General features: G+C 43.5%; 2 long non-coding RNA genes across 3 annotated transcripts; both read left to right on the top strand.

Annotated features, from left to right (window-relative positions):
* The first annotated feature begins 21,455 nt into the window (after positions 1 to 21,455).
* Positions 21,456 to 24,229, top strand: LOC131512014 (uncharacterized). Its single transcript, XR_009261876.1, has 3 exons — positions 21,456 to 21,546; positions 23,089 to 23,203; positions 23,880 to 24,229. It is a non-coding gene; the product is annotated as an uncharacterized LOC131512014 (long non-coding RNA).
* Positions 24,230 to 42,216: 17,987 nt separating this feature from the next.
* LOC131512011 (uncharacterized) lies at positions 42,217 to 64,576 on the top strand. Of its 2 annotated transcripts, XR_009261871.1 has the most exons (5): positions 42,217 to 42,375; positions 42,621 to 42,752; positions 48,198 to 48,274; positions 63,610 to 63,743; positions 64,081 to 64,576. It is a non-coding gene; the product is annotated as an uncharacterized LOC131512011 (long non-coding RNA). The 2 variants fall into 2 exon arrangements; XR_009261872.1 differs by lacking the exons at positions 63,610 to 63,743; positions 64,081 to 64,576 and adding an exon at positions 50,793 to 50,864 and having other exon boundaries at positions 42,221 to 42,375.
* The last annotated feature ends 7,513 nt before the right edge of the window (positions 64,577 to 72,089 follow it).

The raw sequence follows: 72,089 nt of genomic DNA, 5'->3' as shown, positions 1-72,089 counted from the left end.
GAGAGCGAGGGAGCGCGAGTAGGGGAGGGGTAGGGAGAGAGGGAGCATGAATAGGGGAGGCACAGAGAGGGAGAGAAAGAATCCCAAGCAGGGTTCACACTTACAGCGCATAGCCCTATGCGGGGCTTCAACCCATGAACCTGTGACATCATGACCTGAGCCAAGATCAAGAGTCCGAAGCTCAACCAACTAAGCCATCCAGGCACCCCTCAAACTTGATTTAGATAGTACTGTTACAAAGTAGCCATTTATGTGTACCACTGATGCAGATTCCTTTTTCCCCAGATCATCAAAAGCCAGGAGTATGTCAGACAAACTGCATTGTCTGGCCATCATAGGTAATGTCAAGAAAGACTAAATGGAGGCATGTTTTCTTATTTTCCCCTTTGTTGATCTATATTTTTTCATCCCAAGATGAGAACAGCACAAAGGGTGTTCACTCTCTACATCACCTCCGGGGAATCCTGAGCCTGACTTGTAGCCCTGAAGTAAGTCTTAGGCCCAACTATTGTAATACGTTCTTCTGATGCCACATTTTAAAGTCCAGAAAGGGTAGGAGTTGGGGCTGAAATTTCTTTAAGGTGAGGAAGAAACAGTGAATTGGCTTATCTATCTTGATGCCGTAAATTTCGCCCCTGGCTGCTGGCTGAGAATGTCTTCAGCTGACAATGACCAATGAAAGAGAAAAAAATATCCACTCCTGGTTGTTTACTACTAAAATATCCTTATTTTAAGATATTGCTTTTCTTTGTATTAAATAAATACATTTATCCCCAAAAAAGTACAGAAGAGCTTGGCAAACAAAAATAAACTTTAGAAAATTTATGAGCCTGGCTTCTATATTGCTTTATTTAGAGAATAATTCTCACATATTTTTTTTTTCTTCCACCTACCAAAAGGAACATGCATAATAAATGAAACTAAGCTTGGCAGGAAATCCATCAATAAGGTTAATTTAAAGCGTAGGCAGAAGCAAATCTCCATATGGATATCAAGGGGCTTGTTCTTGTTTCAAAACCAATTGACTTCCAGACATCTGAATGTGCCTCTCTGAAGAACCAGACAGAAGGAAATCCCAGCAACTTAAAACATCCACCTCCCCATCCCGATGATATGTCTCCTGGGAATTCATTTTTAGGATCACTTACAACATAGACGCACAGCTGAGGCTAGATATGGGGCCGTGCTGTGGAGCAGGTGCTCAAGGCATGGGCTGCCTGGGTTCTGGTGCCATCGCTCTCAAGCTCTATGACTTTGGGGGAGGTACGGAACTTCCCTAAGCCTCAGTCTCCTCATCTGTAGATAATGACAGTATATGGTGCTGTATGCCATTACTGATCAATACGTGGTTGAGGTGACTGTATTGGGTAATACACTGTGCCTGGCATTATTATCATCATGAAATATTTAAGACTTGGTTTTTTTTTAATACCAGCAGTTGGTGAGGCGGGTGTGCAGATAAATGAGAGAGTATCATTTGAAAGATTAATGATTTTAAAAGATCAACTCCTTCAAAGAGGAAATAAGGAACTAAGAGAAGATCTCAGAAAATAGTAGAAATTTTTGTCTTCCAGCATAAATGAACGTGGTTCTCCCAGGGCTTTATTATTTCCTTGGCTTAAGCCCTCCACCAAAAACTGTACTGGGGAGAACTCTGAACCATACCGAGGAAAAGATAAATTTCTTTTTGATTCCACGGGGATTACTTAAAAATAGTACTCCTACTTCTGGGTGTATATCCAAAAGAATTGAAACCAGAGATATTTGCACACCCATGTTCATAGCAGTCTTATTTATAATAGACAAGAGGTAGAGAAGCAACCCGAAAATCCATCAACAAATAAATGCATAAACAAAATGTGGTATATACCTACAGTGGAATATTATTCTGCCTTAAGGGAAGGAAATCCTGTCACATGCTACAACATGGATCAACTCTAAGGACACTATGCTAAGTGAACTAGACCCATCATAAAAACACAAATGCTGTATAATTCCCCTTATCGAGGTATCTACAGTAGTCGAACTCATAGAAACAAAGCAGAATGGTGGTTACGAGGACCCGGGGGAAGTGGGAAAGGAAGAGTTATTTAATGGTAGAGTTTCAGGCTTGCAAGATGCAAAAGTTCTGGAGATCCGTTTCATAACAATAAAATATATATATCTGTTTCACAACAATGAATATACTTAACACCACTCAGCTGAACACTTAAAATGGCTAAGGTGGTAAATCTTAATTGTTTAACACAGTCTTAAAAGACGAAGAGTTAAATAAGATGCATGGATGCTTGGCATGTAACAAATGTACATTACATACTAGGTATTGGCCATTAATGGGGTTACCAAACGCTAGTTCTCCAACCGGAATCTTTCCCTACCACCCCCTCCCCATGGGCACTATATGTTCTTTCTCAGTCTGCACTTGCCCTGGGTCCTGTTTCATAGCTCTGCTTCCACCTTTGTTCTGTCAAAGGCAGGAGCAGAGAATTGCAGAACACCATGTTCCTGCTGAGTTCTACCCCATGCCATGCGCATAGCAGGTGCACACTCTTTTTAAGTGTTTGGAAGTCTTTCCATGATGAGTATATCAAATCACTGCTAGAAAGAATCTTGACGATAGCAAAGCAGGAAACAGGGAGAAAAAAACTGCCAGGTTCCTGCCGCTTAAAAGATATTACACGTTAATTTGGTTTTGTTAGTAACCATTCTGTGAATTAAATAGAACGAAAATACAATGCTAACTGCCTTAAAAAGGAAGGTAAGAATTTAGTATTCAAGTAAATTTGGGAATTTTTTTTTTCTTGAGAATATTTTAGGGTAGGTTGAGGCACCTGGTACCTAAGATCTTCATGGGTAAGTTGAAATAAAAGAGATACTATAATGCAATATAGCGCTTTTAGTTAATATTATTTTGGTTGCCGTCAAAAGAACCCAGTTCTGGCAACTAAAGTAGAAAGATGAATTAATTGTTGTCAAATATGATTTTCAAAAAGCTAAAACATGAGTCTCCTACACAATGATATAGTGTATCTGTGTCAGAGATTTATTTAACTAATTAATGAGGGAGCCAGCAGGATGGTAAAGCTGTTTCGAAGGCAGGTGCAGGAGATTGATGTATACATGATCAGTAAAAGACAGGACGCTAGAATCAAATTGCTAAATTAAATGCCAAAAGAAAAAAAAAAAAAACCAAAGCAATACAACCATAGCCTCTGTGGATATCCATTCCACTGAACAAAAATGATTTGCATTTCTATTAGACAAAAATCATATGCAACTTAATTAGTTAACATAAATTTTTAGGAAACTGGGCTCTAATCAATAGCCCGCTGTGGGCCAGAGCTCCTTCCTTACAGGGGAGCCATAGGATCCTTAAGGGGGTGTGTTGGACAGATAGTTCTCTGAGGTGACATTGAAAGACACACAGCCACCCTTCCTCTTGCCTCACTTCCAAAGGTTTGATCATTTTTCTGAACTGGGAGCCTCAAGTCACTGGACAATCATAGTGACAACCACTGAACATGTCCCCTGGGTCAGAGAGGGGTCAAAGCTAAATGCTCTCCTTGCCATGTCTTATTGAACCCTCACAACCACCTTGCAGAGTAGGAACTATCATCCCTGCATTTTACAGATGAACAACCTAAGCTGTAGAAACTTCCATAATTTCCCTAGGTTGTATGGCCAATACCGTGGCAAAGCCCAGGCAGGGCTCTGTCTGACCAGCGTTAATTCCAAACAGGCGTCTCCCACGGGCGGTGGGCACTCCCAGACACAACCAAAGAGGAGGCACTGGGGTGCAGGGAAAGAGTAGAACTCTCACCGGGGGTGACTTAAGCTCTCGTTCTTTATCATTCCTGTCACAGGCAAAGCCTTTCCGTTCATGGAGACCATGGTTCACATGCATTTTCATATTTGCTGCTGGGCAGTTCTGACTCACTTCTCCAGTCTTACTCAGCTTGTTTCCTCAAAACGTTTCAGGTTTTGGTGTCCAGCCGTGAAGACTGAGAGCCTCACACCTTTTGCTTGAAGTGTGAGGGACGCAACATTTTCATCTCTGGGGAGATGAGGACACACTTGCGGGCAACATTGTTTTCCTTCTCCGTGCTTGTTGGGAAGTCATGAGGAAGGCAAAATCCATGTTCTCATTGGCTTTTGTGCCTGGCTCTGGGCCTTGTGGGAGGTAAGCCATGAAATGGAGAGTGATTCACACATAATAATCAAATTCCTACTCAGGGCTTTCAGAAATCACCTTGGTGGGTGGCTGAGTGATCTGAAGATGAGAGAAAGTAAACCATCAGGTTCCAGCCTTAGAAAACAGTAAAGGCTGGACAGAGTCCGCGTGAATTGAGATCGGCTCCCAGAGCAAAGTGCCGGCATCATCTCCAAAGCCAAGCTTGAGGGACCTCTCGGGGCTTTTTAAGCCAAGCACTCCAAGTGCGCTATAACATTAGTATTATTGGGCATTCTCTGAAATTACTAGTTACACTCAGTTGAATAAATGCTCCTAAATGCAATTAAGAATCTATTATATGTTAACATTATGGATGAGCTAAGAAAAATACTCATTACGCTGTCTCTCAGGCAGATTCTACATACACTTAGGGGCTTTGTGCTCCTGCACAGTTGTAGGGGACAAACAAGCAGGGGGGAACCAGAGCTCCCCAGCCCAGCTGGAGGTGCCTCTTCCGCGCTCACACACCCACACACAGATGTCAGCACCCCGACTCCCTTCTCCCACTTGGAAGCCTTCACTGAGAACGTTGTATGTGGTGACGTAGGGAAACATGGCTTCCTGCCTGGTCCCAAAATCAACCCCCAAAGCAGAGAGCCATCAGGGACTTCTGGGTGATGGCTCAACAGGACAGTGTGGCCCCAGGCAAAGGAAGAGGACTCAGAAAGGGCATGGTTTGGACTCCTGGCCGCCACTGGAGTCCCTCAGACGGATCCTCACCCTTTTTCTAAGTGAATGAGGGAAGCCCCACCCCCACCCCTGCTGAGTGCCTCTCTGCCTCCCCCTTCACAAGTGCTTCACAAGGTGCTGACAGGGCAGATGGGTCCTGGGATGGGGCAGATGGGTCCTGGGCTTCAGCTCCTCTCTGCAGAGAAGTTCTACCTGTTTGTTTGACATCTAATTGTGCCCGGTGCTGAGCTTGGATGCCCCGCCCTGCACTCTGTACTCGAGCGGCCCGCAGGGGCTTCTAAAGCCTCCCTGCTCAAGGAGGCCCTGCATCAGCAGCAGTGGTATTGAACCCCAGCTCTGTCCGGAACCTCCTGAAACAGAATCTGCTTTTAAACTGGATTCCCGCCGGTGATTTGGTTGTGCCTTGGTTTGAGAAGCACTGATCTGAGATCAAAATCCCAGCCCCACCATTTACAGGCAAGTTATTTCATTTCTCTGGGTCTGAGTTTCTGCATCTGAAACAAAACTAGGTCCCACCTCACAGGCTGTTGCAAGGAGGAAATGTGCTCCTGTGTGCGAATCCATAATACCTAGCGCAAAGTAAGTGCTCAGAAAATAATGTCTAAGAGTAATGTGCTATCCTCACACATGGAAAGCTAGCATGGCCACATCTTTGTGTTAAATGGTGTCCCCAACTGCCTGGCATCTTCTTTTCCCAGCCTATATTCTTGAAAGGCTTTGGTGGCTTAGTTGGTTAAGCGTCTAAGGCTCAGGTCATGATCTCTCAGTTCACGAGTTCGAGCCCCGCGTCGGGCCCTTGCTGACAGCTTCAGAGCCTGGAGCCTGCTTCAGAGTCTGTGTCTCCCTCTCTCTCTGCCCCTCCCCTGCTCGCGTGCTGTCTCTCTCTCTCTCTCTCTCAAAAATAAATACAAACAGGAAAAAAATCCAGATAATGCAGGAAAAGTGCACAGAGTGTGACTCCAATGTGACACAAGGGTAGGTCATAAAAGATGCTGCAGCTTCTGCTTTGCTTTCTCTTGGATCATTCAGCCTCTGAGAAGCCACCTGCCAGGTCATGAGAACACTCAAGCAGTGCAAAGGAGAGATCCACAGGGCAGGGAAATAAGTCCTCCTCCCTACAGTCACCTGAGTGAGTCATCTTGGAGGTGGACCTTCCCTCCACCTTCAAGCTTCAGATGACTACACCCTACAGCCCCAGGCAGCATTTTAACTCCAACCTCTGAAGGGATTCTGAGCCAGAGCCACCCAGCTAAGCCATTGCTGAGATCTTGACCGGCAGATACTATGTGAGATAATAAATATTTCATGTCTCCAGTCACCACTTTGGGGTAATTTGTTATGCAACAAGAGATAACTAGAATATCCACGATAGTAGCCAAATATTTCCGTGTGTATGTGTGTATAGTCCTTCCCAATCAAATTCCCGTATCTAAGATCGGTTGAAAGCAATGAAGAAAATGAAATTCTCTTTCACTCTCCTTTGATAAAGCATTCCAACAGTTTCCGACAAGCATAAAGCATGCAGATCCAAGATAACAGGTGTTACCAAAGCGGACCCTTCCTCTCCACCTCCCCATAGAAGGAATGAATGAACCACTCCGTTTCCCAAGAGGAGAGAGAAAAAAAGAAGAGAGTTTCCCTTTCAGGGACTTCTTTTTATCCCCTCAATGCAATAGAGCATTTGGGAGAAGGAACTGAAGGCACCCAGGCGGATTCAGTGCTCCCTCCCCATTCCCTCCCCACTGCAGGTGGAAGCTGATTCTGCAATTTCCCACGTGACCATAGGGAAGCGGGTCCCCTTGGGGGGGACCAGCAGTGGCCCTCCTTCCAGAGAAGCTGTGCACAGTCTGAAATTGGGTGAGTGTTGGGATCCATGTGCCACGTGCTTCGGCCACGTCCTCCAAGCCAGCTTTATCAGTAGCAAAGCAGCACTTTGATCTCCATTTGTGTGACTTTGTGTCAACCTCTTAATTGGCTCCACGTTTGGAGGAGGAAGGAAGAGATGCTATTAGCCTGCTAACCCCGAGCAAGAGGCACACGCTGAACCTGGATATAAGTAATTCTAAATTAATTTCTCAGGATCAGTCATCATTTTCCCAGCTGTTGCTTCCCCCTGCCACCACCTATATGAGAAACCCCTGGACATCCTAATTCCGGTCTCTCTTTCTCAACAGAATTGTGTATCTTCACACTCCAAGTGCTGCAGAGATGAGGGTGAACCTAGGTGGTTGAGGAAGTCCGACCATCTCATTAATCATAAAAACGATAATGACATGTACTATATGCCCTACTACACTGTTTATGTAGCTCTCCTTTAATCTTCATGATAATTCTGATAGAACTATTGCAATTATTAGGATTTTCATTTCCTATTATTTCCAATGCATTTCCCATGATTAGGATTGCAATTATTTTCATTTGATTGCAGAGGAACCTGAGGCTCAAAGAGATGGCTCAGATGGGAAGTGCAGAGCATCTTAGGATTTGAACGCATGTCTGGCTGGCTCTGGAGTCTTTTGTTTCTAACACACAGTATTACATCTTGAGCTCTTCTTTGGAGCCCAGTCCTTAATTTAAGAAACATTATTTTGTTTGTTTATTTCTTTTTAAGTAGGCTGCACGTGCAGCATGGAGCCCAAAGCAGGGCTGGAACTCATGACCCTGAGATCAAGACCTGAGCTGGGATCAAGAGTTGGACACCTAACCAACTGAGCCATCCAGGCACCTTGGGGAACATTATTTTAAATTTTGACCTAAAGGGTCAATTCAATAGAATTTCAGAGAAGCACAACATATCTGGGCTAGAAATTGCTCTGGATCATCCAGTCCAGCCCTCATCCCCTCTCATTTATGGATGGTGAAAGCTCTCAGAGGGATTAAATCACTTCCCAATAATTTAATGACAATTTGTAAAAATTCTGGGTAGTCCAAACTGCTTATACGATTACTCAGTTAACCGTGCAAAAGTTTTATTCCAAGAGATGTTGCTACTTGGTCATCCAGTTGTTAAAATATACCCTGGCCAACCAACTCAGATATATAGCTTGGGCCCGACTGAATTTATAACCAAAGGAAGTGCTATCTTCCCTCCAGTGGCCTCTGAAGGCAGTTTTAAGGGCAAAAGGTTATAATTCTTTCATACAACAACAAAAATATTGGGTTTGTCTCCATACGAGTTCTGGGTTTTATCTTTCATAGTTAGTTATGGGACAGGGGTATTCACAAATGAAAAATTCTATCTCTAGACTCAGAGAATCCAGACCATGTCACAATTACAGATGTGCGAGAGGGCCAGTTTGCCTCAGATGCAATCTCTAACATTTTGTCTGCATTTTGGATTTGGTTCACTTTGGAAGCTGTCAATTACTACCACAAAACCAATTTTTCTGTTTAGAAATAGGCTTAGAGACTCCATTTCTGACACTTTCGGGAATTTCCTTGCCACTTTACCAAGAAATATCACTTCTTTTTTTTTTTTTTTTTTTATGTTTATTTAGTTTTGAGAGGGGGAGAGAGCATGAGCAGAGGAGGGGCAGAGAGAGAGGGAGACACAGAATCTGAAGCAGGCTCCAGGCTCTGAGCTGTCAGCACAGAGCCCATCGCGGGGCTTGAACTCCGAACGGTGAGACCATGACCCGAGCCTGAGCCGAAGTCGGACGCTTAACCGACTGAGCCACCCAGACTCCCTGAAATATCGGTTATTCTGAAAGGAAAACAACACTCATACTCTCCTGCTGTAAATGACCCCTTGCCACATGAGGGAAACAGGCATACACTGTATAACACTGCCGGGCCCGGCCAGCACGCTGGAAGCCGCAGAACCCATCACAGGACCAGCCTCAGCCCTGTGGGAGACAAGTCAGAAATCCTATTGGGCACTCTGGACTCCTTTCTTTGAGGATCCTTCCGGGCTGTGGTTCAAAGCAGAGAAAAGGGCACTGACTTCAAAGTCAAATAGCCCTAGGCTAGGTTTCCATGCCTGGATCCATCACACTGGTTTGTGATCTTGGAGGTATTTCTTTAGCCTCTAATGCCTGATTTCCTCACCTGTGAAATGGGGATAAAATGTCTAATTTGTCCAGTTGTTGGGAGGAATAAAGGAAATAATATTTGTCTAACGTTTAACAACACTTGGCATGTAGCAGGTCCCCTAAATCAGAGTTCTCACTCCTGGTTTTTCCTTAGAGACACTTGGGGTCCTTTTAAAAAGTACTCATTATCAGGGCACCTGGGTGGCTCAAGCCTCTGACTCTTGATTTCTGCTCAGGTTACGATCTCATGGTTTGTGAGATAGAGCCCCACGTCGGGTTCTATGCTGACAGCATGGAGCCTGCTTGGGATTCCCTCTCTCTGTCTCTTTCTCTGCCCCTCCCTCTCTATCTTTCTCTCTCTCCTCTGTCTCTCTCAAAATACATAAATAAACATTAAAAAAAAAAAAAAGTACCCATGCTCAAGACCTATGACCCAGGGATTTGACATAATTGTAAATTTTTAAAAGCTCCTGTATAAATCTAAACTACAGCCAGGGTCATGCACCCACTTCCATAAATGTTTAGCATAAATGTTTCTTCTCTCTCCCTTGCTTTTGCCAATCTTTATAGGGACTGAGTTCTGTTCCTCAACTGACTCCGTGCCTGGAGTCTGACTCAGGACATTCTACCCCAGTTCCAAAAACTCTGCAGTATATTCAAGTTTTGCCCTGTTACATGTTTACTGTAACTGCCACATATTGAGATCCTTCCATTGTGTCAGAACTTTTGAAATATGTTTTCTCAGTTAATCTTAATGTATCCCTATGAAATAAATTATGTTCTTGCTCCCATTACCCAGAGTAAGAAACTGAGACTCATAAATGTGCATTCATTCTTTCAACAAATATTTATTGCATGCCAGTAATATGCCAGCCACCGCTCTAGGTGAATGACTTCCCCAAGACACAGAATTTTAAGTAAAAAGGGAGCCTGGATTCAATCCCAGACTGACTGACTCCAAGGGCACTTTCTACCACAGCTCATTGCCACACAGCAGAATTGTTGGGCCCAGAACTAGGCACCAGGAGAAGGGGATTTCTTCTTAATCATTTATTCAACCCTCAGCCTACAGGGAGCGCTACTCACATGATCTTCTGCCTGAAGGCTGTTTCCCAGAATTGTGCAAGTCAACAGTACTGCCATTTCTATTGCGGTCATTTTATGGGTAGGGGAACCAAGGCGCATAGAGGGTCCGCAGGTCACGAAGCTGATTAGTGCCTCCCAAGCCTCAGGTTGTTTTTTGGTAAGCTTCCAAAGGACAAGGTGCCCGGCTTCTGGGGCCTTATATGCAGGCAGTAGGTATTTGAGCCACATTAAACAATGGCTGAGCAATGCCTGACAGGGCCCTCCTGAGGGAGTCAGTGCCCTCAGGGACCAGGGCAGTAGCGGGGCTCATGGGTGTGGGTTCCGGCAGATGCCAACCCTAAGCACATGGTGACTGAGTCTTCACGATTATATTTAGCTTGCATTGCATCACATACTCAACCAAACATGAAAACACAGTGTCTGTGTCCAAAGAACTAAATATACACAAAAAGACAGAAAGAGGGGTGTGTCGGGAGGAAGAGAGTGAGCCTCTCCTTTCTTTGCTCTTTCGAGATTCCGATTCGCACTGACAGCTGATAGCAGATGCCGAATCAATACGTATCGCTTTTTGTTTTTCGTGCTGGTAGGTACAGTGGACAGACACGGACATGAAAGTCTGACCATGTTCTCTGTTCACCAAGCCCTGAGGTACACTGACACATGAGCAGCCAGCAGCCTTGATCGGGTGGGGCTCCAGCCTTATTCCGGATCTCGGCTTCTTGAACTTTGGTGTGGGCATCAAATGACCCAGAGAGCTTGCTAAGATACAAATTGCTGGGCCTCATTCCCAGGGTTTCTAACTTACTTACATTTCTAACAAATTCTCAGGCGATACAGGTGCTGTCTGAGGATCATGCTTCTAAAACCCCTGGTCTCCAATAACAAGGTAGCTCCGTAAATGCTAGAAGGGGCCAAATCCAAGATATGCTGGTAAGTGTCTAAAAAGCAAGGGTAGTTGGGGCGCCTGGGTGGCTCAGTCGGTTGAACGTCCAACATCAGCTCAGATCATGATCTCAGGGTTCGTGAGTTTGAGCCCCCCGTTGGGCTCTGTGCTGACGGCTGAGAGCCTGGAGCCTGCTTTGGATTCTGGGTCTCCCTCTCTCTCTGCCCCTTCCCTGCTCATCCTCTGTCTCTCTCTCAAAAATAAACATTAAAAAAAAAAAAAAAAAGCAAGGGGAGGGCGTGGGGGGAGCAGGAGAAGAGCTTACTACTATTTGCATAGAAAATGGGTTGACATATACACTTGCAGCTTGTATGTGCATAGACTGTTTCTGGATGGTTACCAAAACAATGCTAATAATTGTTGCCTCAAGGGACTGAGGGTCAAGCGTGCTATGATGATTGTTTTCTGGGTCTCTCCCCAACTCCAACACCACCGCAGATAGTTTGCCCTTCTCTTCTCGCTTCGCTTCAGAGTCTGTCCTCCGTGGCCTCCCTCACCCAGTTTCCCTTGATGGTTGACGTCCTCCTGGGTTAGGCCAGTGGGAGGCACAAACAGGATACCTAACGCTGGGAAAAGAGAGAGACAGCTTTCTTCCGCGCTCCCTCCCCACGTTGGTGCGGCCTGTGGAACAGCTGCTGTGTCCACAACTAGCTCCAGCTCTCCCTGGGCTCCAATTACACCATTTTCTTCTTCAGCTGTTGTGAGTTCCTTGGGCCTCCAACCTGTTTATCCCTTTGACCCTGCCCTCACCTCTGTAAGTGGTCCCTTCCTTAAAGTGCCAGAATTTGAACCTTCTGGAGGTGAATTTTGTTTTCTGCCAGGATCCTCACTGGGAAAGGTAGGAAACTTACTATTCACCGTGTATCCTTGTGCGTCCTTTAAATATTTTGCCACATGCCTGGAATACCTGTTCAAAAATGCAAATATTAAAAAGGGAATTACAGAAGTAGAAATTCAATCTGAAATAATCTGGAACAGTAAGTTCCAAAGAGAATTACTGGAGAATGAGTCTTCTTCAGCACCTGGTGTCCCTTCAGCTTATTTGGCTTTAATCTCATGCTAGCAAAGATTTATTATTTATCTTCTATGCCAGCCCTGTGAGTGCAGCTCAGGTGATCGCCCTTGGAGAACTAGGACAGAGCTGGTTCCTCTTTGCAGCACACGTGGTGTCTGAGTTGCCAGTGTATGATATGACGGGAAGAACTTCTCAGCTTTGGAGTCATAGAGTCACCCACATTACATTCGAGCCACGTCTATCCCACTTGCTTTCTTTGATTCCACGAATCTCCTGTCCCTCCTGCCCCCTTAAGGGACCCATCACATCACACAATGGGTTTCTACTGTTTGGACAGGGCCTCTTGGATGCCATGGACATTAATACCTTTATGTTCTCTCATGAGCCTAAGAAGGAAGCCATTAAACTCTTAGCTGTTTTCATTCCAGTATGTGCACAACATACCCTCACCCCACGCCTGGGCCCCGCACCCCTTCCCTACCTGGAGGAGAGACGGCCTAGGGGCCAAGCATGGGAAAGGGGGTGGACCTAAGGCTCCAAGATTTAGAGGCACAAAAACTGTAAATAATGATTTTGAAAGCTTAACCTCTATTTAGCAAGAGTAATGGTTTAAAGTGGGAAGCCGCCAGATGGTGTGCACTGTTAATAATGCCCATCTGTGAGCCATATCATGAATTATAAAATTGATTTGGAGGAGAACATCGCCTGCTGTTTGCCCCAGGTGCCGAAATGTCTCCTTTCAGCTCTGGGGGTCAGGCACGGGGTGAACAGGCTGAGGTGCATGTTGCTTAAAGACAATATTGTATAATATTTTTACCGCATCGTAAGACAAAACCTGAATGCGAATGGTTTTTTTCAAAGGTCACAAAATAATTTGTGGCATTCAGAGGGCCCTGTCGGAACTTTCAGAACTTCTTGTTTCACACACAAGCCCACCCCTAGGAGCATGGAGAAGCCTGGCTGTAGGCCGGGCCCCTGTCTCCAGGGTGTTGGGTCCGGTCAACTTTTGACCTCCTGCCCTGCCTCTGAGGACCCTTCCGGTGTCTGAATCCCTCAACCCTCACCTGGGCTTCTGTCAAGGGCAGTTTGCTCCTGCCTCTCCACCCTGACCCTGCAAATTCTCCCCATCTGATGTCACAGATAACAGGTGTTCCCACCTCTCCCCTTGGTCCTCCTTAAGTCACCTGGAAGCCTAGCTTGAATTTTCCAATAGGGGACTAGACACCGAGCAGCCTCCTCAAATCCCTGAGGCCCAGTTTCTCCATTTTGTAATGCTACTTCACTGAAAAGTTACAGTAAAAATTGAGGTGGAGTGCCTGCCAGAGTTTGGCTATGGCCACAGAGCAGGCCACCCCTCCGCCACAGCTCTGGGACAGTCTGCTCACTATCTCCCACACCCCTGAGCACACTCTTCCCTTGTTTTGTGTCTCACCTGTAGTGAATGTCCTCCCCTGCTCCCCACAAAGCTCTAACTCAACAGTCCCCTGGAAAGACTCTTTACTGTTTCCACTCACAATGGTCTTCCCTTCCGAGAACCCCTGTAGGTATGACATCCACCTGATTATAATATGCCTTATGCTGCTCTCAGTGATCTTCACTTGTGCTTAGCTTGTCTCTCAAATAGATTGGAAAATCTCCTGACACCCACGTCCTCTGTCTTTGCACCTTCTCCCAGGGTGTGGCTGACCCAAAGTTGGGAAGACAGAGGGAGCTTGATTGTTCCCATGCACTGTTTCACGCATCTTGTCCAATTACATTAGCATCCCCTCAACCTTCACAGTGCATTGGAATCACCTGGAGAGCTTTCAAATATTTTTAAATGGGCGGCTTCTCAGGGCCCACTCCCAGAGACAGTTTCAATTGGTTCCGAGAACTGGGAAAGGGGACAGACCTAAGTCCGCTTTGGGGTATCTATTTAAAAGCTCCCCCAGTCATTCTAATGTGCAGCTAAGAGCAAGCACCACAGCACTGTATGAACCAAAACTGACTTTTCCCTCAGCTGTACTTAATTCCCCACGCCACTCCATTTGCCTTCTGGCTGCACTTTCTCCATATTTCAAATTATGTCTTACAAGTTACATTGCAACCCTCAGCTCCCTTCTGCCACAACATACCCGGAATCGTCTTTAGGCAAGTGAAAACTTTCTGCCATTACCTCATTGGGCAGAAAGTCAAGTTGGAAAACACCAGCCAATTCATTGCCTTCAAAATGAGACTCTCGTTAATCAATGAGCCGTCCTCCAAGCACCTGCGTGAAGCCAGGCAGTCACCATTGATGACATTCTATTCCCTTCCCCCAAATCAATCAGACGGGGGAGCTAGCAGACAACAAAGACTACAGGTGCTTTTTCCGTATTGGGGTCACCAGTAAGTAATGATAAAAGAATAGGGAAAGGGGAAAAAACAGGCATGATGAATTAATGAGACTCTTACGACAAAACGATTTAATGGCAAATACGTGAAAGTGAATTAATGAGGCTTTGATGGCATTTGTGAGTTTCATTTCCCTTGAGTATTTCTGTGATTCCACTATCTCCTGGAAAACTTTTAAGAATATTCTATTTTGAAGACTTTCCGCTAACCAGACAGGAAGAACAGCCTTGAGGAGTATTTTTCTCATTTACCCCTCTCTGGCTTACTTTTTAATTACAGGTGAAATAAAACCATGAGGTGAAAAGGGAAAAAACCCAACAACCCACAGAACTCTTAAGCAGCCAAGATGTTTTTAAATGTAAATTTTTAAGATAGTTAAAACAATGAAGAAATAGGAAACCCTGAGGACGTATATACACTATATTAATGGGATTGTCTCTAACTTATGTTTTTCAAAATTTTCCATCAGGCACCGGTACATTTTTAAATACCTGTCAGATTCATTTTCTTAACAATTGCTTTAGAAGGAGCTCTGTATACCTGTTCAGAACCAAGAGAGCTGTTGGACTTTGTTAAAAACTGTGGAGCTGCTTTACTGAGCATCTATTACTTCAACTTTCTCTCAGCAATGTCCAGTGGAACCAGATTCTAGAATTTAATCATTTCCTTCTGCATCTATCCAATCACTCTTTCATAAGCAAAATTTTCATTGCATGAATTTTTGATATTGAACAGGTGACTTTTTTCCTTGGAAATCATTTGGGGATATATTTTTATCAAAATTTTCTTTTACAGGGGAGCCGACTGGGTGACACACACTGTTCACACACCCAGACTTTTCACACATTTTAATTCCTCTCTCTAAAATATTAACAGAAGCCAACAATCACCAAAATTGAGAAAAGTTCCAGTATGAAAGAAGGTGACGCAAAACCAAATGTACAGAGTAAAGGAATGTAGATCAATGGAAGACAATGAAGAGAGCAGAAAAAAAAAATTGGAACAATTAGGATTCGTATCCCCCAGGAGAAAAAAGAAAAGCTATTGCATCTGTGAAAACAAATCAAACCTGTGGAAAGGGATACAATAAGTAACAAGGAAGAGCTCATAGAAATAAAAATAGCCCAAATGAAGATTTCAGTGAGGGATGGGATGATACAGTCACAGAAACCTACTATAATTAGAATAAAAAGAAACAAATAAAAGAGAAAAAAGATAAGGAATGACCTTGGAGGTCCAACAGCCACCTCTAATCCAGAAAGGGAAAACAAGGGGTGCATGGTGGGGAAAGAGAGGAAATTATACAGAAATTATTCAGAACTGATGGATGCGAGTTTTCCATGAAAAGGGGTGGACCCCAGGAAGTCATTGATAGTGAGGGGGGTGGAGGACACACCAAGGCAAATCATTTAAAAATTCTAGAACACCAGGAATAAAAAGAGATCTTAAAGTTTCTGGTGATTATTTCTTTCAAGTTCACATTCGGTGGAACAGGAAAGAAAATGGCTCCAGGTTTATCAACAGCAATGCTAGATACTGAAAGACAATGGAGAAATGCCATCAAAATTCTAAGAAGACTCAAAAACGTGGATACTTTCTTAGGAAAGTATCAAAAACTACATACACCAGCAGAAATAGGAAATGAACTAAGAAATAAGAAGTCACTGAATCAAAGAAGCCAGACCATAAGAGAATGGTGATGGGAAGTCCCAGCAAGAGGGAGAAAGGGGTCCAAGACCAACATCTGTGGCCAGATTGGAGTGGTCAGAGATCTCTGGAAATTCTTCACAAACAAACAAATAAAAACCATAAAAACTGATTTCCAAACTGATTTCAATTGACATTCCTCTTAGCTATGACTGAGAGTTCCAGTTGTCCCATATCCTTGCTAACACTTGATGTTATCAGGGGTTTTTTTTGTTTGTGTGTTTGTTTTATTTTAGCCAAATAGTGGATGTATATTGGTATCTCATTACGGCTTTTATTTGCATTTCACCTTTTCATTTGTTTATCAGCCATTTATATAGCTTCTTTTTGCCTGTTCAAGCCTTTTGCCTACCTTTTAAATGGTCTGTCTTCTTTTTTTTATTAATTTGTAGGACTTCTTTTATATTTTTTGGACATGAGTTCTCTATCATGTTTGCCTTAATATTTGGTTAAAGGTATCTTTTGATGAATAGAACCTGTTTATAAGGTGCAATTTATCAGTCTTTTCCTTTAGGCTTAGTACATTTCAAAATCCTGTTAATTTTGGAGTTTTCATCCCAAACTGGGATTATTCTGTATATACTTTTTATAGCATTTTTAAAATTTACCAATATATTACAAAGCATTTAACATCATCGTATTTCTTCCACGGCATTATTTAAAATGGCTGCATAGTAGGGCACCTGGATGGCTCAGTCAGTTAAGCGTCTGACTCTTGATTTGCAGCTCAGGTCATGGTCTCACAGTTCGTGAGCTGGAGGCCTATATTGGGCTCTGTGCTGACAGTGCACAGAACCTGCTTGGGATTTTCTCTCCCTCTCTCTCTCTGCCCCTCCCTGTCTCTCCCTCCCTCTCTCTCTCTCTCTCTCTCTCTCAAAATAAACATTAATTAATTAATTAATTAATTAAATGGCTGCATAGTATTCTATTGTATGGATATATCGTTATTTATGGAACTCAACATTTACTCTTGTATATTTAGATTGATTTATAACATTATTTAGAATTATGAAGTTAACGAGTGCATTACAAATTAGAAACTCAAGATTTTAAGTGCAAATTTGACTGAGTCCAATCTTCCCTACTCATTGAGTATATATGGAGCACCTAATGTTTCTTCAGCATTATTCTGGAGGATACAAAAGAAAAGATAAGAGCAGACCTGTCCCTAAGGAGCTGACAACTTATTTGGTGGCCACACGCTTCACCTGATTAGCAATTAAGGAATAATTTATAGCTCAAGTGCTAATAACTATATATGGAATAGGAAGAAAGTTGGGGGGAAGCAACACGAGGATAGGCTAGTATAGTCGGCTTCGGGGAAGAAGTAGGTCTTGAATGTTCTTCACGTGTTGGGGGTGAGCATTCCACAGTGCAGGACTACATAATCAAAGGTGTGGAATCAGGAACAAGCAGTGTGTGTCTGAAACAGAGGGGTCACTCTAGATTGAAAGTAAGGGTAAATGTTGATTAGTTGTAGGATATAAGAATGGATCATTAGGGAGGTGCCTGGGTGGCTCAGTTGGTTAAGCCTCTGACCCTTGGCCTCAGCTTAGGTCATGATCTCACAATTGATGAGATGGACCCCCAAAGCCCCATCTGGCTCTGCACTGGCAGCGTGGAGCCTGCTTGAGATCCTCTCTTTCCCTCAATCTCTGCATCTCCGCTGCTTGCTTTCTCTCTCCCTCTCTCTCTGTCTCTGTCTCTCTGTCTCTCTCTCTCAAACTTTAAAAAAAAGAAAACAGAATGGGTCATTAGGAGGAAATCACATTGATGAGGGTTTTGACATAAGGATTTTGGATTTGATTCCATAGACAATAGGTCCACTGTAAGGAGACGGGGGTAAGGAGATGGGATGGGTGTGCATTTGGGAGCCAGACCGTCAAATTGCAGTTTCATTAAACTTCTTCAGATTAGTGGTGGGGTGGGGATAGTGGAGTCAGATTTAAATTTATAGGGATAATCCAAGGGCCAGGTGATGCTATCTTAAAATAAAAATTTACAGCTAATGCAATCTTTAAAAGAAACAGAAAACTGGATATTTGCCTCCATGGTCTCTTGTCTGATTCTAGTAACATGAGTTTTTTTTTTAAATGCCATTTCAAAAAGAAATAAAGAATCTTGACAATAATTATTGAGAGATCACTGATGAGTGTTCTCTCTAAAAAAATTTCTCTATACACAAGAATAGTTATGATTCTGTTACTTCTTTGGGGGAAAAAAAGATTTATTGAACAGTGGTTTTATGCGTTCCCATAGAGAAGCATTAGAACATAGTGGTCTGGGTTCAGATTTTAGCAATGCCATGTGAGAGAAGTCACCGAGCCTCTCTAAAGCTCCGTTTCCTCATCTGTAAAATAGGGATAATAATGATTAGAAAAACACCTGGTCTGGGAGGCAGATGCTATTATTTGCATAGATTCATTCATTAAAACATTGGCCACATAGAGCTAATTTACATTGAAAAGAATACTGCTAGTTATTGGAGTGGCAAACGAGGAGTTAAAGGATGTTGTAAGTGGTAATTAAGTAATGGACATTGGGAAATCTAATCAAGGATGCTATGGACAAAGCACCATTCCTTGGCTTTGCATCTATTAGAACCATAGCATTATTAATAGTAATAGAGCACTGGTTTCTGTAGAGCCTAGGACTCGGGAACAAAGCCAAGTGACATATGTATATATTTATTTAATGGTGGGAGACCCGGCACATTTGGCGACAGGCACAGTGTTCCACTCAGTGGGATGAAATGCGTGCCTCATGCCAGCTTCTTTAGAGGGACTGTTATTCATCACAGCTGTAATGTTCCCTTCAGAGAGCTCCCACCGGAATGGAAAAGGCGCACTCGCAATTTATATACAAAAGCCAACCCACGTTTGGCTTTGAAAATTCACTGGGAAAACTGTATGCAGTCTGTTAGTTATTCATGGACATGCTCTGGTTTCTGATGGAAGCGCTGTGGTTCCGTTTGTTATCATCACAGTAAAATTAGAAAGCAGCAAAGAAAAATTAAAGGACTGGCATGTATACATCTTCTAGCCAACAAATCATTATGTGTGTAAGGTATCATGGTTCAATTGCCACGTAAAAATAATCATAATTCACACAGCCCTGTGTTTGGAGTGAGTACTCTGGCTTTGCCAGAACTGTCCAGCCCTCCCCCCGCCAACCCCCTTCTCTGGTGAAATTACATAGTCATCCTCTGCCCCGGGAACACTCAACACGCCCTGCAGAGACTGTGGGTTTGGGATACACTAACACCCTGCCTCCCTAAGCGGCGCCATTTACGTAAAATCTCTTAATAGCTAATGAAACGCTGTAACCAAAAATATAAATGTGCAAATTACCTTACAGCTGAATCTTGACTCAAAAGGAATATTGTCTCCAGTTGACCCCGCAGCCAGAATAGTTTCCCACCCCTTAGTGGGATAGGTGCCTATATCTAGACACCAGATTTCTCCCCAAATAACATATTATCTCATATCCACAGAGAGAGAATATGCTATTCTAAAAGTGCATTCACAGATACTATCACATCTGATCTTCACAAGAAATGAGAGAGGGAGACAAGGCAAGCATCACAATGCCCATTTTATAGATGCCAGACACTGATGCAGGAAGAGGAACTAATTTGCCCCAAATCTCATAACCAGGAGGCACAGAAGTGGGGTTCAAATCCAGTGCCCAGTACTTTATGCTACTTGCCTGAAATACGTTTTGCAAGGGAAAAAATACATTTTGTCTCCTATGATGGTGGTCAATAGTAAATGGTAAATAGTAAAAATAAGTTTCTTTTAGTCTCACCCAGGAAAGCAAGCATGATACCGGATTGCTTACGTATGAAATATGTAAGAAATATGATACTGCCATTTTATAGGTTAATTTCTCCCCATGGGATCATTTTAGTTCAACCAAAATCTTGAACTGAAAAACCACTATGTAGCAGGCACTGTGCTGGACATTGAAGACATAAAGGTTCAAGTTCCAGTCCTCACCCTGGCAGTCCTTATGGAGACAGACAAGCAAGCAGATAGTACCGAGAGTGTTTTAAATGCTGTGATAAAGAAGTATGCACAGCTTTCCAGGGAAGCCCAGAGGTGGAGTGGGGTATGTCCATTAAGAAAGATTTTCTGGGGGCGCCTGGGTGGCGCAGTCGGTTAAGCGTCCGACTTCAGCCAGGTCACGATCTCGCGGTCCGTGAGTTCGAGCCCCGCGTCAGGCTCTGGGCTGATGGCTCGGAGCCTGGAGCCTGTTTCCGATTCTGTGTCTCCCTCTCTCTCTGCCCCTCCCCCGTTCATGCTCTGTCTCTCTCTGTCCCAAAAATAAATAAAAAATGTTGAAAAAAAAATTTAAAAAAGAAAGATTTTCTGCAGAAGGAAACACCTAAGATTAGCTTCGAAGGATGCATAAGAGTTCTCCAAGCAAAGAAGAGGGGAAGGGAATTCCAGTAACATTCAGAGACATGGAGATACAAGACAATAGGAATAGATACAGTTTCTGCTGAGGGACGCAGGAAAAAAAAAAAAACAACCCTCATTGTCAAAGGGAATGGCATGTAATCATAATGAGAGCTAATGCTCTCATAGAAGTTGCCATGTGCCAGGCTCTGTTCTAAGGACGTCACATACACAAACACATTTAATCCTCATAACCACCCTGGGAGGTAGGTGCGGTTACCATCCCTAATTTTGCAAGCAGGCAACGGAAGTACAAAAATATAAGGCAACTTGGCTAGTATCGCATGGCCCATAGAATTTCCAGTGGCTTTTGACACTTTCTATACTGCCTTTCAAAAATGTTTGTAGGGGAGAAAGAGGGGAGTGGGAGGGGAAAAGGGGAAGGGAGAACATAGAAAGTTTCTAAAGACAGAGACAGAGAGGAGCAAAATTTGGGGAAATGTGTAAATTTTAGAAAAAAATTTAAACCACTTGAGGGACTTTATTCCAGAGAAGTGGGTTGAGGAGGCAGTATAAAGAAAACGATCCTCAATATTATTAAGGAGCCTATAAATTAAACTCAAGTAAGAATTTTCTACTGATTAGAAGTCAGCCATGTCAGAGCTGCATCACCCAGGGGCTTGTCAACCATCCTTCAGGCGGGCTGTGTTCCTCATAAATGTTTCGGCTGGTCAAGATCCCGCCAGGTTACTAGGGCAGCGTGAGAAAGACGTGTGAGTCTGCTGGAATGCAGGAGGCCTTCGAGTGCAGATGCTCAATAAATACTGATTGATAACAACTCATATTTAGTGCTATAACGAAGATTAGTAATATTAATTGGAAACACATTTAATGTTAGCATGGTTGGTATGATTCATGGCTAACACATAAAAACCAAAGTAAAAGTCAAGTTTTACACGTTCTCTCTTCTCTTTTTTTAAGGACTTTAGTGGAGATGAGCTGTCACTCGCTATTAAAAGTTCAAAGTCAAATTTGCAGTCCACTTCTGGCAAGGAAGACAGAGCTGCGTGGTATGTATTTTAATTGCTAATCTTGCTCTCATTTTATCTTATTTTTTCCATGCTTATTTCCTCTCCATATCCACGATTTCCTTTTTAAAACGTTTATTGCACTATATGTATCTTTGAAAATGACTGCAGATTCTTTTGCAATGAGGTAAGGTACAATTAAATACATACATAAGCCAGATGTTGCTTGAAGACCCCTTGGAGATTTAGTTAAAATTGGTTCACCCCCCCAATCCAAGAACCTCAAAGTATCCCCATGATTTTGACACTTCTGTGGGCATTGTCAGTTCAGGCCCATCTATTCATTTTTTTGTTTGTTTGTTTTTGTGGTTTTTTGTTTGTTTCTTTGTTTGTTTTTTGCTCATGCTTTCAACAAGTATTTATTGACCACCTACTACATCCTAGGCATTATTATAGGCACTAGCAACACAATGGTGGAAACCAAAGGACAGCAAGTCCTTGTCCTGGTGGATCTTCCTTTCCAGCAGTCGGGAGGCAGACAAACAAGCAAAGAAGAGTATCATAATGTGTGTGAAAACATGGTTTCAGACAGCAAAAAGTTTGATGAAGAAAATGAAACAGGGTAGCGTGAGGTCCTATGATGCGGGGGTAGGGGTGGTAATTGATTTCCCCAGCAAAGGCCTCCCTGAAAGCTGACCACTGACTGGAACCTGAATGGCCAGTTGGTGGCCTGCAGATCTGAGGGAGGGGTTCTGGGCCAAGGGAGCTACCAGGACCACCACTGTGAGGCTGAGCTGAGCTGGGCATGGTGCGGAAGACACAGGGAAGCCAGTGCAGCAAGGTCAGCTGCCCTCAGGAGAGAGGGGCTGCGATGAGGGAGGAGCAGGGGCCAGATCACGAGGGCTTTGTAAAAACCAAAAGAGAAAAGAGAAGTGTGAAGAGATTTGCTTTATGATTAACCACTGTCTCTGTTTTATGGCGGGAAGGTTGCACAGGAGCAGGAGACCATTTCGGAAGCTCTTACAGTTGTCCAGGCCTCCAGACCTGTGATGGGGTGTTAGACACGCAGGTAGGAGTAGGTGGAGGCAGGCTCAGTTTTGGTGAGGCTGAGAGAGAAGCCAGCCTCCAGCCTCAGTGCCCCGCCCACTCCCCTCACTGGCTTCTGCAAGAAATTCAGTTGCACCAAGATTCTGAGTTTTGGAACCTTACTTAAGTTTGCGGGGCCAGAGAGAAAGGCTCACTTTGGGGAGCATGCAGGCATCTGTGATAGGGCCTCCTCTGTCTCACTGCCCTTCTAAGGGTCCATGGTGCCCATGTGATGGTTCCTCCAACACATGCAGTCCTGTCCCCACTGCCAACTTCCTCAGAGGGAGCCAGCGCCTGGGCATCGGTGCCAGTTGAAGATCGTTGCAGACATATTAAATCACATGGAAACCCACCCACCTTTCACGTTAAATATTATTTACATGCGAGTTACCTTGTGGCTGGCCACGTGATAGGCTGTTGCAGTTTGCACGCGTTTAATTACATGCTTGGTTTTATTTTACGGTTTACTTTTCCGTTGCCTGATCAATTTTGTTTCAGGCCTCTAACATTTTGTGGGCCATTGCAAAGCTCGCATTCTCCGTGCCTGTGGAGCTTCATGGTGCAAACAGCCATGATCAGGCCTGTCCGGGTGGTCCAGGCTCGCCAAATTCTAGTGAGTGACACGGTCTCCATGTCACTGCGTGTGCACACAGGAGTGCTGTCACCTACTGAAGGTTTCCCAATATGGCCCATGGTGTAAACCCACGTCTCCCCCACACTCCCTCCTGCTCTGGGAACCCTGAGCCACTAGATAAAGGAGTTAGGCCCCAAGAGTGCGAACAGGCCTTCCTGCACTGCCTGCCTTCCTCTTATTTGCAGGTTCCTTTCCACTCCACACTCCTCCATGCCCTGGACCTTGGGTTTAGAAAAGTCAAGTCAGAGCTTGAGGCAGCAGAAATTCTGGGCCCTGAATTTCTCATGGCTGCCCCAGGCCATGGCATGCCCTCTCCTGAGGATCCCGACACCAGAGTCTGGAGCTGAGGGTGGAGTGTAGGCCAGAAAGAGAACGTCTTAGAAAGGGTTCACAACCACCAGATGCAAGAATACTGGGGCAAAGAGATGGGAATGAAGTTGGGAACAGGAGGGAGAAAGTGGAGGGGAAGGAGCATAGCGGGAAGCATCTGGGAGGACGGGCCTGCACCAATACACGGCCCACAAGGGCAGCCTCACCCACCTCTGCTCTTGCCGGGGCTGCAGTGCGCATTCCAGCAACCACACAGGTCACCCTGCTTCATCCTTTCAAGCATTGTTCATGCCTGTCCTCCTCCCTTCTTTTGCCATCTCTGTAGGTCCAGCACCCCTTGGAGACACAGGCGTCCTCCCCACATCTAGAGACTTTTGAAACTAAGACAGCAAACCAGGGAATTGAAAACATTAGCTCTGAAGTCACGCTGCTTGGGCTCAAGGGCCAGATCTGTTCATAATCATTGGTGCACCTGGGCAGATTTCTTAATGTGCCTGTGCCTCAGTTTCCTCATGTGTAAAACGGGGTGGTAGTAGTTCCTCCTTCACGAGATTGTGGTAAAGTTTCCTGCTAAACGCCCAGCATGTGATAAGGACTCCACAAATGCTTTGTTGTTATTATTTGAAAGAATTGGTAAAACAGGATCCCAAAATTGTGGTATATTTTCATGTTTACATTACCAAATTCTAATTCAAAACACAATGACATATAACTGCTATTCACAGGTAATTACAAGAGTGTGTTTGTTTGTTTGTTTGTTTGTTTTTTAATTAATTCATAGCACCCAAGAGGTATTATGGTCCAATCATAGGACTTGAGTTTAGAGTTGAATGAGAAGCATTTGTATCTATGACTATATATAAGACCTCTTTGCAAACAATGTCAAAATTATGAATTTGAGGTCCTTTGTGAATGTGTGTCCCCATGCCAAATACTTTCCCTGTCCTTTGCTAACCCCCATTCCCTCCCACATTCATATCTTCAGATGACCGGAGCGAATAACTTCCAGTGGGAAGCTGGAATAAATTCCACTTCCTGTGTCTCTGACTTCACAATTAGATTAATAGGGTACTAGGCCTTTGATTCTATAATTGGGTGATTTATACATGTTTACATATATCAGATATATACATATACATGTATTGTTTAAGATGCAAATGGAGGAGGAGAAATAACACCAGACAAACGCTTCTTTGTCCTGGAAACAACTGAAGTCAGACCAGTGTTTAGGAGATGAAGGCTTGCAGGTCCTGGCCAAAGAAGTTGGGGGGCAGAAGGGGCAGCGGAGGCAGCTTCCTGTCCTGCACAATTTTGTTTTACCTCATGTGGTTTGTGTGTCCAGTAGAAGTTGTGGGCAAGACCAGGAAGGAATGGATGATTTTCAGCCGAATGACACGTCATGGCTCTAAGGGTGGCTCTAAATCACAGCAGCCCATAATGCAAGAGCCTGATGAGGGTCGCAAAGTTAATACTGCAGCATGATTTCCCTTGGAAATACCAACGCTGTGCATGAAGCGCTTTGTGGCTGCTACCCAGGGAATGTAGCTTGCAGAACTTTAAAAACAGGAGCCTTGGCAGCTCTCCGGGAAGCTGAGATGAAAGCCTACCTGGAGTAGAGCAGACTGGCTAACCTTTCGGAGGCCCTTTTATCCTTGAGAGTCTATGGTTTTGATGTAGTGTTGAGTATTTTTCAACTTCGTCTCAAGAAGAGTCAGTGAGTATATGAAAAATAAGGTCTGGTTCTGCACTAATTCCCTCATGCATTTTTAAAAGGTTAAAAAGTGGATAAACATTGTAGTCACGCAATAAATAATAATTCTAATAAGATGAGAAATTTAGGGGTGCCTGGGTTGTTCAGTCGGTTTAGCACCCGACTTCAGCTCAAGTCACGATCTCCCGGTTCGTGGGTTTGAGCCCCGCGTCGGAGTCAGTGCTGACAGCTCAGAGCCTGGAGCCTGCTTCGGATTCTGTGTATCCCTCTCTCTCTGCCCCTCCCCAACTAGCACTCTGTCTGTCTCTGTCATTCAAAGATGAATACATGTTAAAAAAAAATTAAAGATAAGAAATTTAAATGTTTTCACTTTGCCTAAGAGTTAAAATACCTATGAAGGAATGCTTGGGGAGTGGCGGGGGCAGGATACCATTTTTTTTTTCCAATGGGAGACAAATTGTTGTTGCTCTGACCATAGTAGGAACACAGATTATTTTTGCTGAGTGAATGAGTTATTGATGAACATGGCTTTCCCTGTCTTAACATTAATTAGTTTGGAGGAAATAAAGTTAATCAATAATGATAAAAACTTTAAAAAGTAGATGACACTTATTGAATGCATTGTACTTCAATTATCTATTGCTGTATAGCAAACCACTACAAAATGTAGTGGCTTAAAAGAATATTTTATTGTTTCTTAGGGTTTTATGAACTGATTGGGTTCAGTTGGTGGTTCTTCTGTTCCACATCGCATTTGCTGGGGCTGGAATGTCCAAGATGGCTGTCTGGAGCCACAGTTAGAACAGCTAGAGTTTGACTGGGTCTCTCTTTCTCTCTCTCTCTCTCTCGGAAGTCTCTCTAACTGAATAGGCTAACTTCTTCATATGATGGCTCAGGGCTCCAAGAACAAGTGTCCCAATGGGACAAACCCCTGTTAAGACTCTGCTTCTATAGAACTTTCAAGTATCTCATTGGCCAAAGCAAATTATCCAACCACGCCCAGAGTCAGTGTGGGAGGGACTACACAAGGGCTTAAATCCTGGGAGGCCTGGTTCATTTGGGACCAGGAGTGTAACAGTCAACTCTACAACCCATACGTCACACCTGTCTCAGACATTTTACATAAATTTATCCTCTTTAAAAGTTAAAACAACCTTGCAAAGTGGATACTACTTACAATTTTCATTCTAAGATGAGAAAACCAAGGCACAGAGAGGTTATAGACTTTGTTGCCCCCAATCACACTGGTAAGAAGTAACAGAGGTGGGAATGAATTCAAGCCGTCTAACCCTAGAGCCTGAACTCGCAAGTCTGAAGGCACAAGCACAGGAATAGAAAATTATCAACTTCTAAAAGTAAGTAACATCTCAGAAATATATAGGTAATATTTGATTTAAAAGTTTATACATTCAAAAGCATTTATAAGGATTTTATCCTCCTCTTTCCAACAGAGCTCATATACATGTTACCTCCTAAAAGAATTGTGAACCAGGAAAAGCAAGAGCACTAGCTTGATGAGTTCCACTGACCTGGGTTCGAATTTTTTTCTTATTTATTGAGCCACTCATTGACTTAATTTCCTCAATTATAAAATGGGAATGATGATGATATCTAGCTTGTAAGGCGGTGGTGAGGATAAAACGAGATATTATAGTGAGTATGAAGTGTCTGGATGTTCTAATGCTCATGTCCATGTGTAAGTTTGCATATTGGACTGAGTCGAGTGTAGTAGGACATGTGGGAAGCAGATTTGTGGGGATCCATGATCTCCTACATGACCTCACTGGAAAATGATTAGGGCAGTGAATTTTAACCATAGCATAAACAGTTATGCCTGCCCACAGCTGGGAAGCATGGACCAGAACAGGGTGGGAGAAATTACTGGTTTAGAACACCCCACCCTACAAACAAGAGAAAAATAGACACCACGGTCCCTGCGAGACTCATGACTGGTATCCTCACAGAACTAGTCCAACTAACCCAACCCAATTTGACCAGACCTATTTAATCCATGCAAATTTAATCCAGCTCTAAGAATATCTTAGGCCATCCCCCAAAATTGGAGAGTAATGTACTGGCCCAATAAGGAGCAATTATCTGGTCCTGGTCACTTTCCAAAACAGAAAAATCTTTTGACTCTCATGAAGATGTGGATAAAGGGAGAAAAGAAAAAACAATCCATCATGAGTAACTTTCCAAACTTTAGTTTCCATTGTCTGGTTATGCCAACAGCTGTCTTCTGGTTTTGAGGCAATTTGCAGCTGGAAGAAACAAGATTCCATATTTCTTCCTCTGGGGGTTGAATGATGGCTTTTTCCATGGTATTATGGTCACAGTTCTATACATGAGTTATGGCAGCTTTAAATTACAGCCACAATATTATGGGGAAAAGGATAAACCCCTCACTGTCTTCTTTTATCTGCAAAGCACTTGGGAAATGTGGAGGAGGCCACTTACCCAAAAGGAATAAATTGATGGTGGGGGTATGTCTGTGTCAGGAAAGGCAGCTGGCAGCAGGCTTTGCTGAAATGCTCTCAAATGCTAACACATTATTTTACAAATCTCTCTTCCCCAGACGCAGGAGGAAAGACAAAGTGAAAGAGGATGAGTGAGGAGAGTGAAAACAGGGCAAACCCTCCTACAATCTGCTCCTTTCACTTAGGTCACGGGTAGTGCATTGCCCCGAACACTGGTCTCCAAGGACTCAGGGCTACTCTTTCCGAGACATGGTTTTGTGGGGTTTTTAGGTAGTTTCCCATAATTCATTAAATGTGTTTCTCACCATCTCACTATCTCAGAGTACTCCCTGAGTGCCGTGCCTCAATACTGTGATATAGTTTTTATCTTATTAGTTGTGTAAACTCATGTAAGTTATTTCAGCTCGCTGAGCTGGTATCTGTGAGATGGACGTAATGACACCTACATGGCAGGATTATCGGGGTAGCTAAATAAGGTTGCTTGCCCCTTCCTTCCTCTCACCTTTCTTTCACACTGTATCAGTTCTGCATCCCATTTGTGTCCAAGATGGATTCTCTTCTCTCCATTGTCTCGCCGATGCATCGTCTCTGACATGAACCATAAAAGAAGCCTCCAACAAGTCTCCCTACCTCAGATACTAGAGGGATCTTCCGAATGCACACGGACTGTCCTCCTCCTGAAGCCCATGTTCAGTCCCGTTGGCTATAGCGTAAGGTCCAAACTCTGGAGCAGACCACCCAAGTCTCCTTACCGTCCGACCTCACCTCTTCTCCCACCACATTCTCCACACACAGGCTCCAACTTAGTAAGATGGCAGGCAGGTGGTGTGGCCTTTGAGAGGGGAACAAAAGCTCTTGGCAGACCGGAGAATCCAAGAGATTCTTGCAACTGTGTGGTCAAACGAGCAATGGCAAAAGCTGAAGTTTTTGTATGGAATTTGTGTTTGAGCCACATATCTTTGTCCTCGGAAGACCTTTAGCAACTCAGGTTTACTTTTGAACAAAGGCATTCCCTTGTATTCTTTCCCCAGCTTAAGAATTGTCTGTTAATTGTAATTTTAAAAAGAAGAAAACAAGCAAGCAGTACCAGCTTGCTTTGATTAGAACAATCCAAGGGATTCCAGCCCTGGGAAGAGAAAGAGGTACTTTGGAAGCTAGGGAAGCCAGCTCTGTGAGGGACAGCTCTGACATAGCAGTGTGGCACAGTGAGGACACTTCTGGGGTCAAACAAGCTCACCCCCACATGTGCTCCTTCAGTGATGTTACCAGGGATGTGGGTCTCGAACTCAGGAACCGTGAGATCATGACCTGAGCCGAAGTTGGGCGCTTAAAGTACTGATTTTAAAATACCAGCGTTTTTAAAATGAACAATACTATTTGAATGGAAGACTTTCTATTCTATGCAGAAAAGAATCAGAAGCTGAAGGAGAACTTTGAAAGCCACACAAGAACAACAGACTTCCCAGTCGTGGGTGACTCTCAAAGCATTAGGCTCCGTGGAAGAAGCCAAGCACACAAGGTGCAATACTGCATGGTTCCATTGATATACATGACATTCTGGAAAAGCAAAACTTCAGGGGCGGAAATGAGATCAATGGCTGCAGCGAATGGTGGGAGTGGTGAGCTACAAAAGGGGCATGAGGGAATCTGGAGGCTGATGGGCCTGTTCTGTGTCGGGATTGTGGTGTTATTACAAGACTGTGCCAACACTCATCTAGCTGTATGCCTAAAAAGGGTAAATTAAAAAAAAAATTTTTTTTGAATGTTTATTTATTTTGAGAGAGAGTATGTGTCTCAGGGGAGGGGCAGAGAGAGAGGGAAAGAGACAAAGAATCCCCAGCAGGCTCCATGCTGCCAGCCCAGAGCTGACACGGGCTTGAACTTATGAACTGTGAGATCAGGACCTGAGCCGAAATTAAGAGTCTGACGCTTAACTGACCGAACCACCCAGGCGCCCGAAGGGTACATTTTATCATATGCAAACTATATCTCAATAAGCGCCCCCCCTTACACATACACGCGCTCAGAAAATGAGCGACTAGAACTGGTTAGAATCAGGATCTGTGGATGTGTCCAGAAAATGGCCCCTTGGGTTTTTGCCTGTGTTAGTTATACATGAAGATTCTGCGACAGATTTTGCTTTTGAAAGAGTTCTGCTGCTAAAAATATTTGGAAACCACTGAATAAGACTAATGCCAGTGGGGGGCAGCCGAGGTTTCTGAAGAGAATGCTTACTTTTTGGTTTTGTTTTTCCCCCAGACGTACCTCACGAGGAGACAGAAACTAGAAAGGGAAAAAAAAAAGACTATATATTTACTTTCCCTGAATAACCCCCACAGGGTTTTCTTTCCCTAGAATTTCGTCTTAATAAGAACTCTGCTCTCTAAATTTAGGAGCAAAGGTTTGGGAGCCATCTGTCTTTGCCAGTCTGGACGGGCCTGCTGATGGACAGCCCTCAGCCCAGCCACGGGAGCACAGCAGTAAAAGGACTTTGGAAAGTTTTGCCAACCTCGGGAAGCTGACTGAATGCATTGCCCCTGAAGCTGTGGTTTGGCTCAGGTAGCAGACGGCTCTCCTGAATTCGGCTTCTGAGACACTTCCATTGGAAGACCCTTCTGTGGGGGCAAGCACTTGCCTTTTACCACTGTCCCCATCGCTTGTTACTGCCTCCCCCTGAGCCTCTGTCTCCTGGCTGAGCCCTGAAGGTATTAATACTTATGAAAACGGTTAAGGTCTGCTGACAAATACTGGAACGAAGGGTAGACATTGGAAAACAAAATTCCTTCTTTCCAGCGTCTCTGCTTCGTATCAGATGTGCTCAGTCGTTCTTGGAAGTCTTGACCTCCTGCATCGTCCATCTGCACTGGGGATCCTTAACCACAGGCAGCTCAGGGCTTGCTGTAACCCAACGCCGCTGTCCCCACCCTCCAAACCCTTGGAAAGGGCCTCTGCAAGCCACTGTCTGACACAGCTCCTGTTGGGGGCTCCTCCTGCATGGCTCCTTCTCTTCCCAGATGCTGGTGACAGCTCCCTCTTCTTGTCCCCTCCAGGTGCAGGGGTGACAAGAGCTTCCCTCTGTCACTAGTTTCTGCTTCCCCACCTTTTGTTGCTTCCCCAACCCTGCTCACGCCTGTGTGAATAGTCCTTCTCTGACATCCTCTTCAGTTAAACCTTTTTATTGTTGTATCTGATCTCTATTAGGACAGTGACCATCCCAACCCCCCTGCCCCAGGGCCCTCAGGGTAAAATCCAAACTTCTTAATGCCCCACCACCCTGGCCTCTCCTGCTACTCTCCTCTGGTTCCCTAACTTCCAGTCTTCAAACTGTTTCCCATTCGGGGCCCTTTGCATCTGCTGTTCTCAGTCAGGAATGTTCTTTCCCCGTATGTTGGGTCAGCTGCCTTGTTCTCATCATTATGGTGTTAGGTTGGATGTCACCTCTTTAGAAAGTCCTTTCCAGGTCACTCTATGTAAGTAGCTCACCCGCCCCCACCCCACCCCCAGTTCTTTACCATCTTATTGCCCTATTTACATTTTTTTAAGCCCTTGTCACTTTTTAAAATTATATGAATTGCAGGGGTGCCTGGGTGGCTCAGTCAGTTAAGCATCCAACTTCGGCTTAGGTCAGGATCTCGTGGTTCGTGAGTTTGAGCCCCGCATTGAGCTCTGCGCTGACAGCTCAGAGCCTGGAGCCTGCTTTGGCTTCTGTGTCTCCCTTTCTCTCTGCCCCTCCGTTGCAAGATGAGGGCAAGATGAGGGCACTTAGAAAGATGAGGGCAGCAAAGGAGAGCACAATACCCTGGGGCCAGTGACACCAGGGCCCTCAGAATTTGCCAGAACTCTGAGAAAGGTGCCCAATGGGCAGGGCTGCCTGACAGGAGCTGTGGCCTTTAGCTGCAAACCCACAGCAGCCTGGCAGGCCGGCAGGTTCACTAGTCACTCTCCTCCATCCCTACCTTCCAATCTCCTGCCGGTGCTTCCATTATCCAATAGGGGGTTGGAGGGCAGAGGAGTTGCACTCCTGGGACACACACAAAGCAGAGTGGAGAAGACTAACACATCCAGAGGAGCAAACACACGCAGACAGCACAGCGAATGGAGTTGCCCTGCTCAAGACAATGCTTGGCACCCGGCTCACCACATTTCACAGCCCCAGGGAGCGCCATCTACCTAGAGCTGTGTGACATGGCAGGCCCGCCTGGCAATAGGACCTCAGAGAAGGAGGCATGGAATGAAGCCACAGATCCCTGTGGGTTTGGCTCCAGGTTCTGGGGATTGATGGCGAACATTTACGCCCTCCTTAACACAGGACAATCAGGACAGATAAAGATTCACCTCATGGTGGGGCTCCTGCATGCGGCCACCAAGATCTCCTCCATGCCCTGTCACATGAGGACTCAGAAATCCTGTGCCTGGTAGGCTTATACATTCCGTGCCAAGGACATTTCTGAAGTTGAAGAACAATCTCTATTTATGTGCAGCGTGGAAACAGGAGCTTGTTTTGCATTGTGTTTGGAGGCAGAGAGGAATCAGGTAGCAAGCTGGTGATGCTGCTGATTTTTCACGGAGGGCAGAGCTCTCTAGGCTTTGTGGGGGTAGCAATAAAATCATCCATCTATAGGATTAGTGGCTGGGTGGGAAGAAGCCAAGTCACCACATACTGCTGCCGTCAACTCTTAGCAAGGTGTATAGTTACTATGGAGACAGGTGTGGAGCAGGTATATTGAAGTGGATTATTAATCAGAAACGCCCCTTGAGGGCCTACTAGGTATGGGAAGTAGTGAGAATTCACAGCAAAGTGAAGACAGAAGGTCTGCCTTTGACAATAGAGGAGCTGTAGATGCAGGATTGAGAACCAATTACAACGAGACATGTTCCATCACTAAGGGCGGAGTGGGGAGATACTTGTCAAAGGGTTTGAACATTAGGCTGGAGAATAATTATAATGTGATGAAAACTGCTGCCGGCACAAATGTTCCCCATTTCCTCAGTCTAGGACAGGTTGAGAGAGGAAGTGACCTGGGACGGCTGTGAAAATGGAGAAGCAGGGGCAGACAGGACAGAGTGCTGGGGTGTGCAACTCCGTCATCCTCTCTGTGCCTGATGGCTGCACTGTGTCCTCCCATAAACGTAGCAGAGCTGCAAACAGCCGTGAGTTCTGTGCTGTTGCATTGACCCCACAAATGTAATTCTCCAACACACTTTTCTGTTTGACCCATCCTATGTAAGTTGCATGAAATAATGTGGTCATTGCTCTCAGTTGCTATGCATCAGCTTTGTTGCAAAAGACAAAGGAATGGCAGACACTTGTTAATTTCTGGTAGGAATTCTGCTTCCCCACAGGGAAAGCCACTGCATGTTTGTTGACTGATGACACACTGATCCACCAAAAAAAGAATAAAACCAGGAAGTACGTGTCCTCGGGGGACATCAACTTCTAACTTACAATGCTGGAACGTGTTCTTTCTTGCCATAAACACCCCGAGACACCAGCTGATAACAGATTAAGAAATGTATTTTCTATACAAAATTTTGCATTCGATAAGTGAGACCTTTCTTTATTCAACATTTATGGAGCCCTCACTGTGTGCCAGGCTCTGTGCTCTGCGTGGAAGATACAAAGATGGATAAGACAGCAGATACCTTTTGGAGGAGCTCGCAGTCTAGTGTGTGGGGGTGAATGTGGGAGACAGAGCAAGGCTGGGATGGTGACAATCACAGGGGACCTACCAGGAGAGACTGCTGACCGCATGGGGGTGCTGGGAAAGTGTTGTGGATGTCTTCCATTCTCCTCGCAGGTCCTCTCTCCAGCCTCCAGCCTGCTTTGGGGCTGTGGGGCTGGCTGGGAGGCACTGCATCATGGGCTCCAGTGCCCTGGTTGGATCTGCTCCTGGTTGGATCTGGTCAATGAGAAGCCCTAGCGAAAGATAACTGGGAGGGAAGAGGGTAAGGCTGGGGTGCTAATTCTCTGAGATTCCTCCTCCAGGATCATTCCAGAACGGCTGCATCCCCTCGTGAAGGATGCAGCTCCTGTCGGGTGGCCCGCGACATACAACTCTTTCCTCTGGGGACTTGTAACCTTCTCCCCACCAGCCCTGTCTAGCCTCTGCGATGCAAGCGGTGTCCTTTTTTTAAACCTGAAACCACATTTTGGTTTCCTTAAATCTGCCGATGCCTTCATAACTAATCCCTTTACTAATTCTCCCCAATTCCTCACTAATAATGTGCCGTCCATCTCCTTCCTGCTGGATCCTGACAGCTATGGAAGGTCCCCAGAGAGAGACGATTCCTGAGCTGAGTGCAGAATGGCAAATAGAGTTACTGGGGTGAAAAGTGGGGGAAAGGGTCCAGTCAGAAGCAACAAGCAGCCTGTGCAAAGACATGGAGGCTTCGAAGAGAGATCGCTGTGTGTTCCAGAAGCCAGGGCATGATATCTGACTCTCCTCCTTACCCCCAGCATCCACCTAGACGTCAAGCCCGGCACATTCTACTTCGTCACCCTCTCTCTCCAACCTGCCCACTTCTCTACATCTCCACCACCCTCGTGACTTCTTACCTCAGTTACTACACCAGCTTCTCTACGTCGACTTCGTCACCCTCTCTCTCCAACCTGCCCACTTCTCTACATCTCCACCACCCTCGTGACTTCTTACCTCAGTTACTACACCAGCTTTGCGATCGTTCTCATTCTCTCTGCTGACAACCCTTTGCTGTCTACTTACAAGCTCAGGATAAATTAATACTCCTGGGCCCTTAGCCCTCGAGCATCAGGGCCCTGTCTTCTTGTCTCTTGCCTGAGCCAAACTGAACTTGCTGCCTCAGAGACAGGGTCTCCCCTCCTGAGCGGCCCACACAGGGCTCCCTCTGCTTCCCCGCTCCACCTCCTCCCTCCGTCTGTTCTCTAGGCTCGCTCTACATCCCACAGGAAGCCTCTGGCTTCACCCATCTGTCTTCAGGGACCAGGCACCCTCCCTCTGGAGTGAGATATCCTTGCCTCTCCATGCACAAGACACAGAGCTGCTTGTGGAATCAGAGAATGAAACGTCACAAGAGCAGGGACTTGGGTGTGTTCGCTGCTGTTTCCCAGTGCCCAGGACAGTGCCTGGCACACGGCAGATGCCCAAGAAATATTTGTGCAATGAATGAGAGCCCAATCCCACGGTTTACTAACTGTATGCCTTGAGCTTTAATTTCATACCTGTATGCCTTGGGTTACTTTTTCTGTAAAATGAGAAAAGTAATAGTAATTAACACGAGGGCTAATGTGATGATGATTACACGAGAATAGGACATACAAGCAGACTGCGTGAACTAGAGCAAGCTGTCACAGAATAGTGCAAAAGTAAAAGGCCCTGAATAATTTCCCTCTATTCCCAGAATAATTTCCCTCTAGAACTGCATTTCTTTGTCTTTGTCTTTCAAAACACAGATGGACACCTTACCCATATTAGACACAGTGCCTAGGAACATGTTTTATTTCTTTTAAAATAAGAAAAAAAGGAATAAAATAATAATGAATATGTAATAACAAATCCAGCCCGGATTATATTTGCCTTTATACCAATGCAACTACACAGTATGATTTTAACTCTTTGTTTTTTAAAGTGGAAGAAAGGCCCCTGCCAGGCACGAGCGCCCAAGGCCCATGAAAGTCAAAATGTGTCTGTTTCTCTCATTGTCCTACTCTTGTTATTCTGATAGATAATTGGATTCCAAACTTGATTATGTAAGTGGCAACTATAAGCCAGATACTATGCTAGAGGGAAATCTAAAAAAGAATAAGAGGGGCTCCCCAAATTTGGGATGCTCACCAGGCATGGCCTGAGTAATGTAGAGGCAATGAAGGAAGATGATAAAAAGATGGAATAATCCAGACAGAAGTACTGTTTCCTCAAAAAGCGATGATGTGGGTGGATGGGAACTTCCTAACACATGATCCCAGCATGTGAACTCTCTTTCTGGAGGAAGGTGACACAGCATTGTGGCATCGTATCATTTTCCAAGTCAGGAGCCTGAAGCTAAAAAAAAAAAAAAAAAAAAAAAAAAAATGTTTTTTTAAATATATGGATGCTCAGACATAGATCAGTAGAGACATGATTTTCTGCCTTGACATTGCAATGTATCATGTCAGAATTAACCTTGATTTCACTGAAATACCTAATTATAAGCTCTAAGAAAACATAGTAATAATGTGTAAAATGTGAAAACATCAATGGGTTTTATAACATAAGTATCCTGATAAAATTTTGATGACTTGGCAAATAGAAAAATAGAAGGAAATGATCAGAATACTGCAGGAAGTGTTCTGCCAACTCCAGGATACAATACTTTCAAAACTGAGGTATAGTTTATCACTGGGAGATGGAATTATGAGTTATTTTACCTTCTTTTTATTTATCTCTCTATTTTCTTCTGTTTACAATGAACACCTGCAAATTTTGTCTCTAAAAATCGATATAATTTTCCAAGCCCAGCTATACATATTATAATGTCACACTTTGAAGATTTCTTTCAAGAAAATAATTAGAGATACATGATGGGGCTGTTTGCAAAACTGCAACGTTTAAATAAGCTAAGTATTTATCAGTACAGGATCAATTAAATACATTTTACTCTATCCCTAAATGGTCATTAAAAATTATTATTGAGATCTACAATTATTGATATGAGAGACATTCATAAGATATTGTTGAATATGATGTATAAAAATGTATAAAGGGCATATATGACATAATTCCTTTTAAAAAATTTGTAAAATGCCCTTTTTAAAGCCAGAGGGGAAATACGGGTAATTGTTACTTCTCTAAATCTTTCTTTCTAGTCTTCTTCCTGTTTTTTTTTGAAATGTTTTTAATGTTTCGTTTATTCTTGAGAGAGAGAGGAGGAGAGACAGAGTGTGAGTGGGGGAGGGGCAGAGAGAGAGGGAGACACAGAATCCAAAGCAGGCTCCAGGCTCTGAGCTGTCAGTACAGAGCCCCATGTGGGACTCGAACCCATGAACTGTGAGACCATGACCTGAGCCAAAGTTGGATGCTTAACCGACTGAGCCACCTAGGCACCCCTCTAGTCTTCTTCTTTTTAAGCATTTTATCCTTTTATTCTTTTCTAACTAGAAAAAAATTAAATTATTTCTACTTTTTAAAAAAAATTTTTTTTTGAAAGAGAGAGAGCACACAAGCAAGGGAGAGGAGGGAGAGAGAAAATCTTAAGCAGGCTCCACGAGCAGCATGGGGTCTGATGTGGGGCTTGATCCCATGACCCTGGGATCATGACCTGAGCTGAAATCAAGAGTTGGACGCTCAACTGACTGAGCCACCCAGGTGCCCTTATTTCTACTTTTTAAATTAGATTCCAAGAAGATTATCAGATGACCATCAGATAAAAAAATTTCAAAGAACATTTCCCCTAAATAACATTTCTTTCATTGTAATCCAATGTGATTTGGAAACAAACCACCAACAACAACAAAACGCTACCATATTTACCAAATCATTTCCCCATCAAACCTGTTTCTCCCCCTGCTTCACTTATTGTGACCATTCTTGAGCTCACAAACTCAGGAGGTTGTTTCCCAAACCAATGGGTTGCAATGGCTGTAATGGTCTCATGGCAAAAATGAGATTATGTTTAGGATAGGCTGCAGGGAAAGGCATGCCTGGCAGGAGGAATCACGTAGACAACAGCTGGGAGTTGAGAAAATGCACATTCCTTGGAAAATAGTGATGGTATCCTAGCAGGTAAGTGGACAGTTTATGGGGAGAATGGTGGGAACTGCAATAAAGTAGGTCAGAGCAGAGGGCCTTGAATATCAGACCGAGGGGTCCTCGCTTTATCTAGGTGATCAGACCATTGGGTTTTCAAGTAGCAAAAAGACCAAAGATAATTTTAGAAAGAGTCATCTGAGGGCTGAAACAAAAAGATCAGTTTTACAGCTATTGTTCATATCTGGGATGAGAAGATTCTGCTTTAGGACAGAAGCAGTGAGAGAGGAAAGAGTGACACATGAGAGACCTTCTGTATTAGAGAAATAGAACCAATAGAATAAATATGCAAAGAGATTTATCATAAGGAATTGGTTCATGTGGATATGGAAGCCGACAAGACCCAATATCTGCAAGCTGGAGACCCAGGAGAGCTCAGGGGGTAAATTCCCATCCGAAGGTGAGTAGGATCAAGGTACAGGAAGAATCAATGTTTCAGTTCAAGTCCAAAAGCAGGAGAAGACTGAAGTCCCTGTGGGAAGGCAGTCAGGCAGGAGGGGTTCCCTCTTACTCCTGGATGGTTAGGCTTTTTACTATTTGGGCCTTCACCATATTTGACAGGGCAATATGCTTTGCTCAGTCTACCGATTCAAATGTTAATCTCATCCAGAAACACTGTCACAGACATACCTAGAATAATGTTTGGCCAGATATCTGGGCACCCTATGGCCCAGTTAAGATGATACATAATAATTAGCCATCACGCTTTCCAAAGGAAAAAAAAAAATGCTATTTGCCTTCAGGATGTCCACCTGCAACGAGCGTGCCCACAGGTTTTTCCCACCTTCCAGAAGACACACCCCTGACATCTCAGACACAAGCCTGACACTCTTCCATCCCACAAGGATAATGACTGTGCCACCAGCCACCGAGCCACCAGGCAGGTCTCCTGTAGTGGCCCATAGCTGCAGGCACAATCATCCAGAAACATCTCAGAACATCGCAGTGAGCAGGTGTTATCCTTGTGTCCTCCTCCTACCCAATTTAGAGATAAGGGAAACAGAGACCAGAAATATTTTGATGACTTGTTAAAAGTTTCACAGCTGTTAAGAGGCAAAGTTAATACCAGGAAGGAAAATAAATTCCTGAGCACCCACTACGGATTGAGCAACAAGCCAGATACATATTATACTTTATTGTGGTAAAACCCTCACAGTAACCCTAAATGCTATTATTATCCCCATTTTACAGACGAAGAAACTGAGACTTAAGAGCTTAGGAATCTTGCCCAAAGTAAGCAAGTTTGGAACTCATGTCTGTTTGATTCTAAACCTCTATGTTACAGTTCCTGGTATGAGACAAGTCACACAAGAACAGAAGAAAAAGTTAAAGACTGCCAAGGGCCATGAGCCAATCCAGCCCAAAAGACTAGGGTGAATGAGCCAAGAAATTCTGATCCACTCTTTGGTATCTATAGGGATAAAATCCATTCTCCCCCTACTCAGTCCTGCAGTTTACCCCAAACCTGATCTCCTAGCAAACTTCCTGTTCCATCCCACACACAGGCCTGTGTTCAAATATTCAGTGCTTCTTGGAACCACAGAAGGGCTGGACTTTTTTGATCACAACAGAGGGGAACTCAGTGTTAGCAAACTGAGAGCAGAAATCCCAACTGTCAGGGATACTTACACTTGGTGCCTATTCCCTTAAAAACCAAGCAGCCCTAACTCACCGGCTGTCTGACTAATTAGCAGAATGTTCTTTCAACAGACAGAACTCGGAAGCCTCCAACAAAAAAAGTAAGATCAGTTCTTTGGAACTGCTTTTTTTTGCTCCCTTACAGAACAAAAGTCTGAACGGAACGCTTTGTGACCAAGTTTCACCAGGGTCTTAAATACAGTTTCTTTAACGTGGAGAGATCAGTGGATGAAGAAACACAAAAAAGCTGGAAACTCCCCTTGGGAGTTCTGTTCATCTTTTCTGTCGGTGTCACTCCTGTGTTACCTTGCAAAGGAGGGACAAGAAACTAAAAATGGATGGGACTCATTGGGACCATACTGTTCAGGTTTACATTGAAATAAGACATTTGTTCCGTCCCTCACCTGTGTTTACCGAGTTTCCTAGAGATTCCTATTATGATCCCAGGGACTAGGTACCAAAGAAATTTTAATTTTAATGAAAAACCACAGCTAGGATATATATGGAATCAAAACAAATCTAATGACCTTAGTGAAAGGTATATTGTCCCAGTGTATGAGAATTTCCTATTCCCTGTACACGCAGCCGTGTATATATTATCCACATCTGTCTACACTTTGCCCATAAATGCGACTGATGACTCTTTATGACCCCCAAGAAGAAATATTTTATTTTCTCACATTGTACCTCTGATTTGGCACACATGGAGAGGGCCTCTCTAGAGACTGGAGAAGGTGGAGTTGCACACTGCTAAGAGAGGCTGCTCTTTGTGTACATTCCTCTCTCTCCAGCTGATCTGTCTGGTCCCTGAGGGTAGGGCCCATGCCCTGTGCATCTTAGAGAGTCTAGTGTGTGGTAGGCATTCAATGGATAGGTTAGAAGTCACGGCCCAGGAGAGCAGGTCAGAAAGATAGCTAGAAGGGCGGCAGCAGAAAGAAAAGCCAAATGTGAAAGGACATCTAAAACCCGAGAACAGACTGCTCTGCTGTACCCGTGATAACGCGGACTTGGATCTGATTTTGCCACGGAGTTCCAGTGGTGCAGGAACAAAGCCCAAAGCGGTGTCAGGTGGCCGCAGTGGGGAGAGGAGGCTGCAGCCTGTTGGCAGCTAATGAACTGGCCAGAGCGTAAGGGGAGACAGTTCAAAGAAAGCAGCGAGTAGTGCCTGCTGCTCTCTGCCAGCGTCTGATACGCCTTGGAGACCATCGGTGAAGTTTCAACAATTACCCCAAGTTCTCAGCCCCCTGATTGTGGGTGGCACTGATCAATGACACGGTCTCTGAGTCCTGGCAGGCTCTGAGACGGCAGAACAGACACCTGCCTTTGCACAGGGATTTCCATATTTAAGGTGGTTGCCTCAGCTGCTATTTTGGAAACAGTCACAACTAAGCTAGGAGTGCTTCTCTGTAGTGTTGTTCCTTTGTAGTTACCGTTCTTCGTTGTAAAAGACACTTGTTTTTTGGTTTTTTTTTCTGTTTCAAGAGGTGACCCGTCTAAATATTATTCCATGTTGTGGTAATGATTATAAAGCAGGGTTATTTCATTTATATTTAAGCAAGAGGTCAGACTCACTGATCTTCCTTTGGAAGACTACCATGCTTGTTGCAAAAACCATGAATTTTATAGGATGTTTAGTGCAAGGATGGCTCTAGAATTTCTATACAGGAAGGGCTCGGGGTGATGACATGTGTGGAGAGAAAGGAGGAGGCTGGAGTCACATTTGCCCAGCACCTTTCATAATACTGAGCAGACCTCAGTTGTCCATGTCAAAGAGCGAGTGGGGCCTAAAGCCTCCTGACCGTAGTCCCCATCCTCCTCGCTCCAAGCCTTCGCTCCTTAGCTTAAGCCTGCATTTCGTCATGATCCACAGTCCTTTTCCACTCCTCCCAAGGAAAGTCTTGTTTGCTTTTAGCATTTTCCTCTCATATCCACTTTGCTGATTTTCAATATGTTTACTTCAGCCTACAACTTAAATAGCCATGTGAGTTATCTCTGAAGCCTCTCATTTAAAGCCACCCTCTCTTTTCCATCCCTCCCTGTCCCCCCACCGCTGCCCTGAGTCACAGCCTAAAATCAGGCCCCCTCATCTTTCTCCTGGACCCTTCTGAAACCCTCCAGTCTTCCTCATCCTATTGCCCAGAGGGGCTCTTCTAATAGATACACTGGGGAAAGCCACTCTCCTTCATTAGCAGTTCCCAGCAGTATCTAATCTGACTTCCTTAGCATGCCATCTCTAGGCTTTCATGATGTGACCCCTGCCTACCATTCTTAGAAAAATGAAAATAGTTCCTTCTATTGTTGGGGAGGTTAACAATGTAATGGAGGCCTTTGCAAAGGGCCTCCGTGATTAGGGCTTGGTGGACATGCCTCAGCATTTTGCAGCTGCCCAGATGACTTTCAGAGAGCTATCTCTGGCCAAGAAATCATGGCCATCATTTGATTCTATCCCAAAACGAACCCCGTTAGGCTCTTCCCGAGGGTTGTCCTACAAGGGAGTATGGCTTCAAATCAGGGCAGGTCACATAGGGGCTTCCTTTCCCAGGTAAATGCCTTTACCTTGGCAGCAGGCAGTTTTATGAGTACTTTCCAGGATTCAGAAAGCCTTGAAGAACTAAAATTGAAACAACCAATCCAATTACTTGCATATTCAGAAGCCCTTGACTCAAGGACAAGCTTATTCAACAATAAGAGAAAGAACTCCAGGTGGACCTGATTGAGCCCAGAACAGTAGAGGTGTTGGTTTGCCCTAAAAGAGTTCTTGTGTGCTTTACTTTATACTTGGCAACTGAGGCCTATGGGGGCTACTTTCTCTTTGGGCCACAGGGTCCGTATTGATCGCTCCTTAAAGATGAGTGAGGTGATGGCAGACACTCGAACACTGAGGAAGAGGCCCACATCGGCCCCAGAATCAGCTAAGCTGGAAGGGGCCAGCCCTTGGCCAAATGCCCAAGGGGATGAGGTTTGTCTCCTGTGCTGCAGCCTCCTTTTATGGGGTTCTCCGTGACACCACCTCAGAGTGACATGGGGACAGGGTCCACATTGTGAAGTCACCAGACCTGGCTTCAAATCCTTTTAGATACACAGCCTGGTGCAGAGGTGATCAAAGTATACAAGGCCTGCAGGCCAAATCCAACCCACTGCCTGATTTTGTAAATACAGGCTTTTTTTAGAACCTGCAGCTGCCCTAATTCATTGATGAATTGTCTATGGTGCTTTTGCATTACAATAGCAGAGGTGAGTACCTACAACAGAGACCAAATGGCTTTCAGAGATGAAAACATTTGTCATCTGACTTTACAGAGTTTGTGGACCCCTGGCCTAGAGCAAGACCCCTCAACTTCAAATTCGTTATGCCAATGAATGCCAATAATAACACTAGTCCAAAAGTTTTTATGGTAATGCTAACAAGCGTTAAAAACAAATGAAAAAGTACTTTTAGAAAACTCTAGGTTTAACAAGGACGTGTTTCTTTACTGCAGGCCCTCTCAGAGCCTTTAAGAAGCCAGTAAGGAAATCCAGCTGCATTTCCCTGGAAACCTGTTGTCATGGAGTGTCCCCGATGCTGGGATGCATGTACCTGAGGGCACATGAAGACTTCTCAAGGGATACAGGTAATTTAAAAGGAATCAATTTCCAGATCTTAATTCCGTACGTTTCCTTTCATAGAACTGATCCACCTGAGAATAAGACTGCCTTCCCAATGTTGTGGGCTGTTCCCCTTGGTAAAAGAGAGGCTGGCCTCTCACTCACCCCAAATCTTACCATGAGGACCTACACTGGGATCCAAGTATTCTGGGTTGCCTGCTCCTTGAATGTTAAATCATGAAACACTTAGGGTCCCATTTTACCCAGAGTTTTGTTAAGCCTGAAGCTGTGCATGAATGGGACATGCTGAGCTGCTCGGAATTCAGAGTAACTGAAATGATACCGATTTGTAACGTATGTTCTTTAGTCTATAACTGGAATGTTTTTCTGAGACCACCAAATGTTTTGAGATATATCAAAGAAAACTCATGGGAAAATTTTTACATTTTTTTCTTTCAGATTTGATTCTCTCTCTCTCTCTTTTTTTTTTTTAGAGAACACGTGTGTGAACAAGTGGAGCAGAGGGGGAGACAGACACAGAGAGAGAGAGAGAGAGAGAGAGAGAGAGAGAGAGAGAGAGTCTTAAGTAGGCTCCAATCTCAGCATGGAGCCCAATGCAGGGCTTGATTCCATGATCCTGGAATCATGACCTAGGCTGAAATCAAGAGTCGGACACTTAACCGATTGAGCCACCCAGATGCCCCTAGATTTGATTCTCTTTATTCAATAAGCAGTTAAAATTTGTTTTAGCAAGTCATATTATAAAATATTTGTCAATTGTATTGATCCTCACCTGAATTCAAGTGTTTTATATTTTCTACTATTAATTTAAAAAAGCCTCTATATTGACGATGGAAAATCTTGATGTTTCAGAATTCTCTTAGGAAGTAGGAGAGCAAAAAAGTTTAGAGACCTGTCTCTGGCAGGACTAGCTTTCCAGCATTCTCTGAAAAACAGTAAATTAGGGCGACTTGGATGAAGAGCCATTAAGAGGCCCAGCATGAGGCTTCCACTCCAGAACCATCAGTTCTGTCCTCTGTCAGTTCTCTCCTCCGTCTGTTCTCTCCTCCATCAGTTCTCTCCTCCGGGGCTCCTTCTGAAGCCACTTGGATAACTGCTCTCTCCCTTCTCCAGAAGCCCAAACTTGCTCTCAGGACAGGGTCAGATGACTTAGTTCATACTGAGGGATGGCTGATAATTCAGGGTTCATGCTCACACATGACTCAGCATTTGCTTCGGAACACTGGAGAAAATACAAGTCAGCCGGAGAGGAATGGCAGTGCTGGGGAGCTCTCCTGGCTCTCTGGCATCAGGCCACTGAAAGTGACTGACTATTCATGCCAGTTTCCTTTGCAGGTGACTTTTTACTGGGACCAGTGCTTCTTGAGCCCCAACCAAAGAATGCTTCGGAATAGAGTCTCAGGATGTGGTCCAGGAGGCTGAGGCTGCAGGGTGGAACCTGGTCTCAGGAACACATTCCTTCTGGAAAGATCACATGAGGGAAGGGTTCGGGGAGGGCTTTAACCAGGAACACTTCTGCAGCTTCTCCTGGCACCACCCACACTGGGCCAACTTGTGGTATTTGGGGCTGTGTTGCTTTCTTGAAAGTTAGAGAACAATCTGAAAGGGCCAATTTTGTTTCTTCAGCCTCACAGATGAATTCAGCAAAATATTTAGCAGAGTGCAAGAAATTCTGACCTCCCTCCCACCATTTTAGGAAAGCCCAACAAGCAAATCAAACACAAAGTGATGACATTTTCACTATTCACCTCCTGAACATCATCGCTGGCCTTGTACACCTTTGTTCAGTTTGTGGTAGGGGCTGCTGCTTCCAAAGGGAAGCCCCCGCCCACAGGACTGCTTTCAAGTAATCTTCCAAATCACCATCCCAAGAGGCGCCAGGAGGATTTATTTTCCAGAAGGCTTGATTCCTGAATGAGAGGACTTTGTAAGCCATCATAACGGCCCCTTTAGGCTTTGCTCCCTCACCCTTCCTTAATGCATCAGTTAAGACTAAGTTGAAAAAATAAAAGCAAAATCCCATTCAAATTGGCTGAAATAGTAAATGTATTCATTCATGTATCTGAAATCCAGTGGCAGTTGATGTTTCAGGTCAGTTTTGATACAGCCATTCAGACAAGGCTACTAAAGTCCTCACCTCCGTTTTGCCACAACATGGGGGCCATCCTCAGGCTCCACATGACAGGCCTATAGCCCACCTGGCCCCACACCTTCCACCCCATGGCTACAACAACTATACATTTCACATATTCAATCACACTCTACTGCCTGGGGTAAAAAAAAAGTCTTATTAAACAGGAAAGGAAAAGATTTCTTTCATAGAAAGCTTAGCAAACATCTTATTTCTTATTGTCTCAGACTGGGTTATGCGCCCCAGAACCAATCACTGGATTAAGTCAGCCAGGACCAACCCCTATTGTGGGGAAAGAGTAAACTCCACCCAAACCATAGGTAGACCCAATTCCTTCCCCACCTTGAGACCACCTCCTTGTTAAATACAACAAGGCTGATCAGGAGTGTTATTCTGACTAAACATCTGAGCTCTTGACCTTTGCCTTGCCATGACCTTCAAGGTGGAACCCCTCCTTTGGCCCTCCTGACAGACACTTTGGCTTCTAAATTTCTGTCTCTTCTGGATGCAGTGTGGGTTACTGATCCCAGACCAGTGCCTCAACTGCCTACCCCACTGGACTGGAACTTAGTTTTGATGGGAACATCTGTCTAATTCTCTCCTCTTCTCCTAAAGAGCTTTCCCCTTAAACATGGTGTCAGAGCCAGCCATTTTAGTACAGTGAAAGAGAACAGTCAGGTGAGTGATGGGTCCCCAGCCTCAGTTACTTTGATAAGTTAGCCTAAACGTAACCCATCCCAGTCTGTTCCAACCATCCTTCCTTTGGTCCCTTCCGGTTAGCTGCCTTGCTTGTAGCTCTAACCCTTGACCAAAGGCAACACTAATGATAAACATGATCTCTGCATTTCCACTAAGGGCTTCTCCGTAAAGTCAGCTGTTTGCATTTCTCTCTAGGCAACCCATTCAGATATTAGCCGCAACCAAGTTAGGACAGGAATGAGCCCCTGAAACTCGTTAGCAAAGATCTGACTTCCTATTCAAGCTCTCCTGGGGTCTCGTGTGGACATTCTTCCTTCCTTTCAGGCATCTGGACTCATGAACCTTTGCTGGCCCCTCGGGGCCCCCTGCCCACGCCAGTGTGGTGCACCCTAGCCTTCTGCACACCACTGCACCCAGACTTCACACCTCAGCCACATCAGAGCTCAGCCCCACACGCCCACAGCTAAGTCTTCCTTTGACCTTGGTAATGACCCAGTCAATCCTGGGAACAGCTCACTGCACCTGCGCTGCTTCTGTGAGCTGCAAGATGACTCTGTCATCCAACACGCAGGTGCCCTGTGTACCTACCTGGAAATCTGCCTATCCTCCCCGGCCCTGATCTCTGGAAAACCTCAGTTAGCATATATGAGTTCTTTCCTGGATGACCCTGTGTCCATCCCTTGACTTTGGAAACAAATGCAGCCTCCCCAGGTACAATGGCACCCCAGGATTCTGGCAGCAGAAATTCCCTAAACCCACCTCCTATCTATTCTAATCCTACCTTGCTCCTCTCAGGTGAACTCCAATCCTGCTTTCCTTCCTAGCTTCTTCCCTTGTTTTTCCTCCTAAAAGCCATGTTTAACTGCTTTTTCACACTCTACTTTTCTTCTCTCATGTTTCCATCCTAAGCTTGCTAGGTAACCTGGTAAAGAAAAATATTTCACCCCTCTCATTTAACATTTGATGCACAGGTAGTCCTCTTTCCTCTCTTGACCTTTGCCTCTTAGGAAGTAGGAGAGCAAAAAAGTTTAGAGACCTGTCTCTTGCAGGACTAGCTTTCCGGCATTCTCTGAAAAACAGTAAATTAGGGCAACTTGGATGATAATATTATTAACATATTTCAAAAATTCAGCTTTGTCTTTCTCACTGCAACTCATTGCTCTGGGTGCGTCCGTCCCAGAAGTTCACAGAGTAGAAGACCGGCTCACCATCTGTTCCCCTCCGTCCTTCTCCGTAGCACAAAGGATGGTCTAGACTTTAGAGGGCCCTAAAACTGAATTTTCCTTCCTTTGCATTGAGTCCTTGGGTATCTTTTTTACACCTGTGTTACTATAGGTGAACATCAATTCTGGGTTTTTCCAAAGGGGATATTTGGATCAAAACAAATGGGGTGGACACGACACTTTCTGAAGCTCCAGTCATGCAAACACACTCTTGCAATAGAACTCTAGGCTGGGGAGGAGATTCTTAGCATATGCCCTTCCGGACGTAGGCTAGCAGGAAGGGAATGGTGGTAACATATTGTAAAGGACTGAGGAGGTGGGGCAGAAGGGTAGAGAGAGTGGCATGAGGGAGAAGGCATGTGGGGGATGTTGCCTGCCCACCAGAGGTCACGTGTGGGCCTGACAGTTGCCACCTGATGCCTGTGACCATGGCCAGGATTAGAGGCAGCTGACTGGAACACTGATAATATTCCTGAATCTTCTCCACCTGGTGCCCTTTGGGGGGACTAGAAACATCCTTGAACTGAAGAGAACAACTGTTTGACCTTCCTCTTTACCACCTCCCTTCTCTAATAATGGCCAGGATGTAAGAATCAAGGCAGAAAGTTATGTTGGCCTTGAGAAGAGTCAAAAAAAAAAAAAAAAAAATTCTGCCAGCCCAAAGCAACATTCAATTCTCTCCCAACCTGTTAGGCAACCTTTCCACAAATCTCCACATTACAGGTAGGGGAGGTGAGGGCTCAGTAATTAGCAGTCAGAACAGAAAACAAAACTTCTCATTAGCTCCTCCTGGTCTCTCAGGCCGGAGCAAAAGTCTCTCCTCACTGAGGCTATTTCTCCTTTCCTCTCCTGAGCCCTAGCAGACACAACAAACAACTCAAAACCTAAACAAATGAGGAAGCCAAAGCTTACTTGAACATTCAAAGATCAATGTAATTATAAGCATCTTTGTACTTTTGACTACTCCATTATTAATGTGAAATTAAACCCTGCTCTGAGCTCTCACAATCTGGGAAGTGTTCTGTAATCGTTATTTACTGATACAGCCCTGATATTGAACACTAGGGAACAGATATAATAAATAAAGCATGCTGCAAGTCTTAGGTATGATTACTTTCACATCAGACCAGCATGGGTTTGAATGGGGCTTTGCAACTTGTTGAGCCACTTAAATTCTCTGAGTTTCAGCTTTTGCATCAATAAAACAAGGATAATTATACCTACCACCCAGGGTTATTGCAAAGGTTTCAAAAAGGCCTAACAGAGCTTTTAGAAAATATAGCATGTCCTCAATAAATATTATTATGCTACATTAATTAAAAGTTGCAACACAGTGTAATCAAAAGATCCAGATAAACAGAATGGCTCTTTTAAAAGTTTTTTCTTCCTTTTTGCAGTCAGCAGTGTTCGTGGAGCCCCTACACTGTCCCAGACACGATCCTAGAAGCAGGAAATACAGCAAGGAACAAGACAGGTATGGCCCCAGCTCTCTTGGTGGTTACCTGTGAATGGCAGGGAGACAACAATAGAAAAAGAAATAATAAAGAAGATAATTTCAATAGTCAAGTGCTGGGAAGGGAAGTAAGCAAGGTGATTTGATAGATAGTAACTGGTGGATTTTTGGGGAAGGCCTCTCTAAAAAGATGGAAACTGAAGTGACACCTGACAGAGGGAGGAATCGCAGGAATACGTGAGGAGAAAGGTAGAGGAAATCCAAGTATACCGAGGCCCTGTTAGGAGGACAGAATGAAGACTGCTGTTCCTGGAGTGTCATGAGGAAGAAGGAGAGACGTGTGAGATGAGGTGGGGCGGGAGGTGGGGGGTGGGGGGTGGGTGGCAATGCAAGGGTTCTGGGTTCCTACCTCAACTCTGCCACCAATTTCACTTGGGATAAATCTCATAAGTAAATGCTTCTAGCCTCAGTTTGGCTGTGTATAACATGGGGGAAGGGACTGACCTTGATGTTGACATGAGTTGACTCTATGATTTGAACAGAATATAGATCGAACGCCATATTACTCTTCCTATGATGACAACATTGGAGTCGAATAGAATTCTTACAGATTGCCTGGTTTGATTGTAAGTGTATTGATCTTCAGGAAAGAGTTACCTATAAAACGTACCAGACCCCACGAAATAGAACACTTACCTAGGATCATCCTTAGAATTAGTTGTGGCCAAAAGATTAGCTGACCACAGACTGGTCATGATGCGTGCATGAGCAGGGGAGGGGCAGAGAGAGAGGGGGACAGAGGATTTCAAGTGGGCTCTGTTGACAGCAGAGAGCCTGATGTGAGGCTGGAGGCTACAAACTGAGAGATCATGAGCTGAAGTCAGACACTCAACCGACTGAGCCACCCAGGAACCTAGTTTAAAATTTTTATTTTAATTTTTCTGTCCTGTGTCTTCTTGACCTTTTCCTCAAACAACTGAGAAGCATGTATCAAGTCACACAACTGGGTTTAGGAAAACTTTCCATTCTTTTTTATTTAAAAAAAAATTTTTTTTTAATGTTTTATTTTATAGTTGAGAGAGAGAGAGACAGAGACAGAGACAGCGACACAGTACAAGCAGGGGAGGGGCAGAGAGATGGAGACAGAATCCGAAGCAGGCCCCAGGCTCTGAGCCACCAGCACAGAGCCTGACACAGGGCCGAACCCATGAGAAGTGAGATCATGACCTGAGCCAAAGTCAGATGCTTAACCGACTGAGCCACCCAGGCGCCCCAAAAACGTACTCTTCTGTTCAATAGCATTAACTCACATGGAAAACCATCCTGAATAGTCAAAATGCTCTTTGTAAATCTTCATCCTCTGGAATATTAAAACAACTCTGACTGTATTCTAGTTCCAGTCTCTTCTCTAGGTATTTAACATGCAGTTGGTCCGCCACCAGGGTTAAAGTGCATTTAAGAAATGACAAACCATCCACCATCATCACCAGTGACATAGCTGATTTAGGGTCCGAAGAAACTTACAACTAAATGAGATTCCAAGCCATCCAGATCAAGAAGGTTAGCACTCATCATGGGGTCATCCTAGTACAACAGATTTACACTAAAACTAGCCTGGTCCAATGAGTAACTCTCCTGCTCTTTTGAAAATTTATTTACTTATTTTGAGAGAGAGGCAGAGGGGCACAGCAGGGAGAGGGGCAGAGAGGGAGAGAGAGAATTCCAAGCAAGCTCTATACTCATAGTGCTCAATCTCATGAACCGTGAGATCATGACCTGAGCTAAAATCACGAGTTGGATGCTTAACCAACTGAGCCATCCATGCACCCCCTATTATCCTGCTTTTAAGGGCATCTGTTTTTCAAGCCCTTGTAACTTCTTTGGCGAACTATTCCAGAACTTAAAAACAACCACAAAAACCTCACAAATTCTTTGTTATTCCTCATCTGAAGCTCTTATATCTCTTTTTGAACTATTCCCAATTCTGCCTAAGTGGTACAGAGTAAGCAGGTGGTCTCTCTCCACACAGTAATATTTTAAAACAAATAACAGTACAGTAACATAGTGCTTACTAATCTAGATTCTTCACAGATTACTCACTTAATCTTCACTGCAATCCCATGAGGGAGCTACTATTGTAAACCCCCTTTACAAATAGGAAAACTGAGATACAAAAGCCACCTGAGGCAGAGCTGGGATTCAAACCCAGGCCACCTGACTCCAGGGTTCATACTTTCAGCCACATCACCATTTTGTCTCTCATAATTAAAATATCTAGTCAGGTTGCTATGCACAGATCTACCTGTTTCTTGGTTTAAGTGGTTCCTAAGAGAACCAGAAACATTTTTTCCCTCTCTCTATTTAATAAATAAATGTATTACATTTTCTTCACCCTCAAAATGAAAGCCCAAGGTCTGTGCTTTGTCTACAAACCTTCAGAAATGGTCTTTGATTTATTCATGCTTTGTCATTAATGGAGAAAAAGACTTGCTGAGCCAAACTCAGCCAGTGTTTCCTCCTCACCATCTAATTGTTTCAGAAAGCATGGTCTCGTCCTGGAGTTACAGCAGGAATTCTGACCATCCACTATGACAGCAAGAGGCCACAAGATAAACTGCACAGTTAAGGCTGGCAAAGTAGATTGGAGACCCTAGGAGATGTATTGTTTAGGCTCATATGGAAGCTTTAGGAGTACTCTGGCTTTTTTCCATCATTATAAGAACTGTTCTAGGCAGAGAGGTGGTAGCTCAAGATGTCTGTCTATCTATCCATCTATCTATCCATCCTACACTACACTATTCTACTCTGTACACACACACACATGCACACACACACATGCATAAATGCACGCACACTCACATGTGCACTTTCTTTTCATTTTCTTTATTGGAACCAATGTGATAATTTCCTGCTCACCCTCTTGAGCCTTCATCATAGATAGAAAAGAAAAGCCCACTCCCCTAATTATCTACTTACCCAGCAAATTTCTAAGCTATATATAGAGAGAATGCACATAATTTAAATATATAAAATATTATACTCTATATCTATCATTTATCTATTTATCTATCTGTCATCCATCTCTCTTCTATCTGTAATAGACATGTATTTCAAACCATAAATTTAGTGCTCTAAAATATAAAACTTCATTTGGTCTCCTAATAACCAATGTCAGTATGTCTTAAATGGAAACAATCTCAATCAAGAAGGGTTTTTTCCTTCCATCTGTCTAAGTTGCTGGGGAAGAACTGAGTGCTTGTCTGAGTGAGAGTAGGCATCTGATCTGGGTCATTATCCACCCAAGAATGGATACCCATCCAATGAACGAGGCATCCTCATTCCTGTCTGGTCGTCCATTGTCAATGCAGGGAGGCTTCAAGACTGCCAAGGTTGAACTCTCTCAGAGGTCATTCCAGGCCCCCCTGGTATCCCAGGGCACAGATAAGTCTGTGAGGCTCCTGAGACCATGAACCCAGAACTCTATCATATACTCAGGTATTCCAAGGGACCCTGGCTCTGGCTGCCTCCCTGGCCTTTGGATGGGTTGCAGGGAGGAGGGATTGTGTAAGAGAGTATATAGATGCTCACCAGATTCTAGGATCTTATTTGTGTTTTGTTTTGTTTTGTTTTTTGTTTTTTTGTTTTTTTACACTTCTCCTCACCTTCCGCTCAGGGCCTCAGCATGGAGGAGGAAGCGGTACATGGAAACCCCCTCTCAGGCCACACCAGAGTTCAGTTAACTTCCCTTTGCCTCCCCTCCAATTCTCTTCTTTTCCTTCTCCCCTCACCTGTGGATCTTTGGGGGAATGATGAGTTGATAGGAAGACTCATTCTTTCTCATTAGTTTTTTTTAATGTTTAATTATTTTTGAGAGAAAGAGAGCATGAATCGGGGGCAGGGGGCAGAGAGAGGGCAGAGGATCTGAAGCAGGCTCTGCACTGACAACAGAGAGCCCAATGTGGGGCTCAAACTCATGAACCTTGAGATCATGACCTGAGCCACCCTAACACCCCGCACTAGGTTTTCTCTATGCCCTGAGCCCTTGCACTTTTGAAAACTAAAAGCCTTTTCTCTGCTATAATTAGTTGAGGCAAAGAGGTTCTCTGCCTCACTGATGCAATGGGGCAACGGGACACAGAATGTGAGACACATTGGTCTCTTCATCAGTCACATGTACTCATTTAGGACTATCTAATATATGCCTACTCTATAATGCACAAGAATGATACTTATAGGCAAGATTCACCCATGTGTTTTTGGTCCATGGATTATAGTTTTTGTGAAAAATTAACCTATGAATAGTTATAGCCAATTACTAAATATTTAAGTCATAAATATGTTCAATTTATGTTTCTGATTTAGGGTTTTGGGGATGTTGAGAGAAATGGGGAACCAGAAAAGAAGAGAGAGAGAGAGAGAGAGAGAGAGACATAGATTTCTCATCACCCACTGAAGCAAGAACTCCTGACTCCAGCACTCTGTAACAGTTGACTTACTGTAACCCCAGTCATGTCATTTAGCTTAATTGACAGCCTCATTTTCATCATTAATAAGAGTTTAAAATACATGGCAAATATAAGATCACAGATTTCAAATAATGAAGTTGATGGTACTTGAGGTTTAAAATATTACGTGATTCATGGAGACATTTTAGGGCACTGATCAGACAATAAAGAATCCCTAGTCCTTGTACCAGATGCTACAATTCAGTATGTTTTTCTTGGTATGAAATTGCCTTCAAGCTAGACTCAGACACGCTTAGGAAAAAGTCAGATCAAGTAAGATCTTTGTATGCAAATTATATGTACAAGGAATTGTTGAAGAAGAAGCAAATCAGTCTTTGATTGGATTGATCACATTTCTAAAAAAAAATTTTTAATGTTTATTTTCGAGAGAGAGAGGGAGAGAGACAAAAGGTGAGCAGGGGAGGGGCAGAGAGTGAGGGAGACATAAAATCTGAAGCAGGCTCCAGCCTCTGAGCTGTCAGCACAGAGCCCAACACGGGGCTTGAACTCACGAACCGTGAGATCATGACTTGAGCTGAAATCAGACACTCAACTGACTGAACCACCCAGGCAGCCCAGGATTGATCACATCTTTAACTTCTTGCTACTAGTCTAAGGCAAGAATTTAATTTTTATTTTTCCTTAAACATGCGAAGAGAAACATTTCTCCTGTAGGTAAGGAGATTCATTGTGGCAGGTTTTGATTACCTGTGTGGAGGGCACAGCTATTTAGAGAAAAGATAACCCCATTTTTCAGACTAGCCTGAATCTTGAGAGGACAATATTCCTCTTCCAGGTTGTTGGCCATGAGTCTGTTTTTGTTCCTGGATGTGTAAACATATTGTCACTGTAAACCCTGAATGATAAGACTGAGGGAAAACATAGTCTCAGGAATTACCTGGAAAAAAGCCAGGATTACCTGGAAGGGTAATCCTAGGTGGAATCCTAGGGGGACAGGATACCCAACTGAAGTTAAATTTCAAAAAAAAATAGTACATATAAGTCCCAAGTATTGCACAGGACACCCCTACAGGGGTGGGATCATGTGAAGACAGGAAGTGGCTACTAGCTAAGAGCTCAGTGGAAATAATAAGTGCTCATCAACCAAAAGAGTAAACAAGTGGCCACAGAGGCCACTTGACCCCTGGCCTTTCCAGCTTCAGAAAGTAGCTCAGAACCAAATTCCCCCTTAGGAGCCCTAAAAATGCAACCGGCAAACTGAAACAATGGTACTAACACGAGCCTACCTTGGAATTAGCCTGAGCAGCTTCGCACAGCATTCAAGGGAGACCAGAGTGGGGCAGAGAAAGGAACGAGAGCCAGTGCACCCAGGTGGCTGTGTCTGTCATGCCAATCTGTGGCTCGTCTTTAAATTATCTTAGCACACAAAATCTGTGTTCCGGAAGCTCATCTGTTTCTGTGCTTTTGTATTTTCCTTTTTTGGTCTTCTTGTGCTTTCCCCTTATTTGTCAATCAACTTTCTTTTTCAAAATTCTAGCTTTTGTGACTGAATAATTAACATCTATGCCTCTTGTCTTGATTACCCTCATCAATCCATCCTCTGTGGCAATCTGACGACTTTCTGTCTATTTTAAAATCAACTTTATTGAGGTATATTTTGCATATACTTCACCAATTTTATGTGTATGCTTCTGTGTTCTGATAAATGTATCCAGTTATATAAACACCACCACAATCAAGATAGAACTTTCCATAACACCAAAAAGCTCCCTTGTACTTCTTTGTAGGTAATGTCTTCCTTCTATACTTGGACCCTGGCAACCACTGATGTGCTTTCTGTTACTACAGTTCTAGAATTTCATATAAATGGAACCATATTGCATATAATCTTTTGCTTACAGCTTTTTTCACTTAGCATAATGCTTTTAAAATGCATCCATATTGTTGTGTATATCAGTTCATTCCTTTATACAGATCTTCCAATATTTTGTTAGATTTATACCTAGTGTTTCACGATTTTTGATGCTAAGGCAAATGTTATTTTTATTTCAATTTCTACTTATTTATAGCATATGGAAATGGAATTTATTTTTTCATGTTGACATTGTATCTTGCAAAGTCGCTAATTACTTTTCAGAAAAGTAAATACTTTTCAGAAAAGAAAACCAGCTTTTTCATAGATTCTTTGATATTTTTTATGTGGATAATCATGATACCTAAGAATATGTTTGTTTGTTTTTCTTCCCAATATATATGCATGCTGTTTCTTTTTCTTGCCTTACTACCCTAGCTAGGACCTCTAGTACAACACTGAATAGAAGTGATGAGATTGAAGGGTGCCTGGGTGGCTCAGTCAGTTAAGCATCTGACTCTTGATTTCGGCTCAGGTCATGATCTCACAGCTTGTGAGTTCCAGCCCCACATTGGGCTCTGAGCTAACGGTGCAGAGCCTGCTTGGGATTCTCTCTCTCCCTCTCTTTGCCCCTCCCCTGCTCATTCTTTCTCTCTCTCAAAATAAATATTAAAAAAAATATATATAGTATATATTATTATTACATAAATATATATAATATATATTATTGTATAAATATATTATCCTTATTATCCTTTTGTTGTCTGCAGGATCTGTAATGATATCTTCTGTTTCATTCTTGATATTTGTAATTTGTTTCTTCTCTCTTTTTTTTTTCATGTCAATCTTGCTAGAAGTTAGTCAATTTTATTGATTTTTTCCAAAGAACTGGTTTTTTTGTTGTTTCAGTGATTTTCTCTATTGTTTTTCCATTTTAAATTTCATTAATTTCTGCTTTTCTTATAAATATTTTCTTCTTTCTGCTTACTTTGGGTTTAATGTACTCTTCTTTTTCTAGTTTCTTTTTTTCTTAAATTTTTTTAACATTTATTTATTTTTGGGAGAGGAGGGGCAGAGAGAGGGAGACAGAGCCTCCAAAGCAGGCTCCGCACTGTGAGGGCAGAACCGATGTGGGGCTCAAACCCAAGAACCATGAGATCATGACCTGAGCCAAAATCAAGAGTCAGCTGCTTAACCAACTGGGCCACCTAGATGCCCCAAATTTCTTAAAGTGAAAGCTCAGAGACATTACTTCTTTCCTAATATGTCTAATTCTATAAAATTTCCTCTAACCACTACTTTAGCTGATATGCTTTGTTTTCATTTTCATTTGATTAAAACTATTTTGTAATTTACCTTGTGATTTTCTCTTTGATTGGTGAGGTATTTCACTCTGTACTGTTTAATTTCCAAATACTTAGTGATTTTCAGGATATCTTTCTGGTATTGAGTTTTAGTTTAATTCAGTTATGGACAGAGAACATACTTTGTATGATTTCAGTACTTTTTAATTTGTTAAGGTTTGTTTTATGGCCCAGAATATTATTTATATTAGTGAATATTCCAAGTATACTTGATAAGAAAGTATATTCTGCTGTTGTGTGAAATGCTTTATAAATTAATAAGGTATAATTTGTTGATAGTGTTTCCAGACCTTCTACATATTTTTTAATTTATTTTATTTTTAATTGAAATATAATTTAATACTGCAAAATTCACTCTCTTCATGCATATCATTCAGTGTTCATTAATACATTCACAAAGCTATACAAAATCACAACTATTTAATTCCAGAATATTTTAATCACCCCAAAAGAGACCCCATGCTCCAAATAGTGTCACTTCCCATTTGCCATTTCCCAACCCCTGGCAACCACTAATCTACTTTCTGCCTCTATCATTTTGCCTATTCTGGACATTTATACAAGTGAAATCATACAATATGTGGCCTTTTGTGTCCAGTTTCTTTCACTTAGCATAATGTTTTCAGGTTTCATTTATGTTTAGTATTGGAACTTCATTTTTTGATAGCCCAATAATATTCCACTGTATGATATATAGTCAATCCTAATTATTCAGAGTCTACATTTTTTAAATGTTTATTCATTTCTTTTGAGAGAGAGAGAACTGCGGAGGGGCAGAGAGAGAGGGAGAGGGAGAGAATCCCAAGCTGTTTCCACACTCAGTGTGGAGCCTGATGTGGGACTCGATCCCATAACCCTGGGATCATGACTAGAGCCAAAATCAAGAGTTGGAGGCTTAACCGACTGAGCCACACAGGCACACCTCAGATTCTATATTTGCTAATTCGCCTACCCACAAAAATTTATTTGTAACCCCAAAACCATAATTCACAGCATTTTTATGGTCATTTGTGACATGCAAAGAGTAGCAAAACATTGGAGTCACCCTATGCACATGTTTCCAGCTGCAGTCAAACAAGATGATGCTCAGGCTTCTTGATTCAGTTCTCTTAGTACCAACAAGTGTTCTTTTTTGAGTCTATTTAGTGCCATGTTTTGGGGGTTTTTTTGTGTGCTTTTTGTTGATGATTTTGCTTTTTTTTCTTCCAAGATTTATTTAAATTCAAGTTAGTTAGCCTACAATGTAGTATTGGTTTCAGGAGTAGAATTTAGTGATTCATCACTTACATATAACACCCAGTGCTCATCTCAAATGCCCTCCTTAATGCCCATCACCCATTTAGCCCATCCCTACACCCACCTTCCCTCCAACAACCCTTAGTTTGTTCTCTACAGTTAAGAGTCTCTTATGGTTTGCCTCCCTGGTTTTATCTTATTTTTTCTTCCCATCCCCCCATGTTCATCTGTTTTGTTTCTTAAATTCCCCGTATGAATGAAATAATATGGTATTTGTCTTTCTTTGGCTGACTTATTTCGCTCAGCATAATAAACTTTGGTTCCATTCACGTCGCAAATAGCAAGATTTCATTCTTTTTGGATGATTTTGCTGTTGAAAATGGTCCCCCAAGATAAATGCTGAAGTATTCCTAAGCACAAGAAGGCTATGCGCTTTATAGAGGATAGAGAAAATGCATTTGTTAGGTTAGCTTTGTTCAGACACGAGCTGTGGTGCTGCTGGTGGTGAGTTCAACGTTAACGAATCTGGTGTCTTTAAACAAATAAGGTGTCTCTAAGCAGAACCGAACATAAAAGAAGATTTGTGAACTGATCAGTTGGCAAATATGTTGTGACCAAAGACTCATGAGAACCTACCTCTGTATTCCCTCTAGATGTAATGGTTCAATGTTCAATGGTAAATGCTAATTTAACGTTCATGGTGACTTTATCAACTGTATTGCATTTTGTGGTAAAACCCAGTCATCAGCTGATGGATATCAGAGTTGTTCTACTTTTTGCCACCATCATGTAACTATAAATATTTATGTACAGGTTTTATGATATTCTTTCTGATTTTCTGTCTACTTGTTCGTTATTTACCGAGAGAGAGATGCTGAAGATTCCAGCTGTAATTGTGGATTTGTCTCTCTCATTTCAGTTCCATCAGTTTTACTTCATGCATTTCGAAGCCCTCTGCACATTGAGGATTATTGTAGCTTGGCTTAGTGTTATATAATGTCCCTCTTTACTCCTGATAATATTTCGTGTCTTAACTGGATGCCAGACACCATGAAGATTACGTGCCGCATTTTGTTATATTCCTTTGAATAGTGTTGGATTTTATTCTGGGGCACACATAAGGTACTAGGAACCATTTGGATCCTTTTGAGCTTGTCTCTCCTGCTCTGTTGAAGTGAGTTCATAGCATTCTTTAGCATAGGCTAATTTAGCTCTACTACTAAGATAATACCATTCTGAGGATTATACTCAGTATTAGAAGGTCTTTCTACTCTGGCTTGCCGAAATATAAGCAATTCCAGCTCTAGTAATTGTTCTGCGAGTTTCCAGAAGCTCTGATACATGTGTAGATATATAATCGGCCAAACATTTGAGGGCATTCCTCAAATGCTCTCCAGAGCATTCTCTCCTTTCTCTCTCTCCCTCCTTCCCTCTTCTCCCTTCCCTCTCTCCCTCTCCTTTCTAGTATAACACTCAGAAAATTCTAGCTGCCTTGACTTGCCCCCAATTCTGATCTCTGTCTCCTCAATTCAGTGAGATTGTTGAACTGTATTGGATTCCTCCTTCCTATGTTGCAGCCTAGAAATACCCTGTAGACAATGAGCTGGGACTGCCACGGGGATCACCTCATCTCTTTCCCTTCTATTACAGATCGCAATCCTGCACTGTCTGTTGTACATCTGAGAACTGCTGTTTCATGTATTTTGTTTGGTTTTCTAGTGGTTTAAGGCAGGAGGATAAATCTGGTCCTGGTTCCTCCATATTGACCGAAAGCGAAATTCCTGAAAGCCTCGGGTGCTCTTCTTAAGACAAATCTAATCCTGTTGCTCCTCTTCTGAAAACATTTCAATGACTTCCTTGGCAATCACTTTTTAGAAGAGTTAATAAATGAAGGAGGAATGAGACCTGTGGGTGTCTCTAAAGATAGAAGAAGCTAAAACATGTTCTTTAGAGAGCCAGAAATAGTAATAGCGTCTGACAATTAAAGGTGCTAACTCATAAGTGGGAGGAGGTTGGGGAGTATCACAAAGGTAATGGAGTAAATGATGGTCCAGGATCCTAGTGTCTTGGACAGAGAATCCCTCTGCCAGAGGCCACAGGTATGACTAAAACAATATTCCACTCTGGACATTCCAGCTATACAGCTTCATCCCACCCCCCTCCCCCCCGACCTATACATCCTTCATTCCATGGAATTTGTCCAAGAATATAGAGCATGTAAATCATTTTTACTATGTTGCCAGGTTCTGGAAGTAGGGTGGGGATTTTCTGAAAGAATTAGAGAAATAAACTGAAAACATCTTCTTTTTGCTTCCATGATTGAAAACTGAGAAGACAGAAAGACAGGCAATACTTTATTGAGATGGACCTAATCAGTTGGTGAAAAGTTGCATTCGTGGATGAGGTCTCAACCTGTCTGCTATGGACTAAAGTGTGCTCCCTCCCTAGATTCATAGTTGAAGCCCTAATCACCACTGTGACTATATTTGGAGAAAGAGCTTTTAGGAGGTAATTAAATTAAATGAAGTCATAAGGGTGCAGTCCTAAACCAATAGGATTGGTGGCTTCATAAGATGCAATAAGATGAGGAGGAAGAGAGAGATGGACTAAGGAAAGGCTATGTGAACACATAGTTAGGTGGTGGCTGTTGGAAGGCCAGGAAGGGAGGTCTCCCTAGAGCATGAGCATGCTGACATTCCAGTCTTGGACTTCCTACCTCCAGAACTATGAGAGAGTCATTTTCTGTTGTTTAAGCCACCGAGTCTATGATATTTTGTTATGGAAGCCCAAGCTGACTAAGACACTGTGGAGGAACCATGTTAAGTTCAGGATGGGACCACTTGGGAGGGAACTTATCCTTTGCTTCTGGGTGATTCTTGGGCTGACAGAGCCACATAAGCCACAATCAGAGAAGGAGAAGGGCTCTCTGCTCTGATTGCTTTTTGCTAAAACTGTTTACTTGCCAGGGAAGGACCATTGTACTTCTAATGTTTTTGACTTTCACTCTGGGTTCCGGGGAGATCTGGGGCTGCCTTGGGTACCTAGAACGGTACTGGCTACGATAAGAAAGATACTGACATTTACTGAGGATTACTACATAATGTGATGTGCCGGACCATAGAGAGCTCATCTTATGTAATCTTAACAGCAACCTTCATTTTACGATTTTATTTTTAAGTAATCTCTACACCCAATGTGAGGCTCGAACTCACAGCCCTGAGATCAAGAGTCGCATGCTCTACCGACTGAGCCAGCCAGGTGCCCCAACAGCAATCCTCATTTTATAGCTGAGAAAACTGAGGCTCAGAAAGGTTACATGCATGCCCTCAAGTTGGATCTCTGTGCCATAAAATGAAAGAGATTCTCAGATTTTGTGCTGAGAGTGAATGCCAAGTTAGAAGGCTGACCCCAAACTAAGGGAACGTACAGAGTGTGACATGTACTTGTACATGTTATAGTGAATTATGGACAGAAGAATCTTCTTTGGAGAACTTACGTACTGTCACAGTATAAATTTCAAAAAGTTGTACAAATATCACGTGAACAAATGTCAAATGTTTTGTTTAAATCATTAATGAGGAAACTACTAAGACAGTAAAGCTGGTGCAGAGAGCATTGGAATTGGGTACTTACAGGCAATAAAAAAAAAAGAGGTTGCTAGATTAGATACAAAACTGGTTATAAAACCATAATTTTTAAGGTTATCTTTTCTGCCAGACAGAAATCATTTGCATCTCTACTAGACAAAAAAAAAAAAAAAATCTACAAGTTAACATGTAATTTCACAAAGTTTGGGACCATTAAACATTAGCGACAAAAGGAGTCAAACGAAGACACATTTTTCTAGACAATTAAATACTCATTGGTAGGTTTGTGAAGCAATGCCCCCGTATGCCATCAAAAGGCTGTGTGGGTCTTATTTCTACTATAGACTTATTGGTCCTGTTTCCACGTTTGGGTTGATTATTTTTCTTGGTCTTATTTCTAAGTTTGGGTTGATTGTTTTAAAAAAAAAAAAACACATTAGGAAATCTATTATAAGAGTCAAGGGGTGACAAGGAATGGGTACAGGCTTTATGAGGCTGGTAGCTTATGTAATATTGGGGTCTCTCTTTTTAAAAAGAATGCAAAAATATTTTACTTTTTCAAATCTTAAAAATATATATGAATATGAGAACATGTGGTTTACATTTCTCCAGGGCCTAGGGAGGGGCTATGCACAAAAAGTTCCTCGAGGTTTAAGCTACATTAATTTCATGGTAAATTGCCTCTGTCTTTGACCATAGCATTATTTTGTGTAAGAATAATAAAGCAGTTGGTATAACAGGTATGTATCGCCAACCTAAATACCTATGATTTCTTTGTGTTACCTAATACTGTGTATCATGTTAAGATCATTTGGTTCACTATTCCAAGTTATTAACACAGGCAAATCAGTTGAGTAAGTTCTCTACAGCCTTGCAAATTGTCTTTAAAATTTTATATGACGGGGAGCAGTTGGTGGAGCCTCTGACTCATGATTTCAGCTCAGGTCATGATTTCACAGTTCATGAGTTCGAGCCCCACATCAGGTTCTGTGCTGATAGTAGATCCTGCTTGGGATTCTCTCCTTCCCCACCCCCCTCACCCTGCACCTCCCCTCCTCTCAAAATAAATAAATAACTTAAAAAAATTTTTTTTATACCAGGAAACACACCCAGGCATTGAATTTTCACTGGCCAAGAAGACACAGAGGGCTAGTATTAAAAAAAAAAAAAAAAAGAAGAAGAAGAAAAGAAAAGAATCATTTGTGTTTAGTCCACGTGTGACAGAAAACTTTCTAAATGAATGTGTGTTCTCGTCAGACTCTCTTCTTTTTTTTTTTTTAATTTTTTTTTTTTCAACATTTTTTATTTATTTTTGGGACAGAGAGAGACAGAGCATGAACGGGGGAGGGGCAGAGAGAGAGGGAGACACAGAATCGGAAACAGGCTCCAGGCTCCGAGCCATCAGCCCAGAGCCTGACGCGGGGCTCGAACTCACGGACCGCGAGATCGTGACCTGGCTGAAGTCGGACGCTTAACCGACTGCGCCACCCAGGCGCCCCTTGTCAGACTCTCTTCTATCCACATTCACTACAGAGGCTTCTGCCTTTATCAGCTCAATTCCTTCTAAACTCTAAGATCTGCCTTTACCAGAATAGTTCTTCTACCTTTTGATGGAGACTTGAGGTTGGGGAGTGAGGGGAAGGAAGAGAGAAGGGAGGTTCAAGGAGAGAATGAGAGGCAAGTATGTATACATGTACTGAGCACTTTCTATGTGCCACGCATCATCCTAAGGGTTCTGCATGTATTAACCTACCTGAGGGGGCACTACTATTTATATATATTATTACTACTTACATTACAAAAGAGGAAACAAAATGATTAAATAACTTTCTCTCAGGTATAGCCAAAACCTACATGTATATATCCCAAAGCAAAGTCATGTTCAAAGAAACACAAAAGATTTTGTTTTTTCTTTGTAGGGGAGAACCTTGAGTCAAAACCCAGAGTTTGTATCTCCCTTATTAAAATCCCTTGGCCTCTCCTAGTGTCTAATTCCCTATGTATTTGGTTGCAAATGACAAAAATCCAACTCAAACTTTCTCAAGCCAAAAGGGTAACTAGAAGTGTCTGCCTTCAGGTATGGTTGGATCTAGCACCTTTAGTGATGCCATCAGAACTGTTTCTCTCTCTACCTCTTGGCTCTATTTTCTTCTCTGTGATGGTTTTCTTTTACCTGCACTTTCTCCCAGACTGCTGTGGGAAATTGCCTCCGGCAGCTCCAGCCTCACACAATGCCTAGAACTAGAAACCTCAGAGTAAAATAGAACCTTCTCTTTCTCTCTCTGCCCGCCCCCCCCCCTTCCTCCTTCCCTCCCTCTGTCTCTTGATGTCTACACATCACATCACAGGGAAGACCAGTGCCCTGAAGGATTGACACCTCTGACTGGTCACATAAGGGAGGTGGGGAAGGTCTGAGGAGAGTTTAATCCTTCCGGGACCACACGGAGTAGGAGAAGCATAGTGCCCCAAAAGAAAGGAACATACCATTATAAGACAAAGGGGAAACAGCAATCAGGTAAAATCAACAGACTTCCAATATATCCTGAAAAGCTCCGCTCTCCCTCCCTCTGCTGACCCAGAACTCCCTGTCATTCATGCTATTCAGAAATAATCATCCCACACCCCAACAGCCCTACACCCATCTACCCAGAGCTCTCAATAGATTATATTTCTGCTTTGCTACTCCCCGCTTCCATAGCCTCCTTTTAATTTAGAAGTACATGTCAATCATTTACATTTTAATGTGATTTTTTTTTTTTTGCTAATGCACTGTGTCCTGATAACATCTGGTTGTAAAGCCTAAGCACGCAATTAAAGCCTTTACTTCCAGCTTAAATTAATTTTTGTATAGGCAACCAGGGAGGAAGGCTCTCCTCTGTGACACGTGAAAAGTCCAGCTGATGTCCATTTTCCCCTGTGCAAGTCATTAGCACACAGAGCCACCAATGTCAAGTCCTTCCACTGACCGCACACCAGATCATCAAGGTAGGAAAACAGAATCTGACTGCAGCCTGTACCCCGAGAATTCCTTCCACAAACAGTCATAGGATTTCTTTTAGTCCTGGGACACATTGGCAGCCACTTCTCAAGGGGATTTACTAGGACTCAATGATCTTGCCTTCTCTTGTTACCCAAACCAAAGAGTTGGCCCGATCACATTTCATGTGACATCACCATACCTGAGCAGCCCTCTTAAATATTCTTGCACAATTCTCTTTATATTTTCTCTCTCACTTGGAGCAAAAACACTTTATAACCCCTCAACTTAGTGATTTTTGACCACTTAATGGTTCTTCTTCTTCTTTTTTTTTTATCTGCAAAGTAAATCTTTTGCAAGGCCTGCTACAGCAACAAAGGAAGGGAGAAATATACTGGCAGGGTGATGGCGCAGCATCCCAGATGCTACAAACAGCGGGAGTAAATGGAACGCGACATTTCTTCCCCAGCACTGGGCGGAGGAGGCTATTAGTAAATTGACTAAGAGCTCACACACGCCTGGAGCAGCAGCAGTGAGATCTCCACTGCTGGGCCAACCTTTGGTTTTTAAATACATTCTGCCCACAGGTGGCCCAATGTTTTCTCCAAATTGTTTCTTGTCAACAAATGAGCTCACCCCTCACCCCCTACTTTTCGCCCCAAAGCATTGCAAATTCTACCTCTACCCTGTGAGCAAAACAAAAGTGGATTTCTAGTGGAAGAAAATGCATTATATATTCTTTTATTTCTTCCACATTCTCCTCGTTGGATTGGCATTGATTCATGTGGCAAACTTATTCCCTAAGGAAAAGGCTTTACTAATATAGAAATGCTAAACAATACACACATCACCAGAGTTTATTTTCTTCATTCTGGTGGGGGGACTGGCCCCTATGGGCCCGTAATCAATAGGAACTTGCTATTTCCTTGCTGTAAAACACTTGGCTGTAAAAGATTGCCTTCCCTTCCTGTCTTCCCTAGGGCAATGTTTCTCTGCCAACCAATTCCATTGTGGCTGAGGTCCCAAAGACAGCTTAGGTTGTGTTTCCAGGAAAATTCAGGCATGTCCAGGTACCTCTGAAACACTGTGGACAAATAACAGAAGCCCACTTCCAGATCTGTTTTTCACAAAGGTCCAAGAAGCTTACTGAAGGAAACTCTTAAAGAAGGAGAATAGAATTGGCGTGTGCGAATGTGAGTGCAGGAGTGATTAGGAGTGAAGAGCTCACCTTGCCCTCTGGACTGGCCTTCCTGCTGTCCTCCCTCTTAGTTTTCCCCTGTACCCCTTCTCCTTCAGGTCTCTGGCTAGAGCTGGGGATGTTGAAACACAAAAACAAAGGAGAGGTGTTTCACTAAAACCTCTGGAGGAATTTGAGAGACAAAAGGCATATTCCCTTGTGGCCCATGTTTCAGGGTATAACACAAATAGACAAAAATGTATTTTCCCCATTTCATGGAGGGCAATCTGGAAGCCCAATATTGTCAACCAGAGCAGCAAAGGGCCAGAGCCACCTGGCACAGCCCAGTCTATCTAAATGAAGAAAGCTAGAAGGATGTCTCAGGGAACAAGCTCACAACATGGAGGCAGGTTACGATCATGCCTCACTGAGGCTGCCATGATCCTGCACTATCTGGTAATAATTTCAGGAGGGAAAGGGGACGGGAAGGATGCGTAGCTAGAGTTGCTGTAATTCTGTGATTAGTGGCTGAGTCAGTAAAAAACTAACTTTATTAGTATTTCTGTGACTATTTTCCCCCAGGTTTCTTGTAGGGAATTATGAGATTCACAGTTATGGTAAAAATGCATTTGCTCAACTGTCTGTGCTCTCCCCCCTCAATACAATTTTGATTCTAAGTTACTCCGTTTTCTAGTTCCTAAATAAGCTGACATTTACGATCAATCTGGTTTTTCTTTAGTCCTGTAATGTACACCATTTCCAAGAGGTCCCTGGAGGTGTGGAAAGTCGAGGCAGGTCTAGAGATTACAATATTGGTTTCAAATAACAAGTACACTTCCAGCAGGAAAAAGAGAGCAGGCCAAATCTTCAGTCAGACTTCTACTGGGTGTCCCTTTTTTAAGACTGCAATTTGGACGCCTGCAATTATTTGCATTTTTGTTATCAATTGCTCCTGCCATTGGTGCAACCAACCACTTTTGGGTGCAATTACCCCCTTGTGGGAGCAATTACATAGGAAAACAGTTCTGCACGTGCAGCTAATTGTGACAAAACAAAAGGAGGCTGGGGAGGACAATTTGGCTCATCAAGTTGTAACTCCAACCTCAAACACGTGCCAGCAACAAAAAGGCGGAACAGAAGGACAGGGTAGTAACACCTACTCGGGGCTGTAGGCTGGAGCAGTCCTTCCTCTGTTTACCATATTTGTAGAAGATTAGATTGTGGACTTATTTAATTAGAAAAGAACAACTCATTTTGGCCACTCATTGGCGTAATGCTGAAGTGGGTTCTAGATACCAAATCAAGCTGGAGCCCTGTAATCACCCAGACTCTCAGAGAATGCCAGATTCTAACAAAATCCATTTTTTTTTTTAAACAAAGAACACTGACACATCCATCCCACTGAATTATAACATACACACAGGTCTCCCTCCCCTGTCTCTCCTAAACATGCCAACATAACAGTTTCAGCCTTAGGATGGGGAATGATGGTTTAGTGAGCTGACACACGAGGTCTGATGTCTGATTGCCACGGGCAGCGGCCCAAGTTGGCACAAATATTAAGGATTTTACACAAACAAGATCTTAGGGTTTCCAGGCAGCCCACGCAACGGACAATCATCATATTGTATCTCATTGCCTGACTCAAATCGGGGAATGATTCATTTCATAAGAAATGAAAAAAGGCTGCGCATCGAGGTCCACCCTCAACCTGCCTCTACTTCAGTCAAATTCACGCACACGCGCGCATGCGCGCACACCCTACCGCCCCCTTAGCTATTTTCTCAGGGGAGGCAGTTAAGCGCAGAGGGTCAAGAGTCTGACTGCCTCAATTCATCCTCTGCAAAATGAAGCCCACAGTAGCCCTTGCCTCACAGCGTGGTGACAGTGGCTAAAAGAGCCAATAAATGGAAACAGCGCCCAACATGCCACACGTGCTATTTGTATCATCACTGACGATATTTCACTGCAAATATTTATTTCCAAATCTGTCTCCTCTCTGAATTGGTAAGAAAACTTACCCCAAACTTCAGATGACCCTAGAGGCTTTCGAGGCATCCTCCAGCATCATTTCACACGCAGGCCTAAGGGGATATTAAATTCCTTTGACTTGCTACTTTCTATCGATTAGAGGCCAGATTCTGGAAAAGTTAGATGTTAATTTGTAGAGGATTGATACAGTGCAAATGATTTTTAGCCAGTGAAGAGGCAAACCGTTTCTCTTAAATCAAAAAATAAACACAAAGGTTAAGGTTTTTAGGTTCCTGTAGGACACGAACCAGTTTTATTCTGAACTTTGCGATTACTTTCGTTGACTAAATTTATCCGTTTTTCCCATCTTCTTTTAAACCAGTTTTGCCATTTTGCTGATCCCCTTACTAACGAATTAAATAAATCTTTGAGGGGCACCTGCGTGGCTCAGTCATTAAGCGTCTGACTTCGGCTCAGGTCATGATCTCACGGTTTGTGAGTTCGAGGCCCGCGTTGGGCTCTGTGCTGACAGCTCAGAGCCTGGAGCCTGCTTCGAATTCTGTGTCTCCCTCTCTTTCTTCCCCCCACTTGCTCTCAATCTGTCTCTCTTTCTCAAAAATAAAGATTTAAAAATTTTTTAAATAAATAAATCTTTGACACAGACTCACTGTATTTTTTTCTGAGATCATGTTTCTACCTTTTAAAAAAGAATTTTTAATTTTTTTTTTTTTTTTTTTTTTTTGCCGGAATCCGGGAACTCCTTGCAGACAGGACTCTATCTCAGTGACCTCCACACCCCAGTTCTATATTTCTCCCTCTAATGTGCATCTGAATCAGCTGAGGATTCAGTGGGTCTGGGGAAGAGCCTGAAATGTGGAATTTCTAGCAGATGCTGCTGGCCTCAGGCCTGAGCACAATGCCTGGACTTGGAAAATGCAGATGCTTGGAAAACGTTGGTGTGTAAGCATCCACCTGTGGGGGCGATGCCATGCCTTACTCCTCGGGCCACCTGCCTCAACAGCTGTCCTTTAGTTTCACAACTTAAACACGTAACACAGAGGATCTCACGTGCATGGGGGCACAATTAGTAAAGCTTGCTTATCACAGGGACCCGGTTAGAAGAGAGGGTAATGAGAGTGTTAGGAGAGATGGCAGAGGGTTCACCATTAACAGGAGAACACAATCGGTTAGGATGTTAAGACTAAGCCACCTGTGATGGTAAGGGACCTTCCTGCCCCTGCAGATGCCCCATCGCAGGACTCTCAGTGAGGGAGCGACATCAGCAGCATCACCCCCACCTCATTCCCCAAAGCCAGGCGGATCCCCTCTTAGGCTTCAGAGAAGTGAACCATGGCTGGCCTCACAAACACCGTGGGGCCTCTGCACCAAGGCAGTGGACTTAGTGTCCCACTCCTGTTGTCTTGGGGCACCCCACCTTCACATGTCTCCATGTATATACAATTAACATCAGTAACCTCTCCACTATTAGAAAAAATAATAATAATCAGGAGCTTGCATATGAATCTAGGAGGCATTATGAGTGTCTACCACAGTGATTCTCCACTCTGGCAGCCCATTAGAACTGGAAGCTTGAGGGGCACCTGGGTGGCTCAGTCCATTAAGTGTCCGACTTTGGCTCAGGTCATGATCTCACGGCTGACGGATTCGAGCCCCCGCTGGGCTCTGTGCTGACAGCTCAGAGCCTGGAGCCTGCTTCGGATTCTGTGTCTCTCCCTCTCTGTCCCTCCCATGCTCGCTCTCTCTCTCTCTCTCCCTCTCTCTCAAAAATAAACACTAAAAAGAAATTAAAAGAACTGGGAGCTTGAGTGAAAACGTATGCCCAGTGTCACCTCCAGAGAGTGTGCTGTAATCAGTCCGGGAGGGGACCTGAGTATTGCACGAGGTCTTTAGGGAAAATGCCCACATCAGCTGCACCGTCCGAAGAAACTGGGACGTTGTTGCTTATCAATTCCTTCCCTCAGGCCAGCAACACATTAGGTTGAAGTGTCTCTAGCCATCTTAGGAGAATTGCAAATTTTCAAAGAAAGTAGCTTTAATTCTTTATAGTTTATAATGTGACTGTGTTAAAGCTGCTTTTGAGGGAAAAGTACTAGATTCTAGAAAAGATCCGGTGTGGGCAACACGTGAGGCCTGGCCATGAGGGGCACCTTCCCCAGGCACCTGAAAATATGGGGAATAATGTTTCAATTGAGGCTGAAACTCATAAAATCCACATATAATGGATATGATTAAGCAGCCATGAAATTGTAAGCATGTGATTATGAAGTTTTCTTTGGTATCGTTGGTAAAATACTTACTGAAAAAATAAAATATTTCCAAAATAAAAGAAGTTACTTTGAAAAGAGTGATGTGAGGTAAGAACACAAAGTCTCTCATTTCTATGCCCTCTCTCACTCCCCATCCCTGCTTCTTGTCCTTCACCAGGAGCCACACTGCTGGCCTGGAAAGGAATGAAGGAGTATTCAACCTGAAAGTTGGCCCGAGTTAGTACCTCTGTTAATGAGGAAGATGCTTTTGGATAACACCTATTCTTATTCCGAGAAATAGAACTAATGCTATGGAAAGTGTCATTAAGTACCAACAAAAATAATGTCAAACATACGTACCTATTTGGAAAGACTGGAGAAAAAAGGAGGAGAAGAACAGAAGAATAGCTAAAATACAGAAGACAAATGTAAACAAGCAGGGACAAATAGTGGCTTGGTACTGTGTGCCAGGTACTGTAGATGTATTATTTTAAACAATTCTCAAATGAGCCCAACGATGTGGGGGTCGTTACTGACGTCTCTCGAACAAGGTCTCTTTTCTGTAGCGGCAGCTGAATCAAGATCTTTCCCCACTCAGGCAATTTAGATCATTTCCAATTTTGGTGTCAGGAAGAGGAGGGCACACTGGGTGCCCAAATGCTGGATGTTCCTGGGGAAGGAGAGGACCAGGGGTACGTCATGGAAGTGGAGCCCCAAGAAGCAAGGAAGCTGGGCCCTGAGTGAGCGCAGGAAAAACCGACGAAAGGCCAGGGACACCCACACTGTGTGAGGAAGCAAGAAACAAACATTTACTCATTCATTCACTTATTCATTCATTCATCCATTCATTCAGAAACCACTTACAGAGATTTGCTATGTGCCAGGCACTATTCTAAAGGCTTTGTAAATATTAGCTCGTTTGATACACAAAACAACATGGCCCTCATTCTACAGATGAGGAAACTGTCACCCGAACGAGTGTGAAGCTACTGATTAGGAGTTTTATTTATGGCGGCAGTTAGGTAACCCTAATGAACGTAGAGTCACTATGTAGATATTTTCTATTCAGGCTTAAAGGACTAACTTTGTCAAGAAGTTGACAAAGCCCAGAATAGTGACTTAAAAACATTAGAAGTGAGGTCCAAAAGACATCTCCCATTCTGCTGTGTCTCAGCTCAGAACATTTATGACAAGGATGAGTTCATTCAGATGGTGTGGAGGAGTACAATACGTGGACTGCTAATGATCTTTTTGAAGGTATCTACGTAGCTTTATTTATGAAATCTCTTGTGAAAGTCACCGTCTTTTCAGCAAAATGAATAAGTTGATCCCTGGGATTCTGGTGCCTGCGTGTTCTCATCTGTCGGATGAAAGACAGGGACTGATGAGCTTGGAAGAGTACCTTCCAGAATCAACATTAAGTGTCAACGTTCAACTTCCCGCGTGGAGGCCATCTCAACACAGGAACTTTAATTTAAACTGAGAGCAATTGTTTTTCATAAACAGCTCACACACTCATGGCCGAATCCAAGCCTCTGATCCCGGCCTCAGCTCAGAGCATGGAGAAGACATGAAGGGTCTGCGTAAGAACGGGAGCGTAGGTACTGATTCCCCCTAAGGTAAAAAGATTGCAAACTACACTTTAAGTTGGCTGTTGTTGTTTAAAGATCACACGTGCTGTATGATTTTACAAGAAATAAAGAGAAATAACACAGTGAATAAATAAGTGAGCCATTTTCCTTGGCTGCAAGGCTGCAGCACCGCTGTCTCCTATTTCTAAGAGAAAACATATCAGATCAACCGAGACCGTTTGACTTCCTCTCCCTTCCATCATTTCCTGCTGCCTTTTGTTCTCTGCCCTTCTATTCCTCCTCATTAGAGCCTCTGGCTCTCTAATTTTGCAGTTCCATCATTTGACACTGAGTTCACCTTTCCTTTTGACAGGACCCGCTGCTTTCTATTTTCCCTTCCCACTCTGCAAAGATAAAATCTCATTTCTCAATGAAAACCGAGACTCAGATACAAAGTATACTCAGGAATTGGCTGAACTGGCAAAGAAAAAAAGAAAATTATTGAATGAGCCAGATAGGTGACCCTAGCCCAAACCCAGCTTTAAATCTGGCATAACTATTATCCTTTTTCAAATGCAAAACGGAACCAAAATCACTACTTTGTGAAGGTTTTGTAAAACGTAATCGAGCACTGCGGTGGGGCGGGTGAATGGTGATATCTACAATGAGAATCGATGCGAACAAACTGCGCAGTCACCAGACTGAACCTAAACCAAACTGGAACAGACTTGGGTGCAGCTAGAATTTCAAACCCAAGCATAACATTTTAAGGTTCTGCTCCATGTAGGGCTAAAGCAGCAACTACTAGGAATTTTATTAAGTATACTTAGTAGACTCTGAAAATAAACAGCTTTGAGAATTTGGTTTTACCCTTCAGATTAGTGGGCTCTTATTTAGGCTTCAAGCTAAAGTTGGTTGGGTACCCAATCTTCCAATATTTCTCTCCCTCCTCCCCCTCCCCTTCCCTTCTTCTCCCTCTCCCTCTCTATCCCCCCACTCTTTCCCTCAGTCCTTGCCCCTTCCTCTTTGCCTCTCTTCCTCCCAGGTCCTCTCCCTCTCCCCTCTTCGTCTTTTGACCTTTGACTAGGGGATGTGTGCGGCAGGGATGACCTCCAAGTCTTAGCCTTCTTACAATTACTTCCTTAAGGGAACCAATCCATTTTCATGAATCCAGCTCCTTATCCCTATGATTTCTATCCTTTCCCCGAAATTCCAGGTCTACAGGACACAGTCACATGGATGTTGTTGTAGCTTGTCCCCAAGAAAGTTGCATCACATCCTTCCCTTGTTGAAAGGCACAGCCTGTCCCTTCACCCCCTTGAATCTGAGGGGCCTGTGACTGCTGTGACTAAGAGAACAGAGTGGATG

This window comes from Neofelis nebulosa, chromosome 5, assembly GCF_028018385.1.
Source record: "Neofelis nebulosa isolate mNeoNeb1 chromosome 5, mNeoNeb1.pri, whole genome shotgun sequence".
In the NCBI taxonomy this organism is placed as follows: Eukaryota; Metazoa; Chordata; class Mammalia; order Carnivora; family Felidae; genus Neofelis; species Neofelis nebulosa.
Note: the sequence above shows the minus strand (reverse complement) of the source record. Positions and strands in the feature narration are given on the sequence as shown.